This window comes from Hevea brasiliensis, chromosome 2 (genome assembly GCF_030052815.1).
Source record: "Hevea brasiliensis isolate MT/VB/25A 57/8 chromosome 2, ASM3005281v1, whole genome shotgun sequence".
NCBI lineage: Eukaryota > Viridiplantae > Streptophyta > Magnoliopsida > Malpighiales > Euphorbiaceae > Hevea > Hevea brasiliensis.
The window spans coordinates 99,792,184-99,864,272 of NC_079494.1; the positions used below are offsets into that span (position 1 = coordinate 99,792,184).

General features: G+C 31.2%; 2 protein-coding genes and 3 pseudogenes across 3 annotated transcripts; 3 read left to right on the forward strand and 2 right to left on the reverse strand.

Annotated features, from left to right (window-relative positions):
- The first annotated feature begins 6,127 nt into the window (after positions 1-6,127).
- Positions 6,128-8,167, forward strand: LOC110638902 (probably inactive leucine-rich repeat receptor-like protein kinase At5g48380; annotated as a pseudogene).
- Positions 8,168-9,775: 1,608 nt separating this feature from the next.
- On the forward strand, positions 9,776-11,746 carry LOC110638903 (2-alkenal reductase (NADP(+)-dependent)-like). Its single transcript, XM_021789634.2, has 5 exons — positions 9,776-10,179; positions 10,375-10,552; positions 10,690-10,856; positions 10,958-11,040; positions 11,265-11,746. The coding sequence occupies exons 1-5, from the start codon at positions 9,943-9,945 to the stop codon at positions 11,641-11,643; spliced, it is 1,044 nt and encodes a 347-aa protein (XP_021645326.2). The 5' UTR covers positions 9,776-9,942; the 3' UTR covers positions 11,644-11,746.
- Positions 11,747-18,873: 7,127 nt separating this feature from the next.
- On the forward strand, positions 18,874-21,402 carry LOC110653616 (2-alkenal reductase (NADP(+)-dependent)-like; annotated as a pseudogene).
- Positions 21,403-21,982: 580 nt separating this feature from the next.
- LOC110659219 (acetolactate synthase small subunit 1, chloroplastic-like) lies at positions 21,983-33,323 on the reverse strand (annotated as a pseudogene).
- Positions 33,324-35,943: 2,620 nt separating this feature from the next.
- On the reverse strand, positions 35,944-43,922 carry LOC110659299 (integrin-linked protein kinase 1). 2 transcript variants are annotated; one of them, XM_021817183.2, is made up of 12 exons: positions 43,133-43,920; positions 42,754-42,828; positions 42,548-42,652; positions 41,525-41,610; positions 39,619-39,739; positions 38,591-38,670; positions 38,355-38,417; positions 38,118-38,236; positions 37,832-37,917; positions 37,500-37,624; positions 36,735-36,866; positions 35,944-36,345 (listed from the first exon to the last, which is right to left on the reverse strand). In XM_021817183.2, exons 1-12 carry the CDS (start codon positions 43,553-43,555, stop codon positions 36,339-36,341), a joined length of 1,422 nt encoding a protein of 473 aa, XP_021672875.1. In that variant the 5' UTR covers positions 43,556-43,920; the 3' UTR covers positions 35,944-36,338. The 2 variants fall into 2 exon arrangements, 1 of the variants encoding a protein (XP_021672875.1); XR_009144149.1 differs by lacking the exon at positions 35,944-36,345 and having other exon boundaries at positions 37,500-37,584; positions 43,133-43,922.
- Between the last annotated feature and the right edge of the window lie 28,167 nt (positions 43,923-72,089).

Here is a 72,089-nt window from a genome sequence, read left to right on the forward strand (position 1 = left end):
GTCATTTTAAACTCAAATTTCGAACCGTAAAAAGTGACGCTGCGGTCCTTAGGACCCTTATGAACACAGTGGAAAAGAGAAAATCATGAAAAAGAACTGTTAAGCCAGTCAAATAATTAGGTCAGGGAGCCGGAAGAAATATTGGATTATTTGCAAACCGGGATGAACCGGCGAGGGGCCATTTGGTTAATTGACCCCGAGAGCTGACTCCTGGCCTAACTGTCAAATAAAATCGGAGAAAAGAATATTTCGGGATCGAGAATTAAATTAAAGAACTAATAGAAAAAAATAAATAGAAAAAAAAAGAAGATGAAAAAGTCAAAGTGATGACATCATGTATGATGTCATAAAGGCTTAATTGATTTATTTTATTAATTTGGGGATTTTTGGTCTTCAAAAAGGGGATAAGATTAAAGAAAAGAAAAGAAAAAAAAAAATAAAACACAAATCTTCTTCTTCCAAAACATCACTCTCTCTCCCTCACCCTCTCCCTCTCCACAAACTCCATTAAAGCTCAATTTTGAGCTTGAAAATCATAAGATTTCACCATAGAAAAATTAGCCACCATAGTTAAAGCTTATCTAGGCAACTTGAGAAGAGGATTGAGCAAGAAAGAAAGAAAGAAAATTTGAAGGAAAGGAGGAAGAAAATTGCTACACAAAGGTTAGTATGCTAAACTCTTCATTTATCCATTCAAATGCACATGTAATGGTTGAAAGTGAGCTTAGAACTTGATTAAATGAAACAAACATGGGAGAATGACCATTGCTGAAATTTGGCCTGGTTGGGAGGAGTATGGTTTGCATGAATATGATGCAATTGAATGAGTTTAGAAACTTTACATAATTAAATGATTAACATTTAAACCATTAGAACTAGTTAAAGGCATGAAAATGATGAGTTAGGGTTTTCAATGCTAGGGTTTATGAACCAAAATTTGGAGAAATGCATAAATGGCATGTTTGACCTATTGTGAAGTGAAATAATGGTCAATTATGACCAAATGGATTGTGTGGGCATGGTAGGAAATTAAACCAAATTTGTAGGTTAATGGTCATGCTGCTGGCAGCATGACCAAACCCACTTTGAAGGACCAAAACTCAAATTTTATAAGTCCAATTGATATGCCACTAATTGGAGATGAAAATAGACATAAAAGAGCACAATTTTCATTAAGGAACCATGGCCAAAAACTGACCAAAACTTGGTGAAATAATTGACCAAAGTGAATTGATTGCAGGCTGCCACTGCACTAAACTGACCAAATGAACAGTAACTGTTCATTTGGTCATAACTCGAGTTAGACAGGTCAAATTAACCTGAAATTTGGCCAGGGGTTAGGGGAGATATAGACCTAAAACTTTCATGAAGAACATCACCCCAGATTATGCCATTAACCCTTTCAAAATCATTGAGCAAAATTAAATTACTGTACTGCAACTCTGCAGATTTTCAGTTGAGCAGCAATGTTTGGATAGCTATAACTCCCTCTAGAAAACTCGGATTTAGGCGATTCTTGAACCGATGGAAACCTAAGACATAGTAGAACATTTCATATGAAGAAAGTGAGACCAAATTATGAACTTAACTTGATCAAATTATTGACCAAAGTTGGATCAAAATCTGCCAGAACCCAAAATTGCAGCATGAACAGTGCACGTAAACAGTAAACTTATTTTGGCCATAACTTGAGCTACAAAACTCCGATTGAGGTGATCCAAAAATGAGAATACACTTAAGACAATAAGGAACATTTTCTATGAAGGAAGTTTTGTTAAATTCCAACAGTAGATCGACCAATGGAATAGTGCAACTTCGGAGAACCAAAACCGAAAATTGGCAATTTTGCCAAAATGACCTAAGCTTTAAACAAATGACCAAAACCAACAAGTTTGGTGACCAAAATGTGGTATGTGGGTGAAGTTGGAGTTCCCATACCTATTAAGCCTTAGAAAGTCAATAATTTGACTTGAATAGTGTAGTGAATAGTAACCCGAAACACAAAATTTCGAGAACGTCGAATTTAACACGTTAGAGCTAGGTAAATGTGAAGTTAAGTTTATTTTGGATTTATTTTAAGTTTTAGTACTAAAACATTGGAAAATTTCGTGTTTCAGTGGAAAAGAATACCGGGACAGAACCCGAGGAGTCGAGTCAAGGCCAACAGGCGACTCGTTTGAGATTTGTGCACAACATATACTTTTATAATCATCTTTTGCATATCGTTTTGAATAATTTGAAATATGGGATTATGGCATTCTTATGATGTTTGATCTAAATTGTTGAAAGTTATTATGTATATTTGAAAAGACAATGTTTAGCAAATTGTTAAGATAAGTTTTGAAACCACAGTGTCATGACCACATATTTGAACACCTCACTAGCACGACTACTGGGGGTAATTAGTTTCGAATTTTGATTCCTTCTATGGAGAAGTGTTGAGGTGTGCCAGTAGAAGAGGATGTGAATGGATATCCATATATTTGAGCTAGCTAGCCTTGTGATATGATTTCTCTTTAGCCTCTGGCTATTGGGATTCATGTGATTTCTCTTAGCCTCTGGCTATTGAGATTCTATTTGTTTCGAATGGCATGATCTAACTGTGGGTTTTATGAAATGTGTTTTGATACTTTGAAATGAACTTGGTTTACATGTAAAATCTCACAATGCATGATTGTATTTAATTTTCATGTTTAGCTAAATTTTTGAATGAATGTGCTTTAAGTTTTGCATAAAGATTATTTTAGTATATTGTGCACCACTGAGTCCTAGTACTCAGCGATAGCTTTTATTGCTGTCGCAGATACAGAGACTACTGAGCAGGCGAGGTATTGAGGTGTGTGAAGTCATCAGCTTAAAGCCTTCGGGTATAATTTATACCCTAACTGTAGATACTTCTTTTGATGTATATATTGCACATAAATATATGGACATGTAAAAATGGGTCTTGAGCAGCTTGTACACAAATTTATGTGAAGTTTGTAATAAAGTTTAGTTTGTGTTTCTTTTGATATAAATTTGTAAGGTTGTGTATAAATTGTTTTGTTTTTAATGAAATATGAATGATAGTGATTGACAGTATTTTGAGAATTATTGAACTTGTGAATTTTGAGAAATTGATTGAGTTTGATTGTGAAACTGAAGTAGTGGTTGAGAAAAACTTTTAGAAGTGCTTTTTACAGGTATTCGAAGAACAGTTTTCTCAAAATACAGAGGAAACTCTGTCAAAATTTTTATAAAATTTACGGAAAACTAAAATGGCCAAAAATATTAATTAGTTTTAATTTCAACTAAATGTTTTAAACGCTTATTAGAAATGCTCACCACTTGTCAAAGATAAGAAAATTGTTTTAAAATCCCTTGTAGGGTACTTAATGAGTTATCGGTAGGTGAAGTTCTGTAGTTCATTAGGTATTCTACGGGATCATGTTACGCCTTAAAGAGGGGTAAGGTGTGACATTTAATGAATTAAAAAAAGAAAACATTTCACTTTCTAATTTTACCCCGTTTGATTTGGATCAGTTTGATACGCGTAGCATCACTCTTTACTTAAATTATCTTTTATCTTATTTAGTTAAAAAAAAGAGAAGTAGTATGATGAATTTTGGAAAATTGTGTGAATAGTAATTGCATTTAGTATAAATAAAGAAAAAATAAAAAAAAATTAATACTCTTTAATATTGTTATTAAATCCAGACCAATTCACCGAGTCGACTCATTAAACCGAATATAAAACTAGACTGGTTCTCTTATTGAACCAGATAAGGAGTTGGCTCAGAAAAATCTAAATGACCTAGTGATTGAACTGGTGACCCGTTAACACAATGACTCAGTGATCCGGCTGATTTAAAATTTTTTAATTTAAAAATTTTAAAATATTAATTATATTAATATTTTAATATTAAAAAATTTAAATTTATATTCATGCAATGAATAAGATATTTTTTAGTTATTATTTTTTATTTATAGTAACACAAGGAATTTGTTACAATATACGTTTATTTTTTTTAATATATAATTAATATTTTACAAATATTAGGAAGATAATTTATAATAATATTTTCATTATATATATAAACTACAAATGAGAATAAAAATATTTAAAATTTAAATATTTTAATATTTTCATATAAATTTTAATAATTTTATTAAGATATATGTAAATATAATTTAATAAATTTGGAAATGTTGATTTTAAAAATAAAATTTTGTTGATTAAAATTATTTAATTATATTAGTAAATGTAATATTAATTAATATATATTTAATTAATTTTTAATAAACTACTAGTTAAATCGTTAACCCACCGATTAAATTAATGACTCGTTGACTCGATCCTTCAGATGGGTCAATATCCTAGCCAAATTTAATAACTATACTTTTTAATCTTATCAAAATATAAATAATTTTGTACAAAAAACAATTTTTAAAAATTAACAAATAAAAGTGGACAAAGGGAATATAATAAAAATAGTCTAAATAGAAATTTCAAATATATATATATATATATATATATATATATATATATATATATATATGTGTGTGTGTGTGTGTGTGTGTGTGTATGTGTGTGTGTAACTAATCCATTTCTTTTGGCAACAAGCAAAAAAAGGGTTCAGATACTTGAAGTACTATTTAATGGAAGATGAGAAGATTAAGACATTATCAATATAAACAATGCAAAAAGCAGAATATTGATTAAAAATATCATTTATGATTTTTTGAAATTCAGATTGAGCATTTTTCAAACCGAATGGCATAATATTCCATTCAAATTGGCCAAAAGGGGCAACTTTCCAATCTTCAAAATATTCTAGAAAATTTTCTCTCTATTTTAAAGCAAGTAACTTCTCAAAAGTATTTGATCAAAATTACTTTGAAAATTTCTGATGATTTCATATTGGATACTATTGCTCTCTTTGATACAGATGCTGATTTTAATTGTATCAAGGAAGGAATAATTAAAATTATTCAATTATATTAGTAAATTTAATTAAGGGGTTTAATTAAAATATATGATTTATTAATAATTACTTAGATACTTTTTAAATAAATTAATTTACTAATGATGATAATTATACAATGATTAACTAATCGAATCATTTCATAACATAATTATGCAATGGTTAACTGAAGTTCTAGAATTGTTCTATAATTATAAAAATAAAAATACTTTTTGTGACACCCCTCACCCGTCTATAGTGTAGTCGAGTAAGGCATGTCACATTTGGTACTAGAACAGTAGAATGTACGGAATTGCTACAGAGAGAGTGTTACATTTTTATTAATATTGTGATAAAAATAAATACTTCTATTTTTTTTGAATAAAATTAACTTGCTAAAATTTAAGTGGAATTGATATTAATTAAAAAAATATAATAAATATTTAATATTATAAATTATTGAACTTTAAATATATTGATGGCTTAAAATTAAAAATTTGTCCAATTTATTTCAAATTTAACTTTTCTAACATAATCATGAAAATTAAATTTAATTAAAATTATAGATTAAATAAAATATATGACATGATTTTAATTTTTAATATTATAAAAGAAAAAGCTTTTTTGTCTAATATGAGTATAGAGAAACTTTATTAAGGGAGAATTTTAATAATAACAATAAAATTATGAGAAAAAATTATTAAATTTTTAAATTATGAAAAAAAATTACAAGAAGTGTTCTACACTTCCATTATCCAGTAATTTAAAGTTTAAAGAATAGTTTTGGTAACTGTGGATTTATTGGGAAAGAATAATGTTAAAATAGAATTGACAGCAGGAAGAGGCCAAAGGAAATGACAATTTGATTTTTTTCTCGTCAAGGAGGTTTGTATCTCTCTTTTGATCGGTTAATAAAGAATTTGGAATTTTTTATAAAATTACTAATAAATCCCGAAGAGCTTTTAGGTCCAGTGCCCCTTGCCCCTATGTTAATCTATCCCTGCCTACTATGATGTTTCTTGTGTTTCAATTATAGTTCAAGCTCTTCTTGGACCTAGTCTATGAAATCACTCGCCATTTTTCTTGAAAGTTTTTGTTAATCTCTGGTTCCCTGGCATTTAGTTGCAGCTTGGAGATTGATAAGCTTCCAAATTCAAATGGCCCATTACAGAGTAATTATTTCAGTTTCTCTCTACGCTTGTATGTGGGCACTACTGGGTACTTCTACAACTAGTACGCTTCCCAGTGATATTTCTTGCTTAAAATCGATTAGAGATTCTGTGGAAGACCCTGATAATTTGTTAAGATCTTCCTGGAACTTCAAGAACGATTCAGATGGCTTCATATGCTCCTTTGCAGGAGTTGAGTGCTGGCATCCTAACAAGAATAGAGTCTTAAGCCTCACACTACATAAGATGAAGCTCAAGGGCCAGTTCCCTCGAGGGATTGGGAACTGTACAAGTTTAACAGGCTTGGACCTTTCAGGTAATGAGTTCCATGGACCAATTCCGTTAGAAATGGGGAAAAGGATACCACTTGTTACGAGACTTGATCTTTCCTTCAACAATTTTTCCGGTGAAATCCCATCAAGCATTGCCGATTGCTCTCTTCTGAATGTCCTTAATCTAGACCACAACCGACTGATAGGTCATATTCCACAAGAAATTGGTGGGCTCGGTAGGATCAAGACCTTTAGTGTCTTCCATAATCTATTATCAGGGCAAGTACCAATCTTCGCAAACGCTACAGTTTCAGCTGACGCCTACGCAAATAACAATGGACTCTCCGGGGGACCTTTGAAAAGATGCCCTGAGAGTTCAAGGAAATTTAATTGGAGATTTGATTATTCATTCAAAGGTGGGGTTGTAATTGGTTATGCATTTTCTCTGGTTTCAGCTATTGTTGTATATGCGTCCTATTGTGTACCTTGGGTGTATATGGGGAAGAAGAATGGGATGATCACAATTCCAGAACTGGTAATGTTGATGATGCTGAGGAGGAAAAACAAAAAGACACAGCTTGAACAACTGGGTAGCCTGTCAACCATGGAGCTTCTGCTGGAGAAAGAGGTAATCTGTCTCCTTCTGTGTCTCTCTCCCCTTCACTAGTTCCATTTTTTTTTTTTTTTTTTTTTTTGCAAATGGAGACTTTAATTTATATGTTTTATAGAAGATTTTAATCGTACTTTATATATAACTAATAAAGCATAGGAACCCTTCCATCTATTTTACAGTTTTAAAAACTTGCACATTTCAGTACCTAATAAGCATGAATCTGTCTTCAGATTTCTACGTCAGAGCACTTTGTTACAAGAATGAGTTTTATAGATCTGTGCAACGCCACTGAAAATTTTAGCAGACATAATATCATTGGGGTGGGACAAATAGGGACCATGTACAAGGCAAGCCTTCCTAATGGATGGTCCCTCGCAGTCAAGAAATTATAAATTTCTGAACAATCTGAAGAACAGTTCATATCTGAATTGAAGACATTAACTAGATTGAGACATGATAACTTGATTCCACTTCTCGGATTCTGCAAAGAATCAAAAAACAAGGCTTTTTGTGTATAAATATGTATCAAATGGAAACCTTTTCGATTGGTTACATTCAGGGGAAGGCAAGAAGAAAGTGCTGAATGGGCCTTTGAGGATGAAAATTGCTGCTGGTATAGGAAAAGGCTTGGCATGGCTCCATCATTGCTGGAGTTTCCGTGTGGCTCATCTTAACATAAGCTCAAAATGTATTTTACTTCATAAGAATTTTGAACCCAAGTTATCAAACTTTGGAATGTCTACCTTCATCAATCCAAATGAGGTGACCTCAAGCAGGGGTTTCTTCATGGACGTTGAATTTTGGGAGGAGTGTTTTCTCAAGGAAAATGTTTTCAACTTCGGAATTGTGCTTCTTGAGTTGATTACAGGCAAAATGAGTACTGTTTTGAGCAGTTCTCATGGAAGCTTGGATGAATGGTTAAGTGATCTCTGTTCTAGCTCTTCAAATCTATATGATGTATTATTGATGAGCTTCTGATAGGGCAAGGACATGATAATGAGATCTTTCAGTGCCTGAGAATAGCACGTAATTGTCTTCAGCGCTTTCCAGACCAAAGGCCAACCATGCTTGACGTTTACATGGCAATTAGTAACATTAATTATAGCTAATTGAACTCTGCAAATCGAAATTAGTGCAGCAAATTCACAGATGATATATTTATGCAGGACAACAATGTGCATGCTTTCCTTTTTTTTTTTTTCTTTTCCTTTTATATGTATGATTTTAGGAATATCTGAATATTTTTAAGTTTAATATATATATTTTATCTTATTATAAATACAGTTACTGTATGTGTAAATGTAGTGTAGAGTAATAGCATAAATCGTGTTGGAACTCTCACAATTATCATGCAAGAGATGCTAATAATTATTATAATAATAGTTTCTTATGTTTATACAAATTTATTATAATTATTATTTTTCATTTGTTTATTGAGAAAATCAATTCAAATTTAAGACATTACAATTTTAAAAATAATTATAGCATTATTAAATAAAAGCTTTTATTAAAAAAAATTTAATGATGAACTAATAAAATCTAAGCATTAAGTAATCAATATGGTTACTGGCAAATAATTTTAAAAACTTTAGAATTTAATTAAAAAAAAAAAAGAACTTACTTTATATATATCTATATAAAAATTAACGAATGGAAGGCTAGGGAATGATGAGAGATGGCAAGAGGAAGTAAGATTAATTATTGGGAAACTCAGGCTTCTATTAGAGCTGCACAGGCCTTAGCCACTTTGTTCCCTTCCATAGCTTTTTCTTTGGTCAGGAGAAATGGTAATGGAGCTGTTCATCTAGTTGCTAAGCTCCTAGCCTGAGGAACTTTTCTCTTTAATTGGGTTCAGTCATCCCCAGCGGAGCTCAGCTTCATTTTATGTTCTGATGCTCAAAGGGCCTTGTGAATGTATCTAGTTTGCAGTATATATATATAAAAGAAGGAACGCCCAACATATTGGTGGCAATATTGAGCCAAGACCTTTTAAATTTTAATTATTTTGATTCAGTTAGATTCTAATGAATATTCTATTTTAAAATCAAATCAATTAATTAATTTTTTAAAAATTAAAAATTAAATGAAATTAAATTAAAATTTTAATTTAATTCAGCTTAATTAATTATTTTTACTTAAATCAAATTATATTTGCTCATCCCTAACTTTTGACAATGGTTAGATTATTGCCTCTAACCCGTTTATTCACCTCTACCTTTTTCACGGCCTCGCCTCTATTCCAATCATTTATTTCCATCTTTCGATTCAATTGTTTCAGTGTTCCCTACAAGTTTTGATTATAATGTTTGGAAAAACAAGCCCATAGCTTTGTCACAGCCTCATATTTGCTTTCATTGACTTGGAAAATCAAGCTTGGGTGCCAAATTAATTTTGAGCTTTTCATTTAAGTTTTAAAAGTCCAATTTTTAGAAAAAAATAAAATAAATAATATTTTTTTTCTAATTTAAATAATAAAAATATTAATTTTATATCTAATATTAGAAAATAAAATTTATAACCCAACCCAACATCATTAAAAATGATATATAATTTTAATATTTAAAATTATAGAAAATAATATTTCATTATTAAAATATAACATCTTATTAAAGCAAAATTAATTTGAATTTTAATAAAAATTTAAATTAATGATCTCAAAAATAAAAATGCAATTGAATTGTACATGTCGAAAAAAAATATAAGAAACAAATTAAACATTATTGAAAAGACGAAGAAGAAGAAGAAGAAGAAGAAGAATCTCAAAGGGCTGCTGCTAGGTGCCCTTTGACATATTTGGACGGCCTTGCAACCCAAATTGACTAGTTCATTGCCTTAGGCCCTTTAAAAGGTAAACAACTCTCTTCACTTTGCTTCAAAAGAAGAAAAAACATAAACCAAGTGATCATCGAGAGACAGACTTCGAGAAATCAAAGAAACATTATATAATGGCCGAGGAAGTGTTCATCAGCAACAAGCAGGTGGTATTGAAGAACTATGTAACTGGGTTTCCACAAGAATCTGATTTGGAAATTATCACTTCCTCTACTAAGCTCAATGTCCCTGAAGCCATTCAAGATGCTGTTTTGGTAAAGAATCTCTACTTGTCTTGTGATCCTTATATGCGTGGTTGCATGAGCAAGCCTGTAGGCCCTTCCATTGTTTCTTCTTTCGAGCCAGGAAAGGTTAGTGCATCATATATAACAATACCCAGTTTAACACATTGCATTTTTCAGTTTAGGCTCCATCGTTGATAATAATAATAATAATAATAATAATAATAATAATAATAATAATAATAATAATAATAATAATAATAAGATTTTCCATATGTAAACTTTTTTTTTTCGGTGATTTGATTATCTGAATTATATATGCAGCCCCTTTATGGATTTGGAGTTGTAAAAGTTGTGGATTCTACACATCCAAATTTCAAGAAAGGAGACTTGGCTTGGGGTTTTACCAAATGGGAAGAGCATAGTCTCATAATATCACCACAGCTTTTATTTAAAATTCATCATAATGATCTGCACCTTTCCTACTACACTGGAATTCTGGGTAAAGCTTTCTATTCTTCTTCAGACTTATTAATTACTTCTGCTCAATGAGAGCTGTAGACTTTAGCATTAATTTGATATAAATTATAGTGATGAAAATTGAAAACTCATACATTAATTAATCCTTGTGCTTCTTAGGTGTCCCTGGTATCACTGCCTATGGCGGTTTTCATGAGGTATGCTCTCCTAAGAAAGGAGAGTACGTCTTTGTATCAGCAGCATCTGGTGCCATTGGTCAGATTGTTGGCCAACTAGCTAAATTATTGGGTTGCTATGTTGTTGGAAGCGCTGGATCAAACGAAAAGGTGAGCCAATACATTTTCAAAACATTATTAAGGATATTTCTTTTTCATTTTTATAAATCTGCATGCTGATTTTCTCTTCCCATTCATTTCCTCAATGCAAGGTTGATATGCTAAAGAACAAGTTCGGGTTCGATGAGGCTTTCAACTATAAGGAAGAGTCTGACTTAGATGCAGCTCTTAAAAGGTATTAAATTTTAATCATCATTCTCACGTCACGCTAGAGTAAGAAGTTTGCAAGACTAAACATCTGCTTGATTCAATATTAAGAATGGGTTGATTTTAATTCCATGAAAATAAAATAGATTGGACTTAACTCTACCTTTGAGGATTGTACAATTCATATATGGAGTACTTTAGTCTTATATCCGGTCAATGGGACAACATTAATGTTGTGTAATGGTGTGGCAGGTGTTTTCCTGAAGGCATAGATATTTACTTCGACAGTGTTGGAGGAAAAATGCTCGATGCAGTGCTTCTGAACATGAGGATCCGAGGTCGCATTGCTGCATGTGGAATGATCTCTCAGTACAATCTTGACAAGCCTGAAGGTCTTCGTAACTTGATGTCTATTATCGGGAAACGAGTTCGCGTGGAAGGATTCGTGACTGGTGATTTTTATCACCTTTATCCAAAATTTCTGGAACTGGTTATTCCTTATATTAAACAAGACAAGATTGTATATGTAGAAGATGTAGGTGAAGGACTTGAGAGTGGTCCGACATCTCTCATCGGACTATTCACCGGCCGGAATGTTGGAAAGCAGTTGGTGGTTGTTTCTCATGAATGATAGCCCTGCTGGAAATGGATCGTCTTTTACTTGTATCAGAAGTATTCTATAATTTTCTTCACTTCAATATATTTTTTCGTACAAGGCAGTTGGATTAGTGTCATGTAATAAGTTCATTGTTTTGTTAAAATTTTATTTGATTATATTTTATTACGTTGAATTACATAATGTTAAATTTTAAGATTGAAATTCTAAAAAAGAAAAAAAAATTAAGGGACCAAGTATGTATTTCTAAAAACTTTATGAAAAATATACATGTAAAAATAAATTTTACACAAAGTCTGAGAGGCCATGGTCCTCCAAAAATACATGTAGCTCCGCCCAACATGTTAAAATAATTAAATCACTGGAAGAGAGAAAATTATAAGGGTGATAGTGTTAATTGAAATAAAATAAACAATTTTAATATTTTAATAAACTTAATTAAATTGAAATAAATTTAAAATTTTAATCAAATATTAATAAATAGTTATTTCATCTTAAAATATATGATAAAAATTTAATAAATTTAAAAGTTAAAGAAATTTATTTTCATTTTATCAATTAAGGTCAAATATAAAAATTGAATAGAAACTTCAACATGGATGATGGTGGTAAGAGAAATTAAAGATCTACCAGTACTTGTAGTAGTCTCCCACAAAACAATTTTTAGAGCACCTTATTGGTAAGAAGCATATTGGAGACTTTTTTCTGAACTTGTTGGCCATTTTGAATCTTTTAGGTTTGCCTATGTATGTTATGGGGTGATATCAAACAAATAAATAAATAATGAACTCTTAGATGAATGACACTTATATCCACACAAAGAGGTTGTATGTACTCTGTTATAAGGAATGACGAGTCTCTTGGCAAGAATGTATATGCCTCAAAAAGGAGTCGAATATTCTTCAAGGTGTGAATATATGAGTCCTTAGATAAAGGTTATGTGCACTCAGAAGAGATCGGACATCTCATGAACCCAACAGCATGAGAACCCATTTTATAATACTACCACCCTAGTCCTGATCTCACTACCAATCCTGAATCAAAGAAGTCATCCAACTAACCTCAAAATTGAAAGTAGACATATGGACCACATAATGGAAAATGAAGACGACCATCAGTTTATTCCTAGGAAAATTATATTGACATTAAGGACCCTCCCCCATTAGCTTTACACATATTAAATAAATATTAGCTCGCTTGTTATATAAATAAGGACTCTCCCCTACTGGGGAGGATGGATTTTTTTAGCCTGCGCCATGCCTATTGTGAGAATGTTCTTCTTATGTCTACAATACGCTGGAAAAGCAGTTGTATTTTCCTACAAGTATGCTCTAGCACCTATATTCTCCCAAAACCCTTCAGCCACATGTTATTATTTCAAGTATTTTCCCAATCCTTAGTTATCAATTGACGTCCTCTGTGGGAACGAAGCAAGTCTTGCTGAAGTCCCTTAAACCTAATATTCATTTACTATATGCTGATAGAGTTCCACATGGCAAATGAAGAAAATCCCTTTCCCAACATAGTCACAGTTGGCTAAAATACTAACCTTGCAGATGCCCCTCCATCGACTCAGCCTCTATCTACCATTCCTAATTTTTGGGCCTCCCTATTTGGGACCCTTTCTGTCAATAATCTTAGTACAACATCTTCCTCTAACCCTCCTCACCACACTTCGACCAACAATGACCTTTAAATAATGTCTCTTCAAATGTCTCAGATGAATGCTTTGTTGAACAAGGCAATGCAACAGAGAGGACTAATTCCCCCTACATATCTATGTCTGAAATACGAGTCCCAGCAAAGGAAGAAAACTTGAAGGAAAGATTCACCATCCCTAGGTGCCCTTATACCAGTAGAAGGAAAGATTTGCTTACCCTTGACTCTAAGGCAGGCACCCTTAGCCCGTACTCAATATGCAACCTTCCTAGTGGTCCGACTACCATTATTGTATAATGCCATCCTTGGACAATTAGTGTTATACGACTTCAAGATAGCCATGAGCATCAAATATCTAATGATGAAATTCAAAACGATAAATGGGATAGCCACTATAAGAGGAAGATCAGAAGAAGCCCAAGCAGTGTACCTAGCCACCGTGGAAGCCCATGAGGAAAAAGAAGGGAATGAGAAAGTATTGGAAGTACAGGATAAAGGAAAGGAACAGAGAACTAACTGAACCAACAGAACCATTCAAATCTTTCCCATTACAAGAAGATGAAGCTGACCCAGAGAAGTTGTTTTACCTTAATTCCAATCTACTCAAAGATTGTCAAGATTGATTCAAGAAAATGCAAGAGAATTTGCATGGAAACCCTCTGATATGCTAAGAATAGATCTAGAGCTCATGACGCACAAGCTCAATGTATATTAAGAGGCTAAACTAGTTAAACAAAAGAAGAGAGTATTCGGACCAAAAAAGCAGTTGGCCATGCATTCGGAGGTGGAAAAACTAGTGGAAGTAGGATTTGTTAGAGAATTCATGTACTCGATATGGTTGGCGAATCTAGTACTAGTAAAGAAATCCAATGGGAAGTATCAAATGTGTATTAAATTCACTGATTTGAACAATACTTGTCCTAAAGACAGTTATTCCCTTCCCAATATCAATAAACTTGTAGATGCCACTGTTAGCTTTGAGTACTTGTCTTCTCTTGACGCTATGTCTTGATATCATCAAATCCCTATGGACAAAGATGATGAAGAAAAAGCATCATTTATAATGAAAGATAAAAGTTACTATTACAAGGCTATGCCATTTAGGTTAAAAAACACTGGGACAACTTATCAATCATTGATAAACAAAACATTTAAAAACCTAATAGGAAGAAACGTCGAAGTGTATGTAGATGACATGATTGTTAAAAGCAAATCCTTTTAAAGAATATGTAGCCGATTTGGAGGAATTATTTTTAGTCTTGCACAAATTCCAAATGAAATTGAATCCGACCAAGTGTGCTTTCTTCATAGGGGGGGTGAATACTTAGGGTACATGGTCAGTAGCCGAGGAATAGAACCCAATCACGAAAAAGTCCAAGCCATCCAAGACATGATCGCTCCGACTTGTAACCAAAACATTCAGAAGTTAACTAGATGAGTGGTAACCTTAAGCATATTTATGTCTAAATCAGCAGAAAGATGCCTCCCTTTTCTTCAAAAAAACTTTGAGAAGTACTTAATTTTGAATGGACAGAAGAATGTCAAGTAGCTTTTCAAAAACTCAAGGAATACCTCAATTCCCCTCAAATCCTTAGCTGACCTATACTTGGAGAAGAGGTGTACATATATTTAGCAGCATCAGACCAAGCAGTGCGATATTAGTTCAAGAAGAAGATAATATTCAAAACCAATACTCTATGTTAGTAAAGTACTGAAGGATGTTGAGTTGAGGTATCTTAACATAGAAAAATTGTCTTTGCATTCTTGTTTGCTATCAAGAAATTCAATGTATACCTGGAGGCACATCAAGGAGTGGTTGTCATAGACCAACCTCTAAAACGAGTACTACATCGACCTGAGACTTCTAGAAGAATGTTAGCCTGGTCAATCGAAATTGCACATTTGATTTATTTGTTATTTATTTTGTTTAATTTTTTTAATAGTTCATAGTCTTAAAAAGTTAAAATATTTAATTTTATTTAATATCTATCATTTTATAAGTATTATTGTTATTTTATTTTAAATTATTATAAAAAATTGTTCAGTTTAATTTACTTTTTTTTATTTTATTACTCTTTAAATTTTAAAATTTATATGATATTTGATTGTAGCATTGCTAACAATAATAGATCTTTTATTTAACAAATTACAAGAGATCATTGAATATGTGAAATGAAATAGAACTTATAATTATAATACACTTATATGTCGATCTCAACATATAATTTATTATATCAAAACAAATACGCAATTTATTATATTATAGAACTTCTAATTCTCAATATATTGAATAATGTTAGAGTTTTATTAGTTTTTATAATAGCATTATAAAAAATTAAAAATAATATTTTTTTCACATATAATGCTATTATTTTTTTTCCTTTTCCAAATGAAAACAGGACATAGATTTTTTTCCCTTTTTATTATAATTATGTATAATATTTTTTTATATTTTTATTTTTATTGTAACATTTTATTTTTATTTAATTATTTATTTAATATGTAAATATAAATAGAAAGAGACTTTTTAATATAATTGAATTCATATTATAGCAAATTTATATTTTTATAACTTATCTATTAAATATAAATAAAGCTTCGTTCTTGGATAAAAATTTTTTGTTACGATTCTTTTCTATGGAAGATATGTTGGTTTTTATTAAGCTTTTAAATTTTTTAAATATTATTTAATAATCTAGTTATATTTTATAAAATATAAATAGAAAAATTCTTAATATTTTTATAGTAATTAATTAATATTTTTAAAATAATTAAATTAAGTAATTGTAATAACTATATAATAATACTTTAATTGATTTATAAGTTTGCACCTTATTCTTATTTTTATATATTATAAATAAATAAATTATGGATAGAAATCTAATCTCTCAAAATCATTAAACTTTATTATATTGATTCAATTTAATTATTATATTTTTTTTATTGTAAAAGTTAAATTATTAAATATATTAAAATAATTTTTAATTTTTAATTTTTAATTAAATTATTTTATTTAATTTTTAATATAAATAATTTTAATTGAAATTTAAATTTGAGATATTATAATTTTAAATAATTTTTTTTAATAAATGAGCAAAATTTATATAATGGTTTAATTTTTTTTTTTTTAATTTACACTGAATTTTGATGAGCCGACCATGCAAGTCCTAGAATCTAATGAAGGGAATGAAAGCCGCGATATAAGAGAAAAGAGAATCCAAATCCAATTTTATATGTTATAGATTGCGTCGTCAAATACGTCAGCATGACGAGATTTATGAAAGGGATGCCAGATATTTTAATGGGCTAACTGAAAATAATTTTAATTTAATAAATAAAAAAGTATTATTTGGAAATAATAATAATAATAATAATAATAATAATAATAATAATAATAAATATTTGTCATTAAAATTTTCTTTCTAAGAATATTTTTTATTAATTACAAAAATTTAATATAATAAGCAAAACATATTATTTTCCTGTTGATATTATTGCAAAGAATTTATATGTATATTTTTTATTAAATTTGATAAAATTATAATTAGTATTATAATTTAAATTAAAATTGATAAAATTGAAATGCTATGATAGATTTTTTTTAACAAAAAAATCCAATAAAATATTTGTATTAGCATGAATAATTGTTTTTATAAGAAAAATGTCAAATGCCATATATTTTTAAACACTAAATTTCATATTAAATGTAATAAATACCATATGTATTTTTCTAATATGTCAAGAAATTTCAAAAGAAAAAAATTATCCAGATTTAAATTTAAATTTTATTATAAATAAACATTCAATTATTACATTAATGATTAATAATTATATGCAATTTTTTAATTAAATTAAATTAAATTTTTTAATCAAATTTTGTAACTTTCTCCTGCAATTAATTTTGGATATTAATGCTTATAAAGCAGGCTAAGCTTTTCCTAAAAATTTCTACGGTTCTGTTTAGAGTAAGTAACTATTTTACTTCTATTTAGAAATAGGTAAGTTAATAGAGAGTAAGAATAAGTAAGGGTAAATCCTATTCTTCCTTGTCCCTCAAATTTCTTTTTTTTTTTCATCACAATTTGAGGTGTAAAGAGGGGTAAGGAAGAAGAGATAAGAGTTGCGAATATTTTTATTTATACACCTCTTTAAATTTACCCCTCTTTCATCTTTCTCAAATATAAAAAATATATATTATCTCTATTTGCCTTTTTATTAATTCACTCATTCCTAAACATGAAAATTTTTTTTTATTATAACCATTCTCACCCTTTTTCTTCCTTAACTTTTTTTACTTTTCCATTACTTATACTTCATTCACCCAATCCAAACAAAAACGTGTTATTTTCTAAGACAAGTTTGGCTTACTAATTAATATTATTATATTGGTGTATTAATTTTTTTAATCAAATATTAAAATTATAATTTAAAAAAATAATTAAATTTAAAAATTAATTTTCATTAAACTTATACATAGCACAAGTATTTAACTAATTAATTTTATATTTTACTCCTGACAGAATTAAAAAAGTTGCTTAAGACAACCCATCCAATATTTTCTCTTATCTTGCAAGCTCATATGTGTAGTAAGAATCCAAAAATAGCATCAGATATATGCAAATTATAATAATATTAACATGGAAAAAATTACTGAAAATAAGATTGTGATGGGCAAATAGAAGGATAATTGATTAAAAATTAATAAGTTTGTTTTTTTTTTCTGTTAAATGGGTTCACAACCTCCATTATTAAAAAAAATTAAAGAAAAAAAAACTAACCAACAAATGGTTTTTATGGAAATAAAAAAAAATTAAATAAAAATAAATAATAACCAAGATTTTATCAATTGAATAGGCACAATAACCTGTTACTGCAACTAACATTCTTTAATTGATAAGACAAATAACTATAATATTAATATGTAAAATTATTTTTAAAAAATTTTAAAGAGTTAATGTTGACAATTTATATAGAAATAAAAACATAAAAGTAATTCACTTTCATTTAAAGAAAAAACATCATCACTATTATTTTTTTTTCTTTTAATTTCTCTTAATAAATCACAATTTGAGTGATCTGCCATACAAATTAGGTATAAGCCAGTTCAGCTTATAATTTTCCTTGCAAATGGTCTAGTTTTTCTGTAAAATCTAGAAACTACTCCTTCCTTTCATAAAATTTACTGCTAATATTAGCTGTGAAACAAAGGTGCTGTACTAATCACACAGTATTTTCCTCAGCATAAGTGCTATTTAAGTAAAATTTTTTTAATATTGACAATTTTAATATTTAAATTTATTATTTTATAAGTAAAATTTACTTGAAAATTAATTCTATATAACTGATTCAATTTTATTGATAAATTATTATTATTATTATTATTATTATTATTATTATTATTAAAAATGCTACTTGTTATGAAAATTTCAAATTAATTTTAAATTTAGAATATTTTTTAAATTCTAAAATTTAAATTAATTAATATAAAATTAAAACAATTAGATAAAATCATCAACAAGTATAATTAATAAACAGATTTGGAATTTTATTTTTTCCAATTAGCCAATTTTGGGTGTGAAAGTTCAGATTATCTCTAAAACCTAGAAACGGCTCTTTCCTTTCACATTTGTTTGCCGCCAATTGCAGCCCTCACCAGTAGTTCACTGTTCACGCTTCGGCCGTGCTCCTCCTTCCTCCTTTGCCATATTCGATCCTATATAAGGCGCCCTCTCCAGAGCAACAAAAACTAATTAAAAGGTACGGAACGAAGAACAATGGCTGAAGAAGTGAGCAACAAGCAGGTGTTATTGAAGAACTATGTTACTGGGTATCCTAAAGAGTCTGATTTGCAAATTATCACTTCCTCTATAAAGCTTAAGATCCCAGAAGGCACTCAAAATGCTGTTTTGCTCAAGAATCTTTACTTATCTTGTGATCCTTATATGCGAGGCCGCATGACAAAGCTCGACACCCCTTCCTTTGTTCCTTCCTTCCAGCCAGGAGAGATCAGTGAATCATATATAATACCCAGTTGAATTTACTTCATTTTGTGTTCATTTTTTTTTCTGGATGTTTTGAGATTTCTTGATGTAATTTTCAGTACCCATAAGACCCTTTGGATCAACGAGTTGACGTCCATTGAGAATTCAATCATTCCTTGCTGGTTAACACAATCAATCTTCATAGAAAATTTAAGAAATGAGTTCTATTTGAATGTGTAGGAAATTTCAATTTTCTCGTTTTGTTGGTTTTCAATTTTAGATAAGGTTTTTGGTGACATGATGTTGTGAATTATGCAGCCTCTTAGTGGATATGGAGTGATCAAAATTCTGGATTCTACACATCCAAATTACAAGAAAGGGGACCTGGCTTGGGGTTTTACTGGATGGGAAGAGTATACTCTCGCAGTTGATCCTCAGGGTTTTATTAAAATTGAACAAACTGATCTCCCTCTTTCCTATTATAGTGGAATTCTAGGTCAGTTTTTTCTTTTTTTTTTTTTTTGTTAAATTAGTTTCAAATTTAATAACCTCAGTTTTACTGCTCCTGCAAATGAAAGCTGAAGGTTTTAGCACATGAAAGTATGATTTGAAATAATGTGTTATATAAAGCATCTTGGACTTGTAAATTTCTACTGAAAGGAAGATAGTATTTTTCTAGCAATCCTACAACCTGATGGTTAAAACTCTTACTTCTTTTGTTATTTTGTGCTTCTTAGGTATGCCTGGTGTGACTGCCTAGGCTGGTTTTTATGAGGTATGCTCTCCTAAGAAAGGAGAATATGTCTATGTATCAGCAACATCTGGTGCAGTTGGTCAGATTGTTGGGCAATTGGCAAAATTATTGGGTTGTTATGTTGTTGGAAGTGCTGGATCAAAAGAAAAGGTGAGGAAACTCCTAGAAGCATTGCATCCAATATGTTAATTGGCTGGTTAAGTACTAAGCAGATTGCATTGGATTACCTCTGCATTCATTTTCAAGGAAAATATGCAAATTCATTCCTTTGGTTTGTTTGGTTTATTTGACCATAATTGGAATTATTTGTGCCATTGAAAAGCTCTCCCAACTGTTACGTAATAAAAGTTCAATTTACAAATATAAATACAGAGCCATATATTTTTTGAAAGCATTGTACATTGCGTATGCCTTTTACTGCACAGAAACCCTTCAACTAAGCATAGACTAGCCACTAGTAGTCTTTTTCTCTTGCTAAATAGTAGTCAAGATACGTTAATCGATTCATGGAGCATTTTCTTTTTTATCATTTAACTGTTTTATTTTCTTCTTAATCACTTCTAAAACACCAGGTTGATCTGCTGAAGAACAAGTTCAGATTTGATGAGACATTCAACTACAAGGAAGAGCCAGATTTAGATGCAGCTCTTAAAAGGTCAGTAGTATTAAATTCTAAACATCATTCTCATGCTTTGATCTAATACATTCTGGTACATCACAATAAAGTTTTCACAAGAAATGTCTAATAGGATGTCCTGTTCTCAAGAATCATGTTGATAGTATTCAATAGAATTCTGTGACCAGCGTTCATGGGGAGAAATTCTGATTATGCAGGTATTTTCCTGAAGGCATAGATATTGACTTCGAAAATGTTGGAGGGAAAATGCTTGATGCAGTACTCCTAAAATGAGGATTCTTGGACGGATTGCTGTGTGTGGAATGATCTCTCAGAACAATCTAGAAAAGCCTGAAGGTGTACACAACCTAGCATCTGTTATTGGGAAACGAATTCGCATGGAAGGATTCTTGGCTGATGACTTCTATCACCTCTATCCAAAATTTCTGGAAACGGTTATCCCATACATCAAAGAAGGTAAGATTGTATCTGTAGAAGATGTTGCTGAAGGACTTGAGAGTGGTCCGACATCTCTAGTAGGATTATTCTTCGGCCGCAATGTCGGAAAACAGTTAGTGGTTGTTTCTCGTGAATGATATATGATTTTAGTCTACTGTAAGTGGACCTTTACAGACTTTTAGAGGGTTCATGAGAACACATGTTAGCCGCTATTCGAGTTGTTTACCTGCTATAAAGAAATGTCGCTCTTTTTCAATGGATTTTCTAATAAAGTGGAATGATTGGCCTCCTTGATTTCATTATCATATTGGCTTGCTGGGATGTTAGAAAATTAGCAAATGACTCCAAAAATTAGGCCACCCTTTCCACCAAGATATTGTTATTAATTTACCATCTGCAAACTTCAGTTTGCAATATCTAGATCAGCTGGAAGGTAGATTCAGAAGAACTTCAATAGGAAATCAATGATACGTTTCTTTGGAAAGACTTTACAGGAAACCTTCCAGAAATCAATCTGAACTCTAGTTAAAATCAGTGAAAACTGCAGATTGTCACAATGTTTTGAAAGATAAAAGGGGCATTGGGGATGATTGATGTGCGCAGCATTGTTCTTACTTTTGCAGAGGGGTTGTTTCCATAATGTTTTGAATGATATTTGAAACAAAATATATTGCAATATTTTCTTCAACAAAGATATTTGAACAAAATTTGAAACAAAACTGGCAAGCTACAGAACACTGATTCACCATCGAAACTCACAAACTACTACTAATTGTATCTTGTCTATCCTTGACCATACGGATATCTATAGTGTTTTCTGTTTGCCCAAAACAAAAATTTGCAGCCTATCAAATTTGTACCAGCACACGCCTTACCACGTTCTCATTATATCGGAAAAGAATATCCGCGGAGGTACTTAGAAACCACACCTGACTCTCGCACCAATGCTATTCGCCCTGATCTTGCCACCTATAGAAGAAAGAAATGTCATAAAAGTCCAACAAACACACACACTCTGTCACTGTACCTCCAGAAGCATATACAGTGCTCAGATAATTTATACGGGTGAACAATGCAAGATAGCAATATTGGACAAAGGTAAACAATGCTACCCAATCTATTCATAATGAAATTTGGAGATGGTTATGATGTATCTGAAACAATCTACAGCTACAGGTTATTCTTGTTGGTCTTGGTGAAGCCCATTTGGATGGCTGCTAAGAGACCATGATCGGCTCATCTAAATAAAACTCATCAAGCATCTGAGCATACTGAAATTCCAAATGAAAGATCTAAAATTTGTTAAACAAACCTCACAAATGCCATAAGGCTCCAATAACCTCTGCAGTGCAACCATCTTGTCCAAATCTCCTGTGAGCTGGAAGGCGTTCAAAGCAAATTTATCAGCTTGGGATAGAAAGTATTTAACGAAAGCAAAGAGATTGGAACTTAAACATACAACAGGACAGCCTCCTATAATCATGGCAGCTGACAAGAAAGCAGAGGCAACAGATGGAGGAATCATAATCAAGGTTTTACAGATCCTGACTAGAACAGTTAAACCTGGAACTGGTCCAATGACCCATTCACTCGAGTCCAGTTTGATTTTTTATTTAAAATTTTTTCACATTAAAAATACTAAACAATTGATTTTAAAATTATTTTTTACCAGGTCAAACTGGTCAGCAGACTGATCCAGTTTTAAAACAAGATCATAACAACCAAGTACGGCATCTTATCAGCTATCATCAAAAACAAAAATTTATGAAGGTTATTGTAAGGCTTTCACTTTAGGTAGTCCATACATTCCATTATTCCGATAACTAACGTTTATTTGGACAGCTAGGATGTCTGGAACTGCACTCAAACTAGAGTGAGGAGCCATAAATTGATTGAATAAAGACTAAGAAAAATTAAGGAAAAATAAAAGAAATGAAATGCAACCGAGTTAAACGAGCCGGAGTCACGGCGATGGGTGACTGTACTGGGAAGTGACTGCGAAGTTCGTTGCCCACCCCAGACTTGCGAGGAATCCTAGGAAATAATTTTCGGGATTAAATTAAAGAATTTATGAAGATTAAATGATATTAAAAATGTCAAAGAAAAATTCATGAAAAATTAGTTAATCGGTACAGATAAAAATAACCCGATAAGTATAATTAAGGGTTTTTGGTCATTTCAATCCAAGAGTTGAATTTTGACCTAAATGTCAATTAAAATGAGAGAGATTAAAACACACAAAATAAATTAAATCATGAATTATGTAATGAAAAAAGGGAAAAGAAAAGGAAAAGAAAGAAATAAAGATTTAATGAATTATGATATAAGCATAACATAGGGATGACTTAATAAAAATTTAAAGAGCCAATTAAATCGAGACATATATATAAGCATAAGAAAAACCAAAATTTATTCATTCTTATCAAAAACAAGTCCATCTTCTTCCATTTTGAAGCTTGGCCGAACCACCATAGTTGCTTTTCCACCATTTTCTTTCAACTTCAAGCTTGAATTCTTCTCTACTCATCCACCAAAACCCTTACCTCTCTTCATTAAAAATTCACCCCACACCCTAGGAAGAACTTTGGCTGCCAAGAAATCCAAGAATTTCAAAGTTTTAACAAGTTCAAGAAAGTCATCAAAGAGGTTAGTGCACTAAACCATTCTTCTTCCTTTCATAAGCATGAAAAACATGCTAAATTAAGTTAAATTGACATGAAATCAAAAGAGATTCATGAGGATATGAAGTTACTAAATTTCGGCAGCCCTAGAATAAGAATGAAATTGATGGTTTTGATAGTATTAAATTGGTTAGGGAAGTTGATTAATGAAGTTTAATGTGTTGGGAATTAACTTGCATGGGTGTATGTTTGATTTGGAAATATTGAATTAGGGTTTGATCATAAATTTAGGGCTTTTGTGTAATTGTTAGAAATTGACTTGTTGAGATTGATTGTTGACTATTAGAAGTGCCATGAATGCCAATTGAAGTTTGGAAGTTGGGAGAAATTGAATTGGGAGTGTTAAATTTTTATACAGGAATTCGGACCTATGAGTCCAGTGTAGTGTTTGAGCTATAAATAGAGTTGTGTTGCTCCAATTGGTATAAGTCCAATTGGAGATGAAACTAGAGTCATAATGCCTCATTTTTCATGAAAAAACCATGCCTAAAAACTGTCCCTAACCTGGCCTAAAATTAACTTGAATCCGAGTAACCCTAATTTGGACTTGGAAAAATGATCAAATGAACATTAAATGTTCAAATGGCCATAACTCACACTAGGAAGGTCAGAATGACCTGATTTTTAAACCATTGGAAAGGGTAAATATAGGAGCACATTTTTCATGAAAAACACAGAACCCAAGTCTGCATCTAACCAAGTCAAATTGTTAGTACAAGTTAGATCAACAAAACTGTCTAGAACCAATCTGCCCAAAATTTGTTGTACTTGGGCTCACCCGACCAGTTTTGGCAAAAATGCCATAACTTGGTCTACAAAATTGCAAAAGCAATGAAATCAGTGCCAAAAGTTTTATAAGACATAGATTTATAATATTGATGTTTTGACTAGAACCCAGAACCCAAGAAAACTAAGTCAAATTGTTAGAACAAATTAGTACACCAAATCCTGGAATTTGCCTTAACTACCACCTAACCCCAGAACTGAATTTATATCATAACTTTCACTAGGAAATCCCAAATGGGATGAGCCAAACTGTTATGGAAACCTAGGAGATAGGGCTTCAACTTTGATTTAGAAACTTTTCTCAAAATTTGAGTGTAAGAACCCTAAAATGAGAGTCACAATCACTAACCTAAACTTAAAATCCTGTGGACAGAGGACACCTGAGTCCAGGCCAGTTAATTTACTATAATTAATTCTACAAGACCTAAAAAATTATAATTCAAAATTTTGAGTAATCATAAGACATAGAGTAACAACTTCTATGGAGAACATTAGGCCTAAAAGTGGCTGTAACATGTCCAAATAATTAGGAAAAAATTGATTCCAGAATCTACCTAGTTTTGGAACTTGAATGAGTTAAGAAACCAGTTTTGGTTATTTGACCATAACTTGAGTTCTAAAACTCCAAATGACATGATTCAAAAAGGAAAACAAAGATAAGACATAGAGAGACAACTTCCATGTACGAAGTGTAGCCAAACAGTGGCCACATCTTGGCCAATTTGCTAGGAGAAGATAAGACATCAAATCTAGACCTAAAGAAAGGTTCAAGATATTATTTGATACATGACATGTAAATTACCTAAATAAATTGCTTAATGTATAAGCTACATGAAAAAGAAGGGGGAACCTATTTTCTCACTATAAATTGACATGAAACTACTATAAAGCACAAATAGTGCATGACATGAAATGATAAGATCATAAGTAATTAATAATACTAATTTGCCCAAAGTACACCTAGACTTTTATATAGCATGGATCGATTGGTATACCGATTAGGGACTACAGATTGCAGTACTGCCCATAGGAATAATCATTGATAGACAATATATATCTGATATGATTGTTCTATAGGCTTTATGTTTGCCCATTGGCCATTGTGCCTAATTTTATTACTGGCTTCATGCCTACCTACTGGCCTTGTGCCTGACATGATAGATGTATACATGTCAGACATACGGATGTTTAACTAGTATACTCCCGTGTATCCAGTCATAGGTTACTTGGACACAGATATCAGTAATAAACTTTAAATTTTAAATAATTACATGAAGAGATCACAGATATGAGTCATAAGACTGAACATGGAATAAATGAACAGAAAAGATCCTGATTAACTTAATTGCTTCCAAAGTTATATAAATATGTAAAAGACTATGACTATAAACTCATGAAATCTATATTTCTCTACCAAGCTATACGTGGAATAATTATTTCAATTATTTAGTTATTTTTATTTTAATTTATGCACCACTAAGCAATATGCTTAGCGCGTTGGTTCTTACCAAGCGTAGGTACGGAAGACCAATCCCAACAGCAGCAGAGCTTAGACAAGATTTTGATCGGATCTGCTACAGTGTAGAGTGTCACCTCATCAATTATTTTGGTAGAGCTCATGTATAGTTAGATTTTGCATTTTTGTTATTATATATTAGTAAAAGATGTAAGTCATTTTTATGATTGTAAATAATTTGTAAATTATAGTATTTAAATTTTATATGAATGTATGAATTTTATATGAATGAAATGAATTATTTTATTTACTTGAAATGATTATGAGTATTATGAGGACATGACATAGTTTATGGGAAATAAGAGATGAATGTGGACTGTTTAACAAGTAAAAAAGGAAACTCGCCATGCACTAATAAAACAGAGGAGACTCTGACTGGGTCTCCACAAAAATAAGATGTGATAAAAAAAAAGAAAAAAAAATTCTACACGTAAGATAATATAATTAAATTTATATTGTACACGACAAGATAGGATAAGGTACTCTTGTACCGAATGTAGCATACCTTGCTCGACTACACTGTGAATGGGTGAGGGGTGTTACAGTTACTCACCTCAAGAGTTATTGTGTGGTCAGATACATCAATAGCTTTTCCCCTAAAAATGCTAGCAATGTCAAGAACATATTGTCTAGCAGCAGCATTCACAGCGACCTTTATCAACATCAATTCCCGTTCAGCAAATGGCAAGTGTGTAAGATCCTAAACCTGAAGATTCACCATCAGTCACACACCTAACCACTTAACATAAATTTACACTGAACCGATTAAGTGCTCCATACATCTAAAGAAAATAAACTGTTTGATTCAACAATGTGATTCACAAAAAAAATTGCACATCTGACCCCTTAACAAAAAAATTAATGCAAACACAATTGTATTGAACCCATTAAGTGCTTCTAACATCTGAAGAAAATAAACCATTTGATTGAACAATGTGATTCACAAACAAATCATGCAAGGAAAAAAGTTCAAGCATTTCTATTAGGTTTTCTGGTTGAAAGGTAAAGGAATTTACACTATGATCATTATTTGTTAATACAAGTTTTTCTTTCACAGGCTATTCATTCTTTAATGAGTCACAGATGACTATATTCGAGAGAATTTGATATCCATTAGATCACGCAAAAGAAATGATGAATTTCTATTAACATTATATACTTGTCTAACATGATATAGCATCCTTATTAGTTGGTTTTCTTACCTCATGAATGTCTACTAGCTTATAAAGTAGCTGCATCAACTTGCTTATTGATTCATCTGTACCAGGAACAACTGTTGTTATCTGAGAGAGACCCTCGATTTTTGCATGCCCAACAGCCAAACTCTGTTGTGAAAATAACAGAACAGATGAGCATTTTTTTATTGGTGGAATTGAAAGTGAGAGCAAGAGAGAAATAGAGATAGAAGAGAAGAAAAGCACCGAACATGTCTGAATGTTATAGCCTCTTCGAGCAAATACTCCTGTAACAATGTTAAGAACTCCAAGAGAATCATTTATAACATTGATAGAGTGTGAGATCGAAGTCCAGTTGTCTGAAACATTTAGCCAAGCAAATACATACCCCATATTAAATTAATGTCAATAGAAGTACAATTTCTCCAACATCATCTGGCCCAAGCCACAGTTCAGTAAGACAGAAAAAAGTTGTACAATTGAACCCACTAACATTCAGCAAAAAATAAATAAATAAATAAATATAAAAAAAATGAGGATTAAGCATCCTATTACTCCAATATCTTCAACATTGGATCACTTGTTACCCATTGTCCCTTTCAATCGGAATAAAAACCCTTAAAAAAAGATGAAGAGATGTAATAAACAGAAGAAGTTCTATGCAGAAATAAGCACTCTTACATCTTCCTCGTTGAGTATACCCCAATGAGCATCAAGAACTTGAGTGACTGTAAAGCTATCAGATGGCTCCACCGGATAAACATCCCCCTGGATTAATAGGGAAAGAAAAGCAATTTATTAATGTAGTCATAAACAAAGTAAATAAATAGATGAGAATAGGAAGTGCACTTATCCACAAAATAGAATAGAGATTGTACAAAAATTGATATTAACATTTGCATCTATAGTTCTTAACTGGACAAGAATAGGAATAGAAGAAGTAAAGTATATAAGGAATAACAATAGCACTAGGAACAGCATCCAGCATGAGCACAATATATGCTTGACAACACAAAATTGTAGAATTTCGTTGATAAACAAACCCTTAGTTGCATTAATCAGAAATAGGCCAATAACAATATAGATCAAAAAAGTAGATAAACATCCATCCAACTTCTGAATAATGTGAAAACTCATTTCAAACATCTAATATGTAACTAACATATTAAGTATAATAAGTATTGCCATGTAATGAAACCAGTTTAGTCAATGCAACTATTTCTACCTGATGCATACATTTTGCATAGTCATTTAGGTCTAATTTTATAACCATTTTTATTTGATTATTAGTCATTTTTAGCTAATTTCATTAGTTAATTAGTTAGTTTTTCATAGTTGTCAATTTTGCATTAATTTGTAATTTTTACTTTGTTTTGTAGGAAAAATGGTGTTTTTGAAGGACCGAAGAGAATTTTGCCATTGAGGAGTGTCTTCTACAGCCAAAGATGTCAAAAACAAGTTTTCAAGCTGAAATATGCATTGACCAAACTGTGCATAACTTGCCGCATAAGCTATGCAGATCTGCATAAGGAGAAAAATCACTGTTCTAGAACCAATCAAAATGTGCATAAGGAGACTGCATAGCTTATGCACATTCACGCCTCCCTTATGCATTTTCACGGAATTGTGCATAACCTATGCACCAAGTCATGCAGTTTCGCATAAGTGACTCAGAAACAGCCGAAAACTGCATAAGGGACTGCATGACTTATGCAGTCCACTTATGCAGTCCCATAAAGAGTTCATTAATGAGCTGGCAGAAGATTCCCTCAGATAATTCCTCCTAGAACATACCATTTTAGGGCTCCATGTCAGAAAATACTATAAATAGTCCTATTTTCCCATTTTAAAAGGAGAGACAAGGAGCAGAAAAGGAAAGGAGAAGAGAGGCAGAATTTGAGGAGTCACTTTCACCTTCCACACCATTTTCAACCAAGATTTGCAGATTTCTTTCTTTCCTTACATTTTTCTACATTTCTAGTGTTTAATTTCTTATTCCTTAGCTTAGATTAAAGCTTTATTTCCATTTAAACTCAATATATCTTGTAAGCATTATGGATAGTGAGTAGTTTTATTTTGATTCTGAAGTAAGGGTTGTAATATTTGAGATATTTTGTGGATTTTGATTGGGCAATCCATATTTTGTGGTCTTAATGAGTTTTATTCATTTCTTGTGTGCTTAATGACATGCTTAGTGTAGGATCCCATTAAGTAATGTTCTTAATCCATGGTTGAAGCACCGAAAGGAGAAGGCCTTGTGATAGATAATCAAGAAATTGGACTTAATTAACTTAGACCTAGAAATAGGCTAAGGATTAAGAGGATTCACAGATTAATTAAAGAACTTAATGGGTCTTAATTAACTCTAAGTCCACGAAAGTAGGATTAGATTGATTAAGGCACTCTTTGTCTCACTCGAAAGGGAATTCAAAGAATTTAAAAATTAATCTCCTTAAAACCCATTAGTTTCATAAGATTGGATAACCAATTTAAAATCCCAAAATAGCTCGGATATGAAATCCCGAACTCCGGAATCGCCTTTTTACCATTGTTAATTTCTAATCGAATTTAATTACTTGCCATTTTGAATATTGCCATATTTGAACTTGCTTATTTCAATTTGATGCAATTTTAGTTTAATTAATACATTGTTGAATAGATTATTAATTTTGCATACATAGATTTCACATTCTCAATACCCATCAATTCATTACTTTAATTTCAAAAATATTTCAATCTACTCAACTTTTTATATCAAAAATTCAATCATTAACACAACTCCTCGTGGGAACGATATCTTTACTATACTACTTGTACGACCCGTGCACTTGCGGTAGGGACGCATTACTACCCCTCCCTCTCAGTTTTTATCCACCCCACCTGAACCCAACTGGAAACTCCTGCCCAGTCAAAGGTAGAAGGGAGGGATAGGTTTAGGTTACCCTATCCTCATTTTGCTCCAACTTTACAAAGTATTTTTTTACATTATGATTTTGACTTTTACGAACATGTAAAACTTGTATATCTTTGAAGATGTGTCATTTGTTTCTTAGTGTTATTGTTTAATATAATATTTATTACCTACCATTATTCTTTCTTCATTAAATATTAATAAATGGTATTCAAAATTTAATATATATGCATAAAAGATTTAATGATAATATATAAAATATGATTTTAATAATTTACATTTAATAAATTAAAAAATAGATCAGAGATACCTACCCTTATGACCTGCAATTTTAGTATACCGTTCCAATTTCTTAACAATAGGAGAAAGAGAATAGCAAAATCCATTCCACCCAACCTCATTCCTAAGTTTAGCATAATAATGCAAAATATAAAGTCAAATATACAAAATCCTTACTTCTATAAAGGCACACCACTGTTTATGCAAAAAAGGCTAAATTCTAACCTCATATACAATGTTGCTTATGTTCATATGAATGTGAAACATAATAGAAATAATTATCTAGAACAAAATTAGAACTCAAAGCTTGAAGAATGCATACCCCTGCAGATATATCTTCACCTATGACTACTTTGCTTTTAGACCTCAAAAGAGCATCATCAGGCCTTACTTCTCCAAGATCAGGATATGAAGCAACCGAAAATCACCAAAAGGGAGCACATGCACCCATTTTTTCCCTTCTTAATGCAATCTATTAAAAGCAATAGGTTCAGAAATTATCATCAAACCTGTATATTGTAGACACAAACCAACATGACTACAGCTAACAAAAAGAATAACTAAAAGACAACCTTTCCAGTTCTTGCAATTTCTCTGATTCCATACTTGCTTAGGTTTTTCAGAGCAGCAACCATCTTCCCTGGATCTCCAGTTACCTAAACCATTCAAATAATAAGCAACTTATGCTTTAGGAATTTATACATTTTGCACAGAAAATTGAATTTGAGAAGATAATTGATTTTCAATCAACAAAAACAAATTGGACAGAAAAAAGAAAATACTAGTGGTTTCTAATGTAGCTGTCCCAAATTTGCCCAATGTTAGTAACTTGATCAGCCTCAAAAACATTGAAGAATTCTAATTTCACGTATCTTCCAGAGTTATTATATACCCACAATCTTGGTTCTTCAGCAAGACCACATATTCTCCAAGGACTTCATGCAAGGGCAACCAATGAATAATTAACTACTTTGATCCTAACATGGCAGTCTTCAAAATAAAGCTTGCATTTCCATTTGAAGTCGGACAGGAAATGGGAAAGCTTCCTTTATGCATTATTTCAAACAAACACATTGCATATTATACTAAGTTTCATATTATTTTAGATACTTCAACAAATAAATATGTACCAACAAACAAAGTAATGAAACAAACAAGTTACAAATTGGTAGACAAATGGGACCATTTGATAGAGTGAAATCAGCAAGAAAATGCAATCAAGTTTTTGGGTCAGTAAATGTAGAAACCAATAATTTCAAATGTTGACTGAAAAATTAGAAGTTAAAAGGCACATAAAAATTCGAACACACCAAGCAGTATTATCTTTCATAGCCCAAATCACTTGCAATTATGATAAACCACTGTGTTAACATAATAAGTACAACTGTAAGTTCATATGCATAGTTACTTTGTTTACATATACATTTTAAAGGTTTGTAACTTACTGCAAACAAGAAATGCTCCCTTTCTGTCACTTGTCTAAATGACTTAAGCAACACATTAATCCTTAAAGGTTCAATTTTATCCGCTTAATTTTTTTTTCATGGACCATATTAAAATTCAAAAGTCATCACCTCAATTGTTAGAGAGTGCTCTGAGATATCCACAAATTTTGCCCTGAAAATGTCCTCTAACCACATGATCTGAGGATTAAGTTAAGAAACAATATGTAGCCACAGTCAGTACATGACTCAATTTGGACTCAAGATGAATATTGATGCTGAACCAAAGCATTACCTCAGTACGGTAATTAGGATCTGCATTTACTTTTACAAGCATTAGCTCACGTTCTACCTGTGGCTCATTGGAGAGATCTTCAACCTGATTACCAAATTCAGAAGTAAGAAAACGAGGGATTTTAACCTTTAGAATGGATTAGTACAAAATAAGGGAAGGGAACTAAAAAACCAACAAGAATCCCTTTGAAATATCAGCATGCCACCAATTTTTTTTTACACAATGTTAGAGTAAAAACTTAGAATTGGATATTTATAAATCTGCAGTTGACTAGTTTAAAATGTTAAAGGAAAACTAAATACTAAAGAAATTGTAAACTAATGAAGAAAAGACTCATTAAAATATTATAAAGCCCTATCATGAATGAAAGACCAAAGTTTGGAATGAAGAGTTAAAGATAATATTGCAACCTTTAAAACATTGACTAGCTTCTGAAGTTTCTCTACAACTTGTTGTAGCACCTTTCAGTTCCAGAGATGACTATAGTGAAGAGTGCCTTGTCCTTGTTTAGACCAACAGCAAGGAACTCAATATTATATCCCCTCCTCGCAAAAACCCCAGCAATCCTATTAATCATCCCACTTTCATCTCCCACAAACACAGAGATTGTATGCCGCCTCACCCTGAAGTTGTTACAAAGCACATCAAGATAAACATACCAAAGACAATTCATCACTTGTCAAAATGTGTGTGTGTGTGTAAAGTACATGGGAATTTTTGTGTACCACCAAAAAATTCATTAGATATTTTAGCTGTTGTATAACTCAAATTGATTTAAACAGTATTCACATTGAAATTAATAGTTGGTTAATTAACAGAAAATAAAATACAAGTAAAAAATAAACAAAAAAAATAAAGCTTTATACAGAGAGAAACAGAAATTCACATACTTTGAAATGGCCATAGAAGGAGCAGAGCTATTAGAGGAGAAAGCGGTGGTAGAGATGTTGCTATGATTATCAGAGGCAGTAGCAGAAACCACGAGTTTTCTTTGAGGCAGAAAGTTGTCAGAGTTGGATTTTGAGAATGTTAAAGATGCGGGTGTTGCGCTCGAGAAGCATAAACCAACAGAAGAGTTCGAAGGAGAAGGGTTTGGGGAGTGAATAATACTTGGAGAGCATGTTGGAGATACAACCGCCATGAAAGAAAGAAGACAACTGAGCTCGAGAAATGGAGAAGAAGATGCAAAAAGAGAGGCGCTCGCTTGGTGACGTTTGAATATCCAATTAATGATTTTTTTGAAAAGAATAGAACCCGGTTGACTTGGCATTGGGTCCCACAAATGCTTCATCGGTCATGGTGGGATTTAAACCTGAAATTTTTTTAATTATGAAATCTTAGTTTTTAATTAATTTTAGGGTCTTTAACCCAAACAAGAAACTCATGAAAGACCGATATGTCTACCGCTGTAACCGCTGGCCAAAAGACTTATTTAGTATTGATGGTGAAATTATTGTAAAAAAAATTATTTTTTTAAATACATTAATTAAAAAATATTAAAAATTAATTAAAAATTAAATTTAATTAATTTTAATTATAAAAATATTAGAATAATAAAATATTTTTTTAATAATATTTAAAATAATATTTTTATTTAAAAAAATAATTTTAAAATTTTAAATTCAATGTCAGGCCGTAAATTATCTGTAACTTATGGGATGTTGCATTTTCTCCATACTCAGATTACTAGACAGAAATGCGCAAGGGAGAGACTCAGCCACAGCTACCAGGATCACAGCGGAAATTGGCCACCCTTCACTATTTGCAGACCTTCAGAAGCTCATTAATGGCTTCAACAAGCAAGAATTCGACGAGAAAGACCTTGTTGTGCTATCTGGTGGATTCAAGAATAGAATCTACAATGAAACTAATACTCACCCAAATTTTGCATACCTAAACCCGGTGTTAATCTTACTGAGAAAAAAATATATTTTATATTTAATTAAGTATCAATAAATGAATCAAACTATTATAGATATTATTTTTTTTAATTTAAAATTTAATTATATATTATTTAAATTATTTTATTAAATTTAATCGATTGAGATATACACAAAAATCTAACTCATTTCCCAGTATGGGTACGTCCACGCAGAGAATTTCTTCGCAGTAAATGATTTAACAGAGTTAAATGGCTAATCGCGTAACTCAAATTTGATCCAATTTGTTTTAATTTTAATAATGTAAGTTTTCACATGGTGGTTTTAAGATATTTAAAGGTCTGATTGACCACGATTTTTATTAAGAGACCCAATTGAAGAGTTAATTTGGGCTTTGGCCTTAATTTTATCAATAGACCAAAACGACATTTTTACAATGCATTTCTTCACACCAAGTAATCCAAGGCTGAGCTGATGGCCTGATCCTGTCTCAGTCCACTTTCTTAATTCAAGGTTAATTTTACCAGTATTCCTCCAATTCAAGAACTTAAGGGATATATCAATGTCGTGTTTTAACTTTAATTTATATTATAAAAATTTTTAAATTTAAATTTAAATTTTATTAAAATCTCTATAATCTATTTTAAAAGTTAATTTCTAGTTAAATTTCACTTATTATTCTTTAATTTAAATGAGTATATCACAATTGTCTCTAACTTTAATTTGTACTAGTAAAAATTTATTAACTTTAATTTAATATATTTTTTCTTAAAATTTTTATAAAAATCCCTCAAGTTAGATGGTTCTATCACAATCATCCCTAACTTTAATTTGTATTACTAAAAATTTGTTGACTTTAATTTCACACATTTTTTTCTTTGAAATTTTTATAAAAATATTCAGAATAATTTATAAGTCATAATTATATAATTTTTCTTTCAAATTTTTATAATTTGTTAAAAATTTAAAATTTTTATTTATTTTCGTTTATTTAAAATAAAAATTATACTTTTAGAATTGTCTAATATTTTTATAAATATTTATAATTAATTATTATTTAATTTATCATGTTAAAATTACATAATTATTATTATTTTCTTTCAAAAATTAATAATATTTTTTATTTGTATTTTTTAATTCAATTTTATATTAATGTCCAAGGAATGACTTCTAATTATCTTTAATAATATATATTATTTTACTTTATTTTAATGATATTCAAAATGTAATTAAATATATATGAATGATTTTCTTTTCTTTTTTTTATATAAGTTGATATTATGCATAACATTTGTCTTTCTTTTTATATTACGAAAATAATATATCCAAATTTAAATTATTATTAAACACATTTTGTATTAAAAATTATTTATATATTAATTTGAAGTTTAAAAATTTTTATAATATAAATTAAAATTGCCTAATGTATATTGTACTTTTATCTAAATTGACAGGTGATAAATGAAATTTAACTACAAATTAACTTGAATACTAATAATAATAAGTCTCAGATATTTTAATGAATCAAAGTTAAGAAAAGTTGAGAAGTGGTAAAATGAAAGTATCCAGACTCCTGTTTTTTCAATTAGTCTAGTGCCATTGATGACTCTGTGCTTTTGTTCTATCTTTTGAAGAATAAAAAAAAAAATCTGTTAAAAAAAGAAAAAAAAAAAAAAAAGAAGATAATACGCCCAAGTGATGATTTTCTATTTTCTTTCTTATGGCAATAGCACAAACACTTGTTTTCTCATTCACTGATTGGAATCAATTTCTCAATTTGAAAAGACAAAAAAAGTTAAGCATGGTAAAAATGATGAGTTAAAACCAAAAATTTACATTCTCTACGGTATCTAAATTGTATTGGAAGTGCATGAATAACCTTTTCATGCCAAATCAGCAGCATTACAAAAATATTTTACTCATAGTAAATTATTTATCATCACTATTCATAGTTACCAGGAGTATCCAAAATGCATTACAACAAAGTACCCTTTTTCTTTCCATTTTCAAAAATAATTTTTAAAATGTACGTGCGACAATAAACTGTCAAAAGACAAGCATTTGCACATATTATACACACAAAGGAACTGTTTGAGCTCCTTATGAGAGCTAAGAACAAGGGACACAGATCATTTTGATTTTCATTCCAATTAATCCCCAGGATTCATTTGACTCATAATTAGGATTGTGTATATGAAGCTCCAAAACTGTTTAAGGCTATGGAGATTTCCCAACCTTATCCTATCGCGTTTCTTTGATTGGAAACTGAATGCCTCTTACTTCCTGCACATCATCCCATCAACAGTGAATTAAAACACATAGAAAAGCACACGTCATTCCATCCAAAATCATTGCCTGAACTAACATAAATTCCACACTTTTTCCACGTCATTCCATGTCATTTCACCATGTCCTCCCCCAAAGGGCAGAGAGGGGGGAACCAAAGAGACACTCTTTTCCATCCAATGGATGGTTATTACCAATTTAACAGAAAACTTTTATTTGTCCAAGGAGGGGAAAAAAGGCCATGGACTTGGATTTTTTTTTTTTTTTAACAAATCCCCAAAAAATACTTGACTAGGATATGTGGAAGATCCATGACAAGACCTTAGCTGGTTTCTTTTGTAACATATGGAATGAAATTTAAACGAGATTTGGTAAGAGAAGCATACCAAGGAAGCTTAAAAGTGTCTTTCCACCATCCCTGTTTTGAACATTGAGCAAATATTCTGTCCAATCGTACAATGATCTCAGAAAAGGTTGGCCTAGCAACAGGTTCTGGATGCCAACATTCGTCAATCAACCTGCACAGGGTTCAAGAATGCATCAGAAACCATTAGACTCCTTATTCAGGAGAAAGCTTTACATATTCGACATTTTTCTGCATAATGCATGCACATAAATATATGGAATTAATAGGTTTCCATAATGAGATTTTCTAAAAAAGAAAAAGAAAAAACCTAAAATTATGACCATACTTGAAGTTCTACGCAGCTCAAATTTTAGAGCAATTGGAAGTCAAATCAAAAGAATATTAGAATATTAAAATAAACACAGATTCCCATTAAATGGGAAGAAATGACGAAGATCATCATTGAATCCATAAAATGTATGCAACAGTATGCCACCTAAATTTCAGGCCCTCATCCTACTTCTCGCTGACTTCATGTAATCATTCCCACCTAGTCATCATAAATTTGGTTGGCGCTCTTCTAGTTATAACCTCATCAGGCCATGACATAGTTGTGGACTAGAATTTCAAGAACTGTTACAAATTTACAATTCAAACTTCAAAGCATACTCAGAAGAATAACTAGCCTTTCCAGCAAAATATTCCCATCAAAATTTTATGTTGATCTTATTTCATTAGCTTCTATCCAACCTACAAAAGAAAATTGCCAGAGTGAATGTGTTTTCTTACTGAAAACTAAACTTACTCTTTTAGATCTGGAGGACAACTTCTTGATTTTGTCTTGAATGACGGTCTCTGTTTCTCCAAACACATCAATTTCACAGCTTCTTCTGGAGATTTAGGATGGAAAGGCAGCACTCCCTCAATCATCTAAGCCAAACAAAAATAAAAATACAAGGGAAAAAAGTGTTTTAACTCTAACTTCCTAATATTGAACAACCATTAACATAAAGCCTGCATGATAAATCAGTACAGGATTTAATAATCCTAAGATTGCGAAAAGCTAATTCAACTTGATATACCTTGATTGTGCTACCAAGCTGCTAGTACATAAGAAATTTGAGAAAAGAAATGTACCTCATATAAAATGACACCAAAAGAGTATGCATCCACACTTCTATCAAATATTCCATCTTTATAAACCTCAGGTGCCACATAAATATCTATAAACCAACAAAGCAACACTATTATTTAAATTCAAGTCCAGAATATAAAATTGCTTTTTAGTTTTTCACCTAATAATATGAACTTCATGGGATTAGATTGGATAAGGAGTCATGAAAAGAAAAGATTCCAACAAATTATAAACTGGTTATTATATTAGGTGTGCGTTAACTTTACTTGATGGACTATAAGAACTTACTTGATGGGTCAATGGGAGTTCCGGGTGCTACTTTAGCTTTGTCAGGTGAAATCTTTAACAACTTTATCAAACCAAACCCAGATACCTTCAACTGACCACCATTATCCAGCAAAATATTTCTGGCACCTTACCAAAATTTGAAATATTAAATAAAATGTACATCCAACTGCATAAAAATCAAAATTCAATTTTTAAACAATTTCATAATATACTAACTTCTGCATATGCTTCTCTTACTTTGGCTTTAAATCACAATGGATGATGGAATCTGGTTTGCATTCATGAAGATAGTTCATTCCCCTGATAACAAGAGATCAAGCATTTTAAAAGCCAAGAAGCTGGAGACCAATAACAAGAGTGTAAAATAGAACAAGTATTTGAAGGCATGTTTGTTTGTGGGGTGCACATTGTGCAGTATTATTTTAAATCCTGTAATCAAGAAAGCTTCATTTTTTGTTCTAAAGATCACTTACCTAGCGATATCAAGAGAAAATCTCCAAATTTTGGATGGAGAAAGACGCCCCTTCTTCTGAAGATAACTTGCGAAGTCACCCTGGAATACACATATTTTACAGTTCAAATTAAGATTAAAATCCATTCAATCAAGGTAATTCCTTTGATAAAGCATTTCCCTTGCATAACTGGACCAAGAAAGAAACTATTCTAAAGGACACCTATTATAGACCAAATTCAACAAAATGGATGCAGATTATGCCTTTTATAGGAAATTTAAAATACAAACGAACATACATTTCAAAAACAATGGGACTGAAAGCCTTGCTTTAATTAAAGATATGAAAAATTAATAAGTCCAATATATCATCCAGTCATAAATTTCTTCAAGATATTTTTCACCGCTGCATACACAATTCATTTAAACTATATTTGCCAAAATATCATAAAGTTTGAAGCTAAATACAAGAAGACCAAGAAAAAAAAAAAGAGGGGAATGCTTAATTTTCTGAACAAATAATCAAGCAAAATTTTTTCAGATGATGAATACAAATTACAAAGTGATCATGCAATCAAGAAATTCTTCTTTTAAGCAGTTTTATACAATGATATTATTTCTACTAAGGCAAATAAAAAGAATTTTTTTTAAAATTTTATTTAATTGGTTCTGTGGGCCACATTAAATTTTGTAAGGATTATAAGTTCCATCAAATGTTAATAACTAATAGCAAGTCAAAGTAAGAGAATATTCACACTAGATTTAGTATGGACTCTGCTTTTGTTGTATTACAATATGCCATCTTTTTCTTTTCCATGGTTTGAAAATAGAAAAGCTCCACATATCCTGAACTACTAGCAATGTAATGGATGGCAATCTTTGAATAATACATTATATATATATATATATATATATATATATATATATATATATATATATATATATGATAATCTTTCCTTTTTTTTTTCTTTCGAAAGGGAAAGGGAGGGAGAGAGAGAGAGAGAGAGAGAGAGAGAGAGAGAGAGAGAGAGTAGAGAGGAGGGAGCTTACTTTTGGATGATACTCTAAGACAATCATCATGGGTATATTTTGGGTAACAGCCCCAACAAACTGAACCACATTAGGATGTCTGACCTTCTGTAATAAGGTTAGCTCTTGTTTGAAAGCATTTCTGTAATATAAACAAAGATGAGGGAGAGAAGATTGAAATTAATATATACTCTTAAAGCCATGAATAATAAATTCTACAGTTCTTTGGAACAGAAGAAATTCAAATAAATTACTGCAGAGCAACTCTAGCAGCAAAAATTTAGTGTGCTGGGCAACTTATTAAATAACATTTTTACGAAAAATACAGTTATTATTTATTTGAATACCCATACATAAACAAAATAATTGGACATAGGCAACCAACAAAAGATAATAAAAATGATTTCCGTTGCTTAAAGAAAGTAAATTCTAATGGCATATCCTGACATATTGACAGTAGTAGATATAATTACTGGGACAATAAACAATCATATTCTTTTGCACAAACTGAAGAAGAAAGGACTCAGGCAGGCCAGTCCAACATGAAGAAAGAAAGGCATATGCACATTTTTATTAGAAAGAAACTGATGACAGGTTTACAACTGAAACTGCAAACTTAATTGAAAATATACTGCATTATGAAGTTGTTGATCAAGAGATTCCATTGCAAACCAAAAAGAACACCTGAAATTTTTTTTTAAGTTTCTTGGTATCAGGGCCTGAGTTTATCAAAGCCATAACCACCAACTGGGATTACTGTAACTCTTCTATGTCATGGAACATCTATAATCAAGCTAAAATGAATCAAAGGTTAGCTGGTACTTGCTTCCAAAAATATCCCTAACTTTTCTTGTAAATTTATACAAGAAAATTTTGTTAGTGGGGAGCATTATATATAAATGTAATTTAGAAATTTTTTTCCCTAAACAAGTCTATAATGGAAGAAAATACAAAATATATGATAGTATCCACTTATTTTATATGTAGATTACACCTGTTTGGTGTTTTTGGTCCATCACAAATTAAATTTAGGCAAGACAAATATGTAGATCTATATCTTCCCCCTCATTTTGTCTTCCATACATGTGTATATGTATTTACATGAAATTATTTGACATAAGAGGTTTAGATTTGATTTTAATGAAAACTGACTTTCGATTTGTTCAATTATATTCGTAAATAAACATTAATTCACAAATGTATTTAATCACTCATTTAAAATGTGTTTAAAATAACATATTTTTTTATAAGGTATTTCAAATATATATAACTTCATGGCTTTTCATTAAGCACAAGATTATTATAATTCAAATTTAATACATGAGCAATTTAATTTTATGAAAGTAAATCGACAATATTTACAAAAAAAAAATTATGGAAGCACATATCTATGTTTGGGGTAAAGATATCTTTAAAAGTGGGGACAAATTTTAATTATTACATGAAACAAAAAAGTTAATATATTTAAAAGAAAATTGTGGGGCCTGTGGGGCAAGTGCCCCCACTGCCCCACCATAGATCTGTCCCTGTTTACGGCATGTCATAAATCAAACTTACAAGTATTATGGTGTAGTGCCTCATGTGAAGAAAACATTAACAAGCAGGAAGTGATTGAAGCGGATTCCCATATTCCCCATGCACCAAAATAATAATTAAAGCAGATGTACTAAAATTGAATTCTAATGCAACATTGTCATATAGACAGGAATCAAAATTTGGAATAGAGGGCTTTCGTCACAATAAAAAGGATAGATAATTCTCCTAACTACAAAGCAAAAATATATGTGTATTGAAATCTAAACAGGATATTGATAATCCCATAGTCTTAAATTCTAATATCAGGAATAAGAACATAATTATGTGATTCTTTAGAACAAATAAAAAAAGAAAGGAAAGGAAAGGAAAGGAAAGGAGCATGAGCACATACATGCTCTCAGGGTCTGAATAGCTGTCCTTATCAAGTATCTTTACAGTAACCTTGGTGCCATTCCATTTGGCCACTTGATATGATCCCTGCTATGGAAAATAGTAATTAATAATTCAGTTAGCACATCAGGAGAAAAATAACAAAATCAGCTCCCCGCTACAGAAAATATCCTTGAAAAGGACAGAGACAATGAGCAATTTTGCATTCCCATTTGCTACACAAAAATAAATAAAGAAAGAAAGAAAAATTAAATCCCTTTCTTTTTTTTGAATAGAAACAGTTAAATCCCTATCAATCTACAAAATATCATACAAGAAATAACACACTGTCAAACCTCTAGTAAAAAGATGAAAAAAAAAAGGTGATTTGGAAAAGTTAAGTGGTATAACAATGAGTTTCTTACAAGTGGCTTAATCCTTAAAGTCCATGCAGCACGACTAATGTAGAAGTCTTCTAAAAGTGCAGAGTGGAAATCTTCTAAAAGTCACAGGTAAGTCAAAACCAACAAAACTTCATTGATAAATTCTAACCATAAGTAAAATAGAACAGTAACATAGAATGGAATGATAACAAAATAATCAATTTGACATAAACTCAATTTTAACAAGCATCAAGCATAACAGACTAGGCATCCTCTTAATAACTAGAAGGTTGTGGACAACCAAAGTTTTAAAAGACCAAGATAGTATGTCAAATCGCATCATTTATCCCAGTTAATGCATGTCAAATAGGTATAAAGCCTGACGAAGTAATGATGGAAAGACAATCCTTATCTGTCACTATATGTGCTGAAAACAATAATGCATAGATGCCCAGATGAAGCATCTTCCCTCCTGGAAAGAGTATGCCAAGTGAGAACAGAACCAGTTCCAAAATGAACAAGACTTAATAACTAATTGTATCATGAAGTGGATACAAATGGGATGCGTCAGAAATCTGCAAATCATCGTTATCTTCTAAATTTGCTCACAAACTTCCCCCCAAACACGCACTCTTTACTTATTCTATGGAAGTGGACCATACCTTCGAGATGCCATCAGACTTCCGAACCTGCAGCTCTAATGGATTAAGCTCATACTCTGGGACTTCTCGAGGATTAGCAACAGCCATTGGGGTCTTCCTGGTTTTCTAAAATAATGAAAGATACGTAAACATCAATCTTTCGTACTTCCAATAAAAAAAAAATAACAATGCCCAAAAAGGGAAAGGAAAAGAAATTCATATCGTACCGGGATTTGGGCTCCTCGAGCCTTCAAAACATTGTAAATTTCAACATTTCCGTAGTACTTAGCATCACCACAAGCCTGTTAAAACGAATGTCACCAATCACTAGATATTCAATTCCAAATTGCAAAGAAATAACCAAACATAGCAAGATATACTTATAAAAACCCGTTTGGTAAGCCTTGGAAATGGATGTCACCAATCACCAGACATTCAATTCCAAATTTTAAAGAAAAAAGCAAACATAATGTTTATAATGAGAAGTATACTCAGAATTAGATTTTTCATTGCCATCCAAGCAAAAGTGATTAAAATATACGGATAGAATGGAATACAGTTCACGATTTTCATTTCATTCCATGAAATGAGATGCATATTAATTACCGTGCTCCCCCAGCGATCACGAGCATCGATATTAGCCTTTCTACTCAACAAAAGCTTAACAACCTCTAGATGACCTTCACAAGCAGCAATATGCAAAGCAGTCCTCCCATCCAAATCAATACTATTAACATCAATTCCTTCATTCAACAAATCCTCAACGCCCTTCACATCTCCTTTACTCGCCATGAAAAGCAGTTGCATCGTAGTATCGAGATTCTCCGGAACCGTAAACTTCTCATCATGGACAGGGCTCCTCCGAATAGGATCTAATGACGACTGCCTCCCAAAGCTAAATCTCATATTATTCCTCCTGGGATCGAGAGACTTCTGCCGAGAGAACTGCCGGCTAAAGGATCTCCGCAGTGACCCGGTCGAGAACTGGCGGGAGATTCCTCGCCTCAACTGCTTCGCTATTCCTTCCATTAATTTGATTGATTTTAATTATATTCTTATGATCTTCCCCGTTCTTTCAATTCGAGCAAAAATCGAAATTCTTTTTCCCTCTTGTTATTATTAATTATCGAAGAAATCTTGTTTCCGATTCGAAATCGTTACATACCAGCAGATTGTTGTTTGCTCGATGGATCGAGAGCTTCTCTGGAGGCGAATTGAGCTCTCAATATCGAGCGATGGAAGGATAGGGGAAGAAGAAAATGAAAAGGGCAAAAAGAAAGGATGAACGGATGGTTTTTGAGATCCGAGCGAATCGCAAGGCAAATATGAGAGGGTGAAAGGGAAAGAGAAAGAGACCTCTTTTTTAAAATGAATGACGCAAATCAGCAAGAGAAAGCCGTTAATTTTTTAATTATTATACGGCACATGCGCGTGTGTGTATTCGAGGTGGAAATCGCGGGCACGGTTCATTATTTTACGGATGATTGTTTGAGATACTTGATTCCAAAATTGCGTTGACCGTGGCCTGGTGGTCCGTGATCGGATTGCATTGATGGATGGATTCCTTATCCTTCCTGCCAACGAAAATTGGAAGTTGTGTTTTTCATTTTTCAGATAGATTTGAGAAAGAAGTTGTGATTGTTAAGAGACAGGAAAAACAATTTTATAATTAAACATATTTATATTTTTAATTTTATCTATATCATGTTTAATAAGAAAGTCGTGATATATCAATAAATATTTAATATAAATAATTTAATATTTTTATCTCTTATTTTTTAATAAAGCGATTGAAATATTAGAGACACCTATATAATATAATGAATTTTTTTAATAAGGATATAAAAATAATTTTATAAAATTTATAAAATAAATAAATTATTATTTAAAAATTTGTAAAATTTAAATTTAAATTTAAATTTATTAAAAAATTATAAAAAATAATTTATTTCAGTAAAACACAAACAATTTAGTTTTCTCATCAGTTAAACACCAAACTTTAATTTTAAAATTTCTTTAAAAATTTTTAAAAATATCATTAAAAAGATATATAATTATTTTTAAAATTATAGGAAATATTTCATACTGCAAAATAAGCTTTGGCTAAAAGTAAAGGGCAAAACAGTATTTTCTCACGTAAAAAGTGCGATGCTTGTAGGAAAGGAATTAGAGGGAACGATTTGTCGTATTTGAAAAAAAAAAAAAAAAGGTAAAAAAGTGCGATGCTTGTAAGGAAAGGAATTAGAGGGAACGATTTGTCGCTTTTGAAAAATAAAAAAAAAAAAAGTAAAAGGGGATAAGATGTCGGCACGTCGCTTTCTTGTGCGCGTGTTTGGTGTCAGTTGTCACTGTGCTGCCATGCACGGAAACGGTGGGATCGAGGCCTTAGTGTGGACGACTGGTTGCCAAAGAGGATATGGTATGGGCCAACATGACTCGGCCGTGAGGACCACAATAATTATTAAATAAAAAAGTAAACTAGCAGAATTATATGATATTTATTTTTTATATTATAAAAAAATATTTTTATAATTTTAATATATTTAATAATTAATTTCACTTCACAAATATTAATTAATTATTTTTTAATTAATCAATAATATATAAATCACGGTGGAAAAGCCCATGTGTCACATAATAGTGGGGTGCTTTTGTGTTTTAATAATTTTGCCTTCTCTTTCATGTTTGTCCCTTTCTCAACCAAAATAGTTGAATCTTCTAAATCCCCAATAATGCTCCCTTTGAAGATTTAATGCCATAATTAGGAGCTATTGTCTCATTATCAAACATAAATCCATCCCACTAAGTATAATAACTTATAATGATATATAGCATGGTTATAGTTCATTTTATTTATTTATTTATATTTTTTTATTAAAATAAATTATAATTTATTATAATTAATGAGAAGGTCCCATGATTTGAAAACTCAATAATTTGATCAATATAAATTAATTTTGTTTATAAACTAGTTATTTCGTTTAATTTTTAAGTATATTTCACTAATTAAATAAAAAAAAAAACAAAAAATTGATAGTTATTAATGTCTCATGATTCAATCATAGAAATATTTACTAATTTATATAGAATGAGAGATATTTTAATTTTCTTTTTAAGTGAAGATGTATTTTTAATTTTAATTTCTTCAAACACATGTAAATATAATAAAATGGAAATTCGAATATATTAAGTGAGCAATATTATTTCGATCACCAAATTAAATTGAATTATTTCTTTATTTCACATTAGAAAACAAAAGTGTTTGCTTTCAAGTCTAAACTAAAATTGTATTGTTAATAAGAAGAACAAACTCAGTGGGGTTGGTAAGGAAAAAGTTAGATATGATTGTTTGAGAATTGGGTTTTAAAAATTGCAAATTATTGGGTGAGATTAAGGATTGCAACTACCAAACAAAAAAAAAAAAAGAGGGATTAAGAATACCAAGATTATTGTTGTTGCGGTGGGTGTGCTCTCAATTCTACAATGCTCTTATCCATAAGCAACATTCTTTCTTATGGTTTGGTTAAAAAGAAAAAATTAGGTAAGGTTGTTGGGAATTTATGGCCTATGAACATTTGACATTTTCTCTCAATTATTATTTGAATTCTGAAAAATGTATGTTCAGAATTGTATAAATAATTTAATATTTTAGTTTTGTAATAATAAATAAGTCAATAATATAGGAATAGAACTTCATTTTTTTTTAATTTAATAAAGACATAATGAAACAGATAATAATTAGTGTATTACATTACAAGAGATAAATTTCTTTCATTCTCATCATAAAATTTCACTATTTAAAATTTTTACGTCTTAAATTTATTTTAAAATAACGGTAAAATTGATATTACTATACACAAGGCTCAATTAAATCTAAATCAAATTTTTGGATTCAATTAAACGCCTAATTTTATTAATAAGATCAATTTAATCTAATTTTCACTAAAAACTAAAATTTTAATCAGTGTGTTAAAATTATAATTCAAAATTTTAGTGAAATTTAAATAAATTTTTTTCCTAATTTGAGTGTAAAAATATTTCTCAATTTCTAAATTGAGTAGGTTTTATAATTACATTAAAATTGAAGGATTAATAGAAATATCGTGGAAATGTAATTTGACTTTCAGTTCATGGGATGGGTAACTTTGCCAATTGCGAGGAATAGTTTGCCCACTAATAAGGGGCTTATGGCCATTGTAATCTCATGAAGTGAAAAAATGATATAAAATTTGAGAGGAATGAATTTTTATCCATTAATGAGGCTTTTATCTGTATAGTCGAAAATATCTTCTGTGGTATATAATATAATTGAAATAATAAATATATTGAGTTATATTTAAAGAAGATTGAGTGATAGTGACTAGTGTATTTACTATGAATAGTTATTGTTAGAGTTATCTTAAGTATAATTAGAATGATGAGTAATATAACTTGGAGCTTATAGTGGATGATTATATTTGATTATAGTGAAAGATGACATATCCATAAATGTAACCCTATATGAAGAGGATGAATTACGTAAATATTAGTATTTTATATATTTATTTTAATTTTTTTTATAATTTACACACTTTCACAATTCAAAATACATTAAATTAAAATATAATTTCACAAAAAAAAAATAATTTATATATATATATATATATATATATATATATATATATATATATATATATATATATATATAATTAGGCATAAGAACTTCAAAAGCTAAGATGGGAAAATTTCCAACATATAATAATATTAACTAAAATTTGCATACATCGCCGAAATAATAAATTTTCAAAACCATAATGCACTATTAACATGTCGGCATGGGGAGAAATATTTAAAAATATATATATAGATGGCGGCTTGGTAGTGTATCATGGGCTCATAAGGAATATCTAGCATAAACAAATATTTTAAATTAAAAAAAAATTAAAGTATCAAATCAATAATGTATTATTACCCTAAAAATTTCACTACCTAATACCTCTACTAGGTTATTATTTTGATGAATACTATGCAAAATGTGAATAACTTGTTAGTTTGATTACACCCCCATTATATATTGCTACCTAGGCTTAGTCAAGAGTCAGTTTTAATTTGATTTTAAGTCTGAATTAATGATTCTAGTTTAAGGTTTAAAGAGATTGAAATTAACTTTTCAGAATTTTCTTGATTTCAATTTAATTTAATTTTAATTTTAATTTGATTATAATTTCAGTTTTAATTAATTGTAATAATTGAATTTTTTAAATAAAAATGGGCTGATTTTAATTCAATTTAATATCAATTTTTATTAATTTAATTTAAATAAATTCGATTTAAATTCAAGTTAAATTTTGAACGGAGTCTGAGCCAATTACATTACTGCCTACCTTAATAAATATTAAAAAAAAAAATTCTAGCATCCCTCTTGATAATTTTATCATTTAAATTGATTATTATACTTTTTGTATTATGAAATTGAAAAATTCTTTAAGAGTGATGCAAAATGAATCAAATTGGTCAGAGCCGCTATTAGGTATTTAGCAACTATCAGCTGTTTCACTCGTTGTTAGCTGTTATATATTGACTCTGTTCAGCAATATTAGTTGTTATAGTAACGGTTAGCTATTTTAATAGCTGTCAGTTGTGTTTACTAGTTATTAGATATTATCTATCAGTGATTAGCTATTTATATAGTTATTTAAAACAGAAGAGTTCGGTAAAAAATAACTGTTGGATTAGCTGTTAAATATAAAAATAATAGTATCTTTTTACTGACAACCCCAATCAAAATGTTCTCTTAACCTTTAAATACTACTATAAATATTATATCACCAAATAATATAAATAAAAGAAGTAGTATTTTAATTATTATTAAAATACTAAGCCTGTCTTAAAAGTTGTTGCTGAACACAACCATTAGCTATTAGTAGTTAGTTGTTTATATAGTGATTTAAAGCAGAAGTATGTGATAAAAATAACTATTATATTAGCTGTTAAATATAAAAATAATTATATTATCTTGTTAATTTTGATCAAAATATTCTTTCACTCTCTAAAAGTTAAGAGAGATAAATTTTTATAAACCACTTCCTTAATCTTTAAATACTACTATAAATATTATGCCACTGAACAACAATATAAATAAAAAGAGGTAGTGTGTTGACCATGATCAAAATGCTCTCTGGCTCTTTAAAATTTAAGAGGGTAATTTTTCATGAACCACTTCTTTAACCTCTAAATACTAATATAAACACTATATCATTAAATAATAATATAAATAAAAAAATATAGTGTTCTGATTATAATCAAAATATTAAAAATTATCTTAAAAACTGCTGCCGAGTGGGGCCAGATCAAATGAGGGAATAATTGGAATTAATGAAAATTAATTTTTTCAACTCTTATTAAGGCAATCGAAAGGGATGAAGCTACAAATATAACCTTATCATATATTTCTAGTGGCCAAATCAAATTTTGCTTAATTAAGGAGAGCAGAATTAAGTGCCCACGTCAATAGCAAGTTTTAATTAATTCTTTTATTTTTTTTTTTTTGGGAAACAGGAAGGAGCAATTAATTCCTTAATTGGCATAATACGTTTGGTATTAATTCCTTGAACTATTTTATTTATTTTTTAATTTAAAAACCAGTAAATTGCTAAAAAAAAAAAACACACAGCCGTTTTACATTATTTTTTTTAGATTTAAAATTTATTGAATATGGAGTAATTAAATAATTATATAGTTAACGCAAATATTATTTAATTTCTAATTAGAGGGTGAATTACGTAAATATTAGTATTTTATATATTTATTTTAATTTTTTTTATAATTTACACGCTTTCACAATTCAAAATACATTAAATTAAAATATAATTTCATAAAAAAATAATTTATATATACATATATATATATATATAATTAGGCATAAGTGTAACACCCCTATTTGCATGGCCTGGTATATTTTACTGTTCTGTTGACCGGTGTCGGTCCGGATAATTAAGGGGATTAGAATCATGTCTAAGACATCTAGATAAGCCCTGAACACAAATAATTAGTAATTGTCAATTAGTTAAGTATAAATAAGAAAAACAGAACATAAGAAGTTAAATGAGCCAAGAGTTACAACAATGGGTGACCTTCTCGGGAAGGATTGCGAAATCGATTTAAACTCAAATTTCGAACTGTAAAATATGACGCTGCGGTCCTTAGGACTATTGCGAACACAGTGGACAAGAGAAAATCACGAAAAAGAACTGTTAAGCCAGTCAAATAATTAGGTCAAGGATCCGGAAGAAATATTGAATTATTTGCAAACCGGGTCGAACCAGGGAGGGGCAATTTGGTCAATTGACCCCGAGAGCTGACTCCTGACTTAACTATCAAATAAAATTGAAGAAAAGAAAATTTTGAAATTGGGAATTAAATTAAAGAACTAATGAAAAAATAAATAGAAAAAAAAAAGAAAAAGGAAAAGTGGAAATTGGTGACATCATGCATGATGTAATAAACACTAATTAAAATAAATAAATAAAATTGGATAATTGTGGTCTTTCACAAGAGATTAATTTATATAAAAAGAAAAATTGCAAAAGTCTTCATCTATTCCACTTTGCCATCTCTCTCTCCCTCTCTCTCACCAAACTCCATGGAAGCTCATTTTGAGCTTGATCAAACCCTAAATCCCACCATAGAAATTTAAACTTCCATCATTAAATCTTGAATTCAAGCTTTGATAGAGAACTTGACAACAAAAAGAAGAAGAAAGGAAGAAGTTTTGAAGAGGTGAAAATTCAAAGTGAGGTTAGTAAGCTAAACTTTTAAATTCTAGTTGAATTATTATGTTTAAATGCATGAAGAACTTGGAAATATACTTAAAATGAAAAGAAAATTATTGTGGAGGGACCATATGTGAATTCAGCCAGCAGTAAATTTAGGTTGAAATGAGTGAATTTGATGTATTTAAATGGTTGTTTAAATTGAATATTGAAGATAAACTATGAATTGGTGTTTGGAATGCATTAAAGTTGAATTGCATGGAAGTTAGGGTTTGCACCTAGGGTTTGGAAGACAAAAGTGTGAAAAATTGTTAAATGATGTGTTTGACTTTGTTGGTGATGAAAAATGATCATTTGTGACCAATTGATGTGTGTTGGAAGTATTAGAATTAGGTTTAGATTCGGACTGATTATGGGCAGTATGTAGGCAGCATGACCAAGGTCCCTTTCAGGGACCAAAACTTAAAATTTACAAACTAGATACAAAATGACACATTTTTCATTTTGGAATCATGCCCAAAAAGTGACTAAAACCTAGTGAACAAATTGACCAAATCCGGACTTAGGCAATCTGACCTATACAAAAATTACAAAATGAACAGTGTTTGTTCATTTGACCATAACTTGGGCTAGGCAGGTCTAAATGACCTAAAATTTTACCAGTAGAAAGCTGAGATATAGACCTAAAACTTTCATGAAGAATACAAACCCAAATTATGCCTTTAATCAAGTCATTTGGCCACCCAAAATTGGTGATCTAAAACTGCCAGAACCAGTTTTGGTGCCCATAAATCTAGGTTAAGTCCAATCCGGTAGCCATGATTCAAATGGCTATAACTTGAGCTACAAAACTCCAAATGGAGTGATTCAAAAAGGAGAATAATTTTAAGACAATAAGGAACAATTTCTATGAAGAAAACTTAGCCCAATTCTAACAGCAAAATAACCAATGGAACAGTGCAACATAAGACACCAAAACTGAAAATTTTCAATTTTGCCTAAAAGACCTAAGTTTTGAGTAAACAACCAAAACCAACAAAATTGGTGGCCAAAATGTGGTATGTGAGTATAGTTGGAGTTCCCATACCTTTTAAGTATAAGAAAGTCAATATTTTGACTTGAATAGTATCAGAAATAGTAACCTCAACATGAAATTTGCAAGAATGTAAGTTTAAACATATTGGAATTAGTTATTGGAATTGTTATGAAGTAAAGATATTGAGACACTATAAATTTTGTGTTTCAGCTGAAAAAGACTCGAAAGGTCAGAGAGACTGAATCAAGGCCTAGAGACGACTCACGTCAGGTTTGTGTACAATAAACCATATTTGAGCATTTTGTCATTGAAAAATTGATTTGGTATGATTTATGAAAATTTGGTATTAATCATGAATTGTGTTGCCACTTTGTGAATGAAACTATGACTTTGAAAATCTGTTGGATTTCTCATGAATTATTTGAATAAAATGTTTGAAATAGATTTTTTATTCACACTTAGCATAACAGTGCCTTATTATTCCTCCTCCATTTATGGGGTGAGATCGATTATTTTTTCTCCCTCTCTAGTTTACCAGTTGAGGTTGTAGATCGGATGAGTACTCATTAGCTAGCTAGCCATCTCCCTCATTGATTTCGATTAGTGGGGTTGTAGATCGCTTTGTCGTGGTGTACAACACGGCATTGATCGGAAATTTTGTGTCATGGCTTAAGTTGTGTATGAATTGGCAACACTGTGTTTATTAAATTATTTGACCAAATTGTGCCATTATGAGTTTTGATAATTTGTGAAATGTGATTGTGAAATATTTAATTTGTGATTTGTCAATGAATGTTTTATGTACTGCATTTCAAATTTTTATTGTGCACCATTGAGTATTTTTATACATCTGAGGGATCAGCCCAAGTCTCTACACCTAGAGGGTCACAGCCAGCTAGTAGAGGTAGAGGCAGAGGTAGGGGTCCTGGTAACACTCCTGAAAGTCAAATCATCACAACCAGCCCGGTACCAGTGAGCGCACTGATCAGTGTATACAATGCATTAGAGGGAGGAGGCTGAAACATCAGACGTAGTAGCTGGTATTTTCTCCATCCTTGACCAAGATGTATATGTGTTGTTTGATCCTGGCTCTACACATTCATATGTCAGTGCTAGTGTGATGTATTCTACTGCTATTCAGTGTGTACTAATGGACTATGATGTGCTAGTAACTAGTCCATTAGGCCAGGAGGTCAGGGTAAATATACTATATAGGGATTGTCCTTTGGTGATCCAAGGACAAACTTTTCTGTCTAATTTGATTGAAATGCCCTTCAGAGATTATGACATTATCTTGGGCATGGATTGGTTAGCCAGGCATCATGCAATGATTGACTGTAGACTGAAGACAGTCACTTTCGGTCTCTCTCAGTATGGTGATATAGTAATATATGGGGAGAGGTAGTTATTGCTGTCAAACATCATTTCAGTTGCACTGGCCAGAAAAATGATTAGGAAGGGGTGTGAGGCGTAGTTGACATATGTGATAGACACCCAAGTGGGTAGTCCAGCATTGAGGGACATCCCTACGGTATGTGACTTTTCGGATGTATTTCCTGATAAATTGTCAGGATTACCTCTAGAAAGAGAAGTGCAGTTTGAGATTGATGTTATGCCTAGTGTGGACCCAATCTCCATAACGCCATATAGAATGGCATCAGCAGAACTAAAAGAATTGAAAGTACAGTTGCAAGAGCTGCTTGACCAGGGCTTTATCCCCCCTAGTGTGTCACTTAGGGGAGCGCCAGTGTTGTTTGTAAAGAAGAAGGATGGCACTCTTCGGTTATGCATTAACTATCAGCAGTTGAATAAGGTGACAATAAAGAATAGATACCCATTGCCCCGTATTGATGACTTATTTGATCAGTTGAGGGGTACAGCTGTGTTTTCCAAAATTGACCTGAGATCAGGTTATTATCAGCTGAAAGTACAAGAGTAGAGTATTTCTAAAACTACCTTTATAACCCACTATGGCCATTATGAGTTCTTGGTCATGCCATTCGGGTTAACTAATGCTCCGGCTACTTTTATGGATCTGATGAACACTATCTTCAAACCACACCTCGACCAGTTTGTTGTGGTATTTATAGATGATATATTGGTTTATTCGAGGAATGCAGAAGAGCATGATAGACATCTACGCATTGTACTGCAAACTTTGAGGGAGAAACAGCTATATGCAAATTGTTGAAGTGTGAATTTTGGCTGAAAGAAATATCTTTCTTGGGGCATGTAGTATCGGTAGAGGGCATTAAGGTAGATCCAAGTAAGATAGAAGCTGTCCTTAATTAGAGGCCACCCAGAAATATCATGGAGATTCACAGTTTTCTGGATTTAGCTGGATACTACCGTCGATTTGTGAAATGATTCTCCATGTTGGCATCTCCATTGACCAAGCTACTTAGGAAAGATGTGAAATTTCAGTGGACAGATAAATGCCAACAGAGTTTTGATGAATTAAAGAAATGTTTGAACGAGGCTCCAGTCCTGACTTTACCTATTCCGATTAAAGAATATACAGTTTACAGTGACGCTTCTCACAATGGGTTAGGCTGTGTACTGACGCAAGACCGGAATGTTATTGCTTATGCATCACGCTAGCTAAAACCGCATGAGATGAACTATCCGACACATGACTTGGAGCTTGCATCTATAGCATTTGCTCTTAAGATCTGGAGACATTATTTGTATGGGGAGAAGTGCTACATCTACACAGATCATAAGAGTTTGAAGTATTTGGGCACCCAGAAAGAGTTGAATTTGAGACAAAGGAGATGATTAGAGTTGATAAAAGACTATGATTGTCTGATAGACTATCAGCCAGGAAAAGCTAATGTTGTGGCTGACGCCTTAAGTCACAAGACTATGGCAAGCCTACGGGTTACTCCTTTGTCTATGGTACATGAGTTGAGATCATTACATGCCAGCTTAGAGATTAATGATGAGGGGCAGACAACAGTTGCATGGCATGTACAGCCAGTGTTGATTGATCAGATCAGAATGGCTGCTCAGAATGATCAGAAGTATCAGAGGCTGTTGGAAGAAGAGCAGTATGGCAAGAAACCAGAATTCTCAATAAGAGATGATGGTCTATTGCTACACTAGGGCAGAATGTGTGTTCCTAATGATGTTGATTTGAGGCAGATTATTTTGAAGGAAGCATATGATTCTCCTTTTGCCATGCACCCTGGTGGTACAAAAATGTATAGAGGGCTAAAGGAGCATTACTAGTAGATGGGTATGAAAAGAGATGTGGCCGAATTTGTTTTCAAATGCCTAACTTGTCAGCAAGTGAAGGCAGAGCACCAAGTACCCGCTGGGTTGTTACATCCACTACCAGTACCAAAATGAAAATGGGAGAGAATAATAATGGATTTTGTGATGGGACTTCCAAGGACACAGAAGAGTCATGATGCAGTATGGGTCATTGTTGACAGACTGACCAAGTCTGCTCATTTTCTACCAGTCCGGATGGACTACAGTTTAGAAAGATTGGCCAAGTTATACATTGATGAGATTGTGAGACTGCATGGAGTGCCAGTATCCATCGTATCAGACAAAGATCCTAGGTTCACTTCTAGATTCTAGGGTAGTCTTTAGAGAGCCCTAGGTACTAAATTGAACTTCAGTACGGCATTCCACCCACAGACAGATGGCCAGTCTGAGAGGGTAATTCAGATCTTGGAGGACATGTTACGAGCTTGTGTGATTGAGTTTGAGGGCAGTTGGGACATACACTTGCCTTTAATTGAGTTTGCTTACAACAATAGCTACCAATCAAGCATTGGGATGCCTCCATATGAAGCTTTGTATGGCAGAAAATGCAGAACTCCCCTGTGTTGGGATGATGTAGGTGAAAGGAAGATGATTGGGCTTGAAATTGTTCAGCAGACAGAGGAGAAGATCAGATTGATTAGAGATCGACTCAAAGCTACATCAGACCGTCAGAAGTCCTATATTGATATGAAGAGAAGGGATATTGAGTATGCAGTAGGTGACAAAGTATTCCTCAAGGTTTGCCCATGGAAGAGGATTATGAGATTCGGCAGAAAGAAGAAACTGAGTCCTCGCTTCATTTGGCCATATGAGGTTCTGGAAAGAGTGGGTCCTTTGGCATATCGGTTGGCACTACCTCCAGAGTTAGAGAAGATACATAATGCCTTTCATGTGTCTATGTTAAGGAGGTATCGATCAGACCCATCTCATGTACTACCAGTAGAAGAAATTAAAGTGAATCCAGACCTCATAGATGAAGAAGAACCCATAGAGATTCTTGCTTATGAGGTGAAGCAGCTACGGAACAAGCAGATCCCATTAGTGAAAGTGTTGTGGAACCATCATTCAGGCCAGGAGGCTACTTGGGAACGAGAGGAGGACATGAGGAGACAGCACCCATAGCTGTTCAGAGATTCATACCAGGTAAAATTTCAAGACGAAATTTATTTTAAGGGGGGGAGAATTGTAATACCCCTATTTGCATGGCCTAGTATATTTTACTGTTCCGGTGACCGGTGTCAGTTCAGATAATTAAGGGGATTAGAATCATGTCTAAGACAACTAGATAAGTCTTAAATACAAATAATTAGTAATTGTCAATTAGTTAAGTATAAATAAGAAAAACAGAACATAAGAAGTTAAATGAGCCGAGAGTCATAGCGATGGGCGACCTTCTCAGGAAGGATTACGAAGTCGATTTAAACTCAAATTTTGAACTGTAAAATGTGACGCTGCAGTCCTTAGGACTATTGTGAACACAGTGGAAAAGAGAAAATCACAAAAAAGAACTGTTAAGCCAGTTAAATAATTAGGTCAAAGATCCGAAAAAAAATATTAGATTATTTGCAAACCGGGTCGAACCGGCGAGGGACAATTTGGTCAATTGACCCTGAGAGCTGACTCCTGACTTAACTGTCAAATAAAATCGGAGAAAAGAAAATTTTAGAATTGGGAATTAAATTAAAGAGCTAATGGAAAAATAAATAGAAAAAAAAAAGAAAAAGGAAAAGTGGAAATTGGTGACATCATGTATGACATCATGCATGATGTAATAAATACTAATTAAAAAAAATCAATAAAATTGGATAATTGTGGTCTTCCATAAGGGATTAATTTATTAAAAAAAAAAATTTGCAAAAGTCTTCATCTCTTCCACTTTGCCATCTCTCTCTCCCTCTCTTTCACAAAACTCCATGGAAGCTCATTTTGAGCTTGATCAAACCCTAAATCCCACCATAGAAATTTAAACTTCCATCATTAAATCTTGAATTCAAGCTTTGATAGAGAACTTGACAACAAAAGAAGAAAAAAGGAAGAAGTTTTGAAGAGGTGAAAATTCAAAGCGAGGTTACTAAGCTAAACTTTTAAATTCTAGTTGAATTATTATGTTTAAATGCATGAAGAACTTGGAAATATGATTAAAATGAAAAGAAAATTATTGTGGAGGGACCATATGTGAATTCAGCCAACAGTAAATAATTTGATGTATTTAAATGGTTGTTTAAATTGAATATTGAAGATAAACTAAGGATTGGTGTTTGGAATGCATTAAAGTTGAATTGCATGGAAGTTAGGGTTTGCACCTAGGGTTTGGAAGACAAAAGTGTGAAAATTTGTTAAATGATGTGTTTGACTTTTTTGGTGATGAAAAATGGTCATTTGTGACCAATTGATGTGTGTTGGAAGTGTTAGAATTAGGTTTAGATTCGGACTGGTTATGGGTAGTATTCAGGTAGCATGACCAAGGTCCCTTTCAGGGACCAAAACTAAAAATTTACAAGTCCAATTAGTGTGAGGCCAATTGGAAATGAAACTAGACACAAAATGACACATTTTTCATTTAGGAATCATGCCCAAAAAGTGACTAAAACCTAGTGAACAAATTGACCAAATCCAGACTTAGGCAATCTGACCTGTACAAAAATTACCAAATGAATAGTGTTTGTTCATTTGGCCATAAATTGGGCTAGGCAGGTCTAAATAGCATGAAATTTTACCAGTAGAAAGTTGAGATATAGACCTAAAACTTTTATGAAGAACACAAACCCAAATTATGCCCTTAACCAAGTCATTTGGCCACCCAAATTTGGTGACCTAAAATTGCCAGAACCAGTTTTGATGCCCAGAAATCTGGGTTAAGTCCAATCCGGTAGCCATGATTCAAATGGCTATAACTTGAGCTACAAAACTCCAAATGGAGTGATTCAAAAAGGAGAATAAATTTAAGACAATAAGAAACAATTTCTATGAAGAAAACTTAGCCCAATTCTAATAGCAAAATGACCAATGGAACAGTGCAACATAAGATACAAAAACTGAAAATTTGCAATTTTGCCTAAAAGACCTAAGTTTTGAGAAAACAACTAAAACCAATAAAATTGGTAACCAAAATGTGGTATGTGAGTATAGTTGGAGTTCCCATACCTTTTAAGTATAAGAAAGTCAATATTTTGACTTGAATAGTACCATAAATAGTAACCTCAACATGAAAATTGCAAGAATGTAAGTTTAAACATATTGGAATTAGTTATTGGAATTGTTATGAAGTAAAGATTCTGAGACACTATAAATTTTGTGTTTCAGTTGAAAAAGACTCAGAAGGTCTGAGAGACTGAGTCAAGGCCTAGAGGCGACTCACGTCAGGTTTGTGCACAATAAACCTTATTTGAGCATTTTGTCATTGAAAAATTGATTTGGCATGATTTATGAAAACTTGGTGTCAATCATGAATTGTGTTGCCACTTTGTGAATGAAACTATGACTTTGGAAATCTATCGGATTTCTCATGAATTATTTGAATAAAATGTTTGAAATAGATTTTTGATTAACACTTAGCATGACAGTGCCTTATTATTCCTACTCCATTTATGGGGCGAGATCGATTATTTTTCCTCCTTCTCTGGTTTACTAGTTGAGATTGTAGATCGGATGAGTACTCATTAGCTAGCTAGCCACCCCTCTCATTGATTTCGATTAGTGGGGTTGTAGATCGCTTTGTCGTGGTGTACAACACGGCATTGATATGAAATTTTGTGTCATGGCTTAAGTTGTATATGAATTGGTAACACTGTGTTTATTAAATTATTTGACCAAATTGTGCCATTATGAGTTTTGATAATTTGTGAAATGTGATTGTGAAATATTTAATTTGTGATTTGTCAATGAATGTTTTATGTACTGCATTTCAAATTTTTATTATTCGTTTGATTACACCCCCATTATATACTGCTACCTAGTCTTAGTCAAGAGTCAGTTTAAATTTGATTTTAAGTCTGAATCAATGATTCTAATTTAAGGTTTAAAGAGATCGAAATTAACTTTTCAGAATTTTCTTGATTTCAATTTAATTTAATTTTAATTTTAATTTGATTATAATTTCAGTTTTAATTAATTGTAATAATTGAATTTTTTAAATAAAAAATGGAATGATTTTAATTCAATTTAATATCAATTTTTATTAATTTAATTTAAATAAATTCGATTTAAATTCGAGTTAAATTTTGAACGGAATTTGAGCCAATTACATCACTGCCTACCTTAATAAATATTAAAAAAAAATTCTTGCATCCCTCTAAATTGATTATTATACTTTTTGTATTATGATATTGAAAAATTCTTTAAGAGTGATGCTAAATGAATCAAATTGGTCAGAGCCACTATTAGTTATTTAGTAACTATCGGCTGTTTCACTCGTTGTTAGCTGTTATATATTGGCTCTGTTCAGCAATATTAGTTGTTATAGTAGAGGTTAACTATTTTAATAGATGTCAGTTGTGTTTATTAGCTATTAGACATTATCTATCTGTGATTAGCTATTTATATAGTTATTTAAAACAGAAGGGTTCGGTAAAAATAACTGTTGGATTAGCTATTAAATATAAAAATAATGCTCTCTTAACTTTTAAATATTACTATAAATATTATATCACCAAACAATATAAATAAAAGTAGTGTTTTAATTATTATTAAAACACTAAGCACTGTCTTAAAAGCTGTTGCTGAACATAACTATTAGCTATTAGTAGTTAGTTATTTATATAGTAATTTAATGCAGAAGTATTTGATAAAAATAACTATTAGATTAGCTGTTAAATATAAAAATAATTATATTATTTTTGTTAATTTTGATCAAAATATTCTCTCACTTCTTAAAAGTTAAGAGAGATAAATTTTCATAAACCACTTCCTTAATCTTTAAATACTACTATAAATATTATGCCACTAAACAACAATATAAATAAAAAGAGGTAGTGTGTTGACTATGATCAAAATGCTCTCTGACTCTCTAAAATTTAAGAGGATAGTTTTTCATGAGCCACTTTTTTTACCTCTAAATACTACTATAAACACTATATCATTAAACAACAATATAAATAAAAAAATATAGTATTTTGATTATGGTCAAAATATTAAAAACTACCTTAAAACCTGCTGCCATGTAGGGCCAGATCAAATGAGGGTATAATTGGAATTAATGAAAATTAATTTTGCCAACTCTTATTAAGGCAATCGAAAGGGATGAAGCTACAAATATAACCTTATCATAAATTTCTAGTGGCCAAATCAAAATTTGCTTAATTAAGGAGAGCAGAATTAAGTGCCCACGTCAATAGCAAGTTTTAATTAATTCTTTTTATTTTTTTTTTGTTGGAAACAGGAAGGAGCAATTAATTCCTTAATTGGCATAATAAGTTTGTATTAATTCCTTGAACTATTTTATTTATTTTTTAATTTAAAAACCAGTAAATTGCTAAAAAAAAAAAACAACGCAACCGTTTTACATTATTTTTTTTAGATTTAAAATTTATTGAATATGGAGTAATTAAATAATTATATAGTTAACGCAAATATTACTTAATTTCTAATTAGAGGGTGAATTACGTAAATATTAGTATTTCATATATTTATTTTAACTTTTTTTATAATTTACACGCTTTCACAATTCAAAATACATTAAATTAAAATATAATTTCACAAAAAAATAATATATATATATATATATATATATATATATATATATATATATATATATATATATATATATATATATATATATATATATATAAAATTAGGCATAAGTGTAACACCCCTATTTGCATGGCCTGGTATATTTTACTGTTCCGATGACCGGTGTCGGTCCGGATAATTAAAGGGATTAGAATCATGTCTAAGACAACTAGATAAGCCATGAACACAAATAATTAGTAATTGTCAATTAGTTAAGTATAAATAAGAAACACAGAATATAAGAAGTTAAATGAGCCGAGAGTTACATCGATAGGTGACCTTCTCGGGAAGGATTGCGAAGTCGATTTAAACTCAAATTTCGAACTGTAAAATGTGACGTTGCGGTTCTTAGGACTATTGCGAATACAGTGGACAAGAGAAAATCATGAAAAAGAACTATTAAGCCAGTCAAATAATTAGGTCAAAGATCCGAAAGAAATATTGAATTATTTGCAAACCGGGTCAAACAGACGAGGGGCAATTTGGTCAATTGACCCCGAGAGCTGACTCCTGACTTAACTGTCAAATAAAATCGGAGAAAAGAAAATTTTGAAATTTGGAATTAAATTAAAGAACTAATAGAAAAATAAATAGAAAAAAAAAAGAAAAGGAAAAGTGGAAATTGGTGACATCATGCATGATGTAATAAACACTAATTAAAATAAATAAATAAAATTGGATAATTGTGGTCTTCCATAAGAGATTAATTTATAAAAAAAAAAAAAATTTGCAAAAGTCTTCATCTCTTCCACTTTGCCATCTCTCTCTCCCACTCTCTCACCAAACTCCATGGAAGCTCATTTTGAGCTTGATCAAACCCTAAATCCCACCAAAGAAATTTAAACTTCCATCATTAAATCTTAAATTCAAGCTTTGATAGAGAACTTGACAACAAAAAGAAGAAGAAAGAAAGAAGTTTTGAAGAGGTAAAAATTCAAAGTGAGGTTAGTAAGCTAAACTTTTAAATTCTAGTTGAATTATTATGTTTAAATGCATGAAGAACTTGGAAATATGCTTAAAATGAAAAGAAAATTATTTGTGGAGGGACCATATGTGAATTCAGCCAGCAGTAAATTTAGGTTAAAATGAGTGAATTTGATGTATTTAAATGGTTTTTGAAATTGAATATTGAAGATAAACTATGGATTGGTGTTTGGAATGCATATAAGTTGAATTGCATGGAAGTTAGGGTTTGCACCTAGGGTTTGGAAGACAAAAGTGTGAAAATTTGTTAAATGAGGTGTTTGACTTTGTTGGTGATGAAAAATGGTCATTTGTGATCAATTGATGTGTGTTGGAAGTATTAGAATTATGTTTAGATTTGAACTGGTTATGGGCAGTATGCAGGCAGCATGACCAAGGTCCCTTTCAGGGACCAAATTGAAAATTTACAAGCCCAATTGGCGTGAGGCCAATTGGGAATGAAACTAGACACAAAATGACACATTTTTCATCTGGGAATCATGCCCAAAAAGTGACTAAAGCATAGTGAACAAATTGACCAAATCCGGACTTAGGCAATCTGACCTGTACAAAAATGACTAAATGAATAGTGTTTGTTCATTTGGCCATAACATGGGCTAGGCAGGTCTAAATGACCTGAAAGTTTACCAGTAGAAAGCTGAGATATAGACCTAAAACTTTCATGAAGAACACAAACCCAAATTATGCCCTTAACCAAGTCATTTGGCCACCCAAAATTGGTTACCTAAAACTGCCTGAACCAGTTTTGGTGCCCAGAAATCTGGGTTAAGTCTAATCCGGCAGCCATGATTCAAATGGCTATAACTTGAGCTACAAAACTCTAAATGCAGTGATTCAAAAAGGAGAATAAATTTAAGACAATAAGGAACAATTTCTATGAAAAAAACTTAGCCCAATTCTAACAGCAAAATGACCAATGGAACAGTGCAACATAAGACACCAAAACTGAAAATTTGCAATTTTGCCTAAATGACCTAAGTTTTGAGAAAACAACCAAAACTAACAAAATTGATGACCAAAATGTGGTATGTGAGTATAGTTGGAGTTTCCATACCTTTTAAGTATAAAAAAGTCAATATTTTGACTTGAATAGTACCATAAATAGTAACCTCAACATGAAATTTGCAAGAATGTAAGTTTAAACATATTGAAATTAGTTATTGAAATTGTTATGAAGTAAAAATACTGAGACACTATAAATTTTGTGTTTCAGCTGAAAAAGACTTGGAAGGTCTGAGAGACTGAGGCAAGGCCTAGAGGCGACTCACGTCAGGTTTGTGCACAATAAACCTTATTTGAGCATTTTGTCATTGAAAAATTGATTTGGTATGAATTATGAAAATTTGGTGTTAATCATGAATTGTGTTGCCACTTTCTGAATGAATCTATGACTTTGGAAATCTATCGGATTTCTCATGAATTATTTGAATAAAATGTTTGAAATAGATTTTTGATTCACACTTAGCATGACAGTGCCTTATTATACCTCCTCCATTTATGGGGTGAGATCGATTATTTTTCCTCCCTCTCTGGTTTACCAGTTGAGGTTGTAGATCGGATGAGTACTCATTAGCTAGCTAGCCCCCTCCCTCATTGATTTCGATTAGTGGGGTTATAGATCGCTTTGTCATGGTGTACAATATGGCATTGATCGGAAATTTTGTATCATGGCTTAAGTTGTGTATGAATTGGCCACACTGTGTTTATTAAATTATTTGACCATGTTGTGCCATTATGAGTTTTGATAATTTGTGAAATGTGATTGTGAAATATTTAATTCGTGATTTGTCAATAAATATTTTATGTACTGCATTTCAAATTTTTATTGTGCACCACTGAGTATTTTTATACTTAGCGATAGCTTATTTTGCTGTCGCAGATAGGAGCAAGGAAAAAGCAGTAGAGTGAGCTGCTAAACTGGAAAAGCTTTCGCTGATTTTGTACGGGTATTATTTTATACCAAATGTAATTTAGTTTGATGTAAATAAATATTGTTCATATGTATTAATGTAAAGTTGAGCAGTTGTATTTATAAATTATAATAATATTATTTTTGGATTTTATGTCTGTAAATTAAACTTGGGAATGTAAATGAGCTTTATTGAATACAATGTTGATAGAATTATTTTGAAATGGTTTAATTTGAGAATTTTGAGTTGAATTGAGATTATTTGGAGGTTGGGAGTTGTGAAAAATTTATTGAAAGTATTTTTTTCAGGTATTTGAAGAACTGTTTTCTCAAAATACAGACGGTACTCTGCCGAAATTTTTATAAAATTTACAGAAAAATAAATTGGGACAAAAATTTTATGTAGTTTTGAAACTTCGAATAAATGATTTTAATTCCTACCAAAATACTTATCACTTTCAAAATGTTAGAAAATTGTTTTAAAATCCCTTGTAGGATACTTAATGAGTTATCGTTAGGTGGAGTTCGGTAGTTCATTAGGTATTTTACGGGATCATGTCATGCCTTACAGAGGAATAAGGTGTAACAATAAAAACTTCTAAAGCTAAGATGGGAAAATTTCCAACATATAATAATATTAACTAAAATTTGCATACTTCGCCGAAATAATAAATTTTCAAAACCATAATGCAGTATTAACATGTCGGCATGGGGAGAAATATTTGAAAATATATATATATATATATATATATATATATATATATATATATATATATATGGCGGCTTGGCAGTGTATCATGGGCTCATAAGGAATATCTAGCATAAAAAAAATATTTTAAATTAAAAGAAATTAAAGTATCAAATCAATAATGTATTATTACCATAAAAATTTCACTACCTAATACCTCTACTAGGTTATTATTTTGATGAATACTATGCAAAATGTGAATAACTTGTTAGTTTGATTACACCCCCATTATATATTGCTACCTATGCTTAGTCAAGAGTCAGTTTTAATTTGATTTTAAGTCTGAATCAATGATTCTAATTTAAGGTTTAAAGAGATTGAAATTAACTTTTCAGAATTTTCCTGATTTCAATTTAATTTAATTTTAATTTTAATTTGATTATAATTTCAGTTTTAACTAATTGTAATAATTGAATTTTTTAAATAAAAAATAGGCTGATTTTAATTCAATTTAATATCAATTTTTTTATTAATTTAATTTAAATAAATTCGATTTAAATTCGAGTTAAATTTTGAACGGAATCTGAGCCAATTACATTACTGCCTGCCTTAATAAATATTAAAAAAAAATTCTTGCATCCCTCTTGATAATTTTATCATTTAAATTGATTATTATACTTTTTGTATTATGAAATTGAAAAATTCTTTAAGAGTGATGCTAAATGAATTAAATTGTTCAGAGCCACTATTAGTTATTTAGTAATTATCGGTTGTTTTACTCGTTGTTAGCTGTTATATATTGGCTCTGTTCAGCAATATTAGTTGTTATAGTAGCGTTCAACTATTTTAATTGCTGTCAGTTGTGTTTACTTGCTATTAGATATTATCTATCAGTGATTAGCTATTTATATAGTTATTTAAAATAGAAGGGTTCGGTAAAAAATAACTGTTGGATTAGCTGTTAAATATAAAAATAATAGTATCTTTTTACTGACAGCCCCAATCAAAATGTTCTCTTAACCTTCAAATACTACTATAAATATTATATCACCAAATAATATAAATAAAAAAAGTAGTATTTTAATTATTATTAAAATACTAAGCACTGTCTTAAAAGTTGTTGCTGAACACAACCATTAGCTATTAGTAGTTAATTGTTTATATAGTGATTTAAAGCAGAAGTATGTGATAAAAATAACTATTATATTAGCTGTTAAATATAAAAATAATTGTATTATCTTGTTAATTTTGATCAAAATATTCTTTCACTCTCTAAAAGTTAAGAGAGATAAATTTTTATAAACCACTTCCTTAATCTTTAAATACTACTATAAATATTATGCCACTGAACAACAATATAAATAAAAAGAGATAGTGTGTTGACTATGATTAAAATGCTCTCTGACTCTCTAAAATTTAAGAGGGTAATTTTTCATGAACCACTTATTTAACCTCTAAACACTACTATAAACACTATATCATTAAACAATAATTGATGCATACATTTTGCATAATCATTTAGGTTTAATTTCATAGCTATTTTATTTGATTATTAGTCACTTTTAGCTAATTTCATTAGTTATTTAGTTAGTTTTTCATAATTGTCAATTTTGGATTAATTTGTAATTTTTACTTTGTTTTGTAGGAAAAATGGTGTTTTTGAAGGACTGAAAAGAAATTTTGCCATTGAGGAGTGACTTCTACAGCCAAAGATGTTAAAAACAAGTTTTTAAATGGAAATATACATTGACAAAATTGCGCATAACTTGCCGCATAAGCTATGCAGATCCGCATGAGGAGAAGAAACACTGTTCCAACACCTGCCGAATTGTGCATAAGGAGAGTGCATAGCTTATGCAGATTCACGCCTCCCTTATGCAATCTCACGGAAATGTGCATAACCTATGCGCCAAGTCATGCAGTTTTGCATAAGTGAACCAGAAACAGCCGAAAACTGCATAAGGGACTGCATAACTTATGCAGTCCTACAAAGGTTTCATTAATGAGCTGGCAGAAAATTCCCTCAGAAAATTCCTCCTAAAACACACCATTTTAGGGCTCCATGTTAGAAAAATGCTATAAATAGTCCCATTTCCCATTTTAGAATGGGGGGGAAGCAAGGAGAGGAAGAAAAGGAATAGGGGAGGCAGCAGCTGAAGAGTCACAATCATCTCCCACTCCATTTCCAACCAGATTTGGAGATTTCTTTCTTTTCTTACATTTTTCCTACATTTCTAGTGTTTAGTTTCTTGTTTCTTAGCTTAGATTAAAGCTTTATTTCCTTATAAACTCAGAATTTCTTGTAAACATTATGGATAGTGAGTAGTTTTACTTTGATTCTGGAGTAAGGGATGTAATATTTTAGTTATTTTTGTGGATTTGAACTGGGTTAGTCCCAATTTAATGAATTTATGAGGTTTAATCCATTTCTTGTGTGCTTATTCACATGCTTAATGAAGGGCCCCATTAAGTTATGTTCTTAATCCTTGGTTGAAGCAGAAGGAAAGGAAAACCAAGTGATAGTTAATCAAGAAATTGGACTTAATTAACTTAGATCTAGAAATAGACTAAGGGTTAAGAGGGTTTTAATAGATTGATTAAAGAACCTAATGGGTCTTGGTTAATTTTAACTCCACGAAAGTAGGATTAAGTTAATTAAGGCACTCTTTGTCTCACTCGAAAGAGTTTTCAAAGGATTTTAGAATTAATCTCCTTTAAACCCATAAATTTCATGGATTGGGCTAGCTAGGGAAAATCCCAAAATGACTTAAATATGAACCCTTAACTCCAGAATTGTCTTTCATCAATTATTACTTGGAATTTTACTTTTGAGTGTTTAGTTTAATCTCATTTTATTAATTTTCATTATTATCAATATCTTTATTTTGCGAATTATTAAATTAGTCATTGTTTGAATTTAGTTTTGCATATTCATACCTTATGCTTCAAATTCCTAAATTTCTTTTATTAATTTGATTAAAATACAATTTTAACATATTTTATTTTACATCAAAAATTCAATCATTAACACAACTCCTCGTGGGAACGATATCTTTTTCTATACTACTTGAACGACCCGTGCACTTGCGGTTGGGACACATCAATAATATAAATAAAAAAATATAGTGTTCTGATTATGATCAAAATATTAAAAACTATCTTAAAAACTGCTGACGAGTGGGACCAGATCAAATGAGGGTATAATTGGAATTAATGAAAATTAATTTTGTCAACTCTTATTAAGGCAATCGAAAGGGATGAAGCTACAAATATAACCTTATCATAAATTTTTAGTGGCCAAATCAAAATTTGCTTAATTAAGGAGAGCAGAATTAAGTGCCCACGTCAATAGCAAGTTTTAATTAATTCTTTTTATTTTTATTTTTTTGGGAAACAGGAAGGAGCAATTAATTCCTTAATTGGCATAATACGTTTGGTATTAATTCCTTGAACTATTTTATTTATTTTTTAATTTAAAAACCAGTAAATTGCTAAAAAAAAAAAAACAACACAGCCGTTTTACATTATTTTTTTTAGATTTAAAATTTATTGAATATGGAGTAATTAAATAATTATATAGTTAACGCAAAAATTATTTAATTTCTAATTAGAGGGTGAATTACGTAAATATTAGTATTTTATATATTTATTTTAATTTTTTTTATAATTTACACGCTTTCACAATTCAAAATACATTAAATTAAAATATAATTTTATAAAAAAAATAATTTATATATATATATATATAATTAGGCATAAGTGTAACACCCCTATTTGCATGGCTTGGTATATTTTACTGTTCTGTTGACCGGTGTCGGTCCGGATAATTAAGGGGATTAGAATCATGTCTAAGACATCTAGATAAGCCATGAACACAAATAATTAGTAATTGTCAATTAGTTAAGTATAAATAAGAAAAACAGAACATAAGAAGTTAAATGAGCCAAGAGTTATAGCGATGGGTGACCTTCTCGGAAAGGATTGCGAAATCGATTTAAACTCAAATTTCGAACTGTAAAATGTGACGCTGCGGTCCTTAGGACTATTGCGAACACAATGGACAAGAGAAAATCACGAAAAAGAACTGTTAAGCCAGTCAAATAATTAGGTCAATAATCTGGAAGAAATATTGAATTATTTGCAAACCAGGTCGAACCGGGAAGGGGTAATTTGGTCAATTGACCCCGAGAGCTGACTCCTGACTTAACTATCAAATAAAATCGGAGAAAAGAAAATTTCGTAATTGGGAATTAAATTAAAGAATTAATGAGAAAATAAATAGAAAAAAAAAGAAAAAGAAAAAGTGGAAATTGGTGACATCATGCATGATGTAATAAACACTAATTAAAATAAATAAATAAAATTGGATAATTGTGGTCTTTCACAAGAGATTAATTTATAAAAAAAAAAAAAATTTGCAAAAGTCTTCATCTATTCCACTTTGACATCTCTCTCTCCCCCTCTCTCACCAAACTCCATGGAAGCTCATTTTGAGCTTGATCAAACCCTAAATCCCACCATAGAAATTTAAACTTCCATCATTAAATCATGAATTCAAGCTTTGATAGAGAACTTGACAACAAAAAGAAGAAGAAAGGAAGAAGTTTTGAAGAGGTGAAAATTCAAAGTGAGGTTAGTAAGCTAAACTTTTAAATTCTAGTTGAATTATTATGTTTAATTGCATGAAGAACTTGGAAATATGCTTAAAATGAAAAGAAAATTATTATGGAGGGACCATATGTGAATTCAGCCAGTAGTAAAATTAGGTTGAAACAAGTGAATTTGATGTATTTTAATGGTTGTTTAAATTGAATATTGAAGATAAACTATGGATTAGTATTTGGAATGCATTAAAGTTGAATTGCATGGAAGTTAGGGTTTGCACCTAGGGTTTGGAAGACAAAAGTGTGAAAATTTATTAAATGATGTGTTTGACTTTGTTGGTGATGAAAAATGATCATTTGTGACCAATTGATGTGTGTTGGAAGTGTTAGAATTAGGTTTAGATTCGGACTGGTTATGGGCAATATGCAGGCAGCATGACCAAGGTCCCTTTCAGGGACCAAAACTTAAAATTTACAAACTAGATACAAAATGACCATTTTTCATTTGGGAATCATGCCTAAAAAGTGACTAAAACCTAGTGAACAAATTGACCAAATCCGGAATTAGGCAATCTGACCTGTACAAAAATTACCAAATGAACAGTGTTTGTTCATTTGGCCATAACATGGGCTAGAGAGGTCTAAATGACCTGAAAGTTTACCAGTAGAAAGCTGAGATATAGACCTAAAACTTTCATGAAGAACACAAACCCAAATTATGCCCTTAACCAAGTCATTTGGCCACCCAAAATTGGTGACCTAAAACTGCCTGAACCAGTTTTGGTGCCCAGAAATCTGGGTTAAGTCTAATCCGGCAGCCATGATTCAAATGGCTATAACTTGAGCTACAAAACTCCAAATGCAGTGATTCAAAAAGGAGAATAAATTTAAGACAATGAGGAACAATTTCTATGAAGAAAACTTAGCCCAATTCTAACAGCAAAATGACCAATGGAACAGTGCAACATAAGACACCAAAACTGAAAATTTGCAATTTTGCCTAAATGACCTAAGTTTTGAGAAAACAACCAAAACCAACAAAATTGGTGACCAAAATGTGGTATGTGAGTATAATTGGAGTTTCCATACCTTTTAAGTATAAGAAAGTCAATATTTTGAACTGAATAGTACCATAAATAGTAACCTCAACATGAAATTTGCAAGAATGTAAGTTTAAACATATTGAAATTAGTTATTGGAATTGTTATAAAGTAAAAATACTGAGACACTATAAATTTTGTGTTTCAGCTGAAAAAGACTCGGAAGGTCTGAGAGGCGACTCAAGTCAGGTTTGTGCACAATAAACCTTATTTGAGCATTTTGTCATTGAAAAATTGATTTGGTATGAATTATGAAAATTTGGTGTTAATCATGAATTGTGTTGCCACTTTATGAATGAAACTTTGACTTTGGAAATCTATCGGATTTCTCATGAATTATTTGAATAAAATGTTTGAAATAGATTTTTGATTCACACTTAGCATGACAGTGCCTTATTATTCCTCCTCCATTTATGGGGTGAGATTGATTATTTTTCCTCCCTCTCTGGTTTACCAGTTGAGGTTGTAGATCGGATGAGTACGCATTAGCTAGCTAGCCACCTCCCTTATTGATTTCGATTAGTGGGATTGTAGATTGCTTTGTCATGGTGTACAACAGGGCATTGATTGAAAATTTTGTGTCATGGCTTAAGTTGTGTATGAATTGGCAATACTGTGTTCGTTAAATTATTTGACCAAATTATGCCATTATGAGTTTTGATAATTTGTGAAATGTGATTGTGAAATATTTAATTTGTGATTTGTTAATGAATGTTTTATGTACTGCATTTCAAATTTTTATTGTGCACCACTGAGTATTTTTATACTCAGTGATAGCTTGTTTTGCTGTCGCAGATAGGAGTAAGGAAAAAGCAGCAGAGTGAGCTGCTAAACTGGAAAAGCTTTCGTTGATTTTGTACTGGTATTATTTTACACCCAATGTAATTTAGTTTGATGTAAATAAATATTGTTTATATGTATTAATGTAAAGTTGAGCAGTTGTATTTATAAATTGTAATAATATTATTTTTTGGATTTTATGTCTGTAAATTAAACTTGTGAATGTAAATGAGCTTTATTGAATACAATGTTGATGGAATTATTTTGAAATGGTTTGATTTGAGAATTTTGAGTTGAATTGAGATTATTTGGAGGTTGGGAGTTGTGGAAAATTTATTGAAAGTGTTTTTTTTCGGTATTTGAAGAACTGTTTTCTCAAAATACAGATGGCACTCTGCCGAAATTTTTATAAAATTTGAGGAAAAATAAAGTGGGAGAAAAATTTTAAGTAGTTTTGAAACTTTGAATAAATGATTTTAATTCCTACCAAAATGCTTACCACTTCCAAAATGTAAGAAAATGGTTTTAAAATCCCTTGTAGGATACTTAATGAGTTATCGGTAGGTGGAGTTTGGTAGTTCATTAGGTATTTTAAGGGATCATGTTATGCCTTACAGAGGGGTAAGGTGTGACATGTTTTAGTGGTATCAAAGCCTGGTTTTCCAATAAATTTTGAATGTGTATGAATATTTCTTTGATAAGTGCAACTGCTCAAGTGTCTTTAATTGATACATATGACATATTTACATCATGAATATGCACTAACGGAGGTTAACCTCCTTGTGTTTGATCTCAGGAAGTAGAACTTTTTGGGAAATGGAATAGAAGAAGGAGATCATTCTGTAGAATAATTTATTGAGTCCGAGGTTCAAGGGGAAGCCCCAGCACTCCAGAACGTGAGTGGGTCAGCCACTCCAGCTCCTGCTTTAGCACCGCAGTTTCCTGCTCAGTTTGCACAGCAGATGGCTGCGTTTTTCCAACAAATGGCGAGAAATGTGCCACTTCAAGCTTAGATGCAAGCACCTACACCACAACCACAGCCCTCGGCTCGGCAATATGAAAAGTTAATGAAATTTGGGGCCACCGAGTTCAAGGGCACTGTGGACCCACTGGAGGCAGAACAGTGGTTAGAGAGAATAGAATAGGTTTTCAGAAAGTTAAAGTGTGTAGAAGAGCTAAAGTTTGAGTACTATGTTTCTCTATTGCAAGGGGATGCATATGAATGGTGGAAGACCATCCCCCACAGCCTAGTTGAGCCACCTGTGTTGACCTAGTCAGACTTTTTGAGGGAGTTTCGACAGAAGTGGGTCCTCGATGCTTATGTGGATATGAAGTTACAAGAATTCTTGAGTTTGAAACAAGGGGACAGAACCATAGCAGAGTATGAGAGAGACTTCTCTCGACTGAGCCACTATGCTGGAAGTCCAGTTTCCACCCCCAGAGACAGATGTAAGAGGTTTGAGGCCGGGTTAAGGCCAAATCTGAGAATGCAAGTTATGGGTTTTCGACATCAGAATTTCTCTGAGTTGATCTCACAGGCCCTGGAACTGGAAAGGATAGAACTAGAAGGGGTCGTTAAGAAGGGTACACAAGAGAAAGAGAAGATTGAAAATGCTACTGGTCAAGCACCTGAAAGTGGTTAAGGGAAGAGGAAATAGTTTGGGGGATCTAGCTCTCGTAGATCTGGCAGAGGCAGATTCTTTGGCCA

What these genes read in the sequence shown, in the direction of transcription:
- LOC110638903 (XM_021789634.2), top strand. Translation starts at nt 9,943, where the DNA reads ATGGCCGAGGAAGTGTTCATCAGCAACAAGCAGGTGGTATTGAAGAAC. An exon ending in CTTCTTTCGAGCCAGGAAAG is followed by an intron (nt 10,180 to 10,374) that starts GTTAGTGCATCA and finishes TTATATATGCAG; the next exon opens with CCCCTTTATGGATTTGGAGT. An exon ending in TTAGATGCAGCTCTTAAAAG is followed by an intron (nt 11,041 to 11,264) that starts GTATTAAATTTT and finishes ATGGTGTGGCAG; the next exon opens with GTGTTTTCCTGAAGGCATAG.
- LOC110659299 (XM_021817183.2), bottom strand. Translation starts at nt 43,555, where the DNA reads ATGGAAGGAATAGCGAAGCAGTTGAGGCGAGGAATCTCCCGCCAGTTC. An exon ending in GTGATCGCTGGGGGAGCACG is followed by an intron (nt 42,829 to 43,132) that starts GTAATTAATATG and finishes TCGTTTTAACAG; the next exon opens with GCTTGTGGTGATGCTAAGTA. An exon ending in CATTGTGATTTAAAGCCAAA is followed by an intron (nt 38,237 to 38,354) that starts GTAAGAGAAGCA and finishes GTAAGGTGCCAG; the next exon opens with AAATATTTTGCTGGATAATG.